We start from the raw sequence: 71874 nt of genomic DNA on the forward strand, positions 1-71874 counted from the left end.
TCAAACCTACACTATACAGTACATTTGTCTCCTAAATATGTTCTAGCCATATCCATTTGCAGAGTCTTCCTGGACAACTTAATTCCCTGAAATTTATAAAAATTAATGTTTTTATAGGTATGTGTCTTTATCACATGTCAAGCTAGTTTGGTTGGGAGGGGAAGAAGGATTATTAAACAAAATCCTAAATATTTTTCTCTGAAATCTAAGTTGTCCTTTCTCCATGTTCAGTAAGAATGTGATGAACCTGCTTTTAATACCCAGCTCTGTCTCAAGGTGGTGCTTGCCAAAAAGTACAATTGTTCTTCAAATGGATTCTTGTAACTTTAATTATTTAACAGTTTACAAGGCACAATTATGTATAGTGACAGAGCTCCAATGAATGTGGCTTTGCTATAATACAAAATGAGAGTATTAAAGTTTCACATAGCAATTTAGTGGGAAACATCACAATTTATACAGTAGAACCATCAAGTACATCTGTAATGCCCAAGGATTAAATACCACAGAATAGCATACGCCTGCTCCATTATATCTTTCATACCAGGCATTTAAAAACATGTATATATTGCATTGGTAATCAGGCCCAAACTAAATCAAATCAATTTATTTAATAATGCTGACCTCGAAGATACATACAATATACAGCTCAATCAGGATGTGGATTGGATTTACATAATGTTGGAAAGCTTTCTGTAATTTATGTAAGAAGCAGAGGTTTAGGTAAATAAGTTAATCAATACAAAGATTGTAGTTTTTCCACAGCTGCTGAATTGCGTTGTTAGAAAGGCAAACTGCAATTATTGTGGAGATTATCAAGCCATCAGTGAAGTTATGTCAAAAAACTTCTTTATGGTCAAGAAGAGCTAGTAAGCTTTTCTAACAGTATTAATTTTGGTTTTAAGTTTAAAGTAAAAGGAGGTAGTGCGGTAAGGTTCAACCCAATTCTACTGATGCCTGATACATGTGCAAGTGGCCGATGGGTCGTCTTGTAATGAGATATTTGAATGGGATCCATTTCCATTAGAATGTGTGTATAAGACAACATCAACTGGTCCCCAGGTTTAACATCTTCCCTTTTGTCATACCTGTAAGGAGTATGCAGTAGATTTATTTGCATTCTTTTCAGAACACACTAAACTTCTGCTAGTTATCTGCATAGACATGTACTATCAAAAACAACATAAAAGGAACAAAAAGATTCTCAGTCTAATTCTCATTATGCTTCATTATGTGAGCCACAGAAATAAGTAATAATGTTTAAAGGAAGTCAAACATTGCATTAGCAACTCTTCCTGCTGCTACTAGGGTAGTCCATAGAGATCTGTGAGCTGCTCATAGTATATTTCCTCTCTGCCCCTCTATTTGAAAGCTGTGGAGAAAAGGTTTACAGTGAGGCCTATGATTTGCAGGGGAGGGGGAGTGGGCTAGCTTTCATTAGGGTCTGACTTATTTCTGGGAGAACTGGGATAGGCTGCAGAAGGGGCACTCTCCCATTGCTGGCAGGCAGTTGCAGTGGGGGCCCCACATCATGATGGTGCTGAATCATCTTTCCCCTGATAAAATGAAGAATTGCCTACTGGTTAGGGCTCTAGTGTAGGACTTGGGAGTCCCTGCGTTCCATTCCCAGCTCTGCCACAGGCTTCCTGTGTGACCATGGGGCCAGAGTTACAAAGGCATTTAGGTGCCTGAAGATGCAGATTGGTACTTGGCATGATTTACAGAAATGCCTACGCATGCATGTGAAGCGCCTAACCTGCTGAGGTACTTATGTAAATTATACTTGGGCCTAGATCTTCAAAGACATTTAGATGCCTAACTCTCAGTGAAATCAACAGGAGTTAGGTACCTAAATACCTTTGAGGATCTAGGCCACATTGCCTATCTACATCTTTAGACACCTAAATATCTTTGGTGATCTGGCCACTTGTTGCGTCATTCCTCAGTTCCCCATCTGTACAATGGAGATGACAGCTCACCACACAGGGCTGTTGGGAAGATAAATACATTAAAGGAGGATAGATAGAAACATAGCATGCCCGTGAAAATATAATAGCCCTAAGGGAATGCTATTTTTTAAAGTAAATGATTCAGGTTAAATCATAGCCTTCACGAGACTGTGTACCATGATGCATTAGGTTCCACATAGTGGGAAGATAAGAAATATTTATATTTTCATATTATATGTGTATCTTTTCCATTGTACATAAATGATTCATAAAGATAAATCTTTTAGCTCATTTCTAAAGTTATGTTTAAGTTATCAATTTGCGTCCCTTGTGTAATTAGAGTTCCCACTTCTACACCTTGCAACAATGCAGCAAGGAAGAAGGAATGAACAAACTTCCTTATGTGTCAACTTATATGTCCGCCAATCCATCTAAGTTGTTTCTTCCCTGGTGGGATCTCTAAAGTTGCCAGTTGTGGATTAGCAAGAGGAAGGGCCTTAATTCCAGAATGAAAGTTTCCAAAACTCTAACACTAAAACTCAGCTCTGATCAATCTGTCTAACTTATTTTTGACATGAAATAATCAGCCTCATCTTTGCTGAGGCTGAATCAAATTAATGAGCATTGAGCTGATGAGAAAAACTGTCAGGAAATACATTTGTCCTCTAGCAACTGCTTGTCTCTCAGTATTCACCTCTGAGATGCAACTCTCAGTGATGGAGAAGTCAAGAGGGGCAAGGATAACAAAAGTTAATAGAAACAGAACCTTCATTCCAGCAAAATCTCATTACGAACGCTAATTTCAAAGATGATGCCACAGCATGAAGCACATTCTGTAGAATCCCAAGAAGCCTGTAAATATACTGTGTAATGGTACATTAATGTAGGCAAACTACATATTTATCATCTCTCCTAAGAAACCACCTTTTAGGGACTAGGCAGTTTAAGGACTATCAGATCCAGCTACCATTTGAGATGGGACATCTGGTGGAGAGAACATGACATCTGGCCAACAGCCTTGCCAATTCCAATCCCATAGTCTCTCTCTGGGCTAGTAAAAGAGCTATCATTATGATGCAAGCTTTCCTGAATATTATTTTAAAATGATACCTTATGCTCATACAGCACCTTTCATCCTGTTTCAAAGAATTCATGCTAATGGAGGAAAGGCAAACAAGATTATAGACCCATCCAGTGTTAGAATCTCCATAAAGTTTCTTTCAGTCTCTCTTTGAAGGCAGATAATGGAATTCCTGTATTTGTCTTGAGGCAAATAGAATATCTGGACATGCCACTTCAAAACACTGCTAGTTATACACTGCAGGTATCCTGATGAATCATCAGTCTGCTTAGCCACTCTATCCATAAATCTGATTATCCCTTTATGTCTACAGTCTGTGAAGACAGTAAATTATTTTCTACCCATCTGAAGGGCTCTTGCTTCCTCATGCCAGTGGGAAGGTCTGGAGCTACCCTGATTCTTTGCATTATTGTGCTATGTGATGAGAACCTGGTGCCAGTGTGTATGGTGGTCAGCTGCTGTTTATCCCTGACCTCTCCTGTGTTGATCCTTATGATGAATCAGCCTTTCCTTGAGGCACCTTTCTGATGAGCAAAGTGAGGGACAAACTGCCCCTCCATATGAGGCTGCAACATCTGTCAGAGTGACAAAATGCTATTACTTTTTTTTCCCCATCACATTATGACCTCACATTCTATGCTGCACCACCAATGGGAAGCAAAAACTGGTTAAAATTCATCAAAATTAGGCATCATATACAGAAAACGTAAAATAGTCCAGTCCAATAGTTCAGTAAAGTAGCTTGCTGAATAAACAAGAATTGGGGTACTCTAGTTACCATATCTGTCTTACCACATGGGGGGAACATTGTACAATTATTTCTGATAACTCATGATTTAGAGCTTCCTCCAGATCCCAACATGTGAAGAGCAGTCCAACATGAGAGTGGAACAGTTGTGAGGAAATGTCCCCTTTAACATAGTCAGTATTGTCATTAGATTGAGAAAAAGTAGCAACAATAAGTGGTGCCAAACTGGCTAACTTCTGCACTCCTGTCAAAAGCGAATTGTTTTTTCCTTCTCATTTTCCCTCCTCCCTGACCAAAAATCATGAGTTCTCAGATCACCCCAAGAACTAAATTACAACTTTTTTTTTTTAATATATATAATGCCTAGCACTATGGGGTCCTTGTACATAACATGGGCTCCTAGGCATTACAGTAACACAAGTAACAATAAGTCTGATCCTGAAAATCATGACCTGGGCCAAGTAGACCCCAGGCACAAGTAATTTGGGTATTATCTTAAATTCAGACCAAATTCTGCTCTTATTCTATCAATGGGAGTTTTTCTATTGCCTTGAATAGTTATAAGATCAAGTCCTTTGCACACCTTTTGCTGATATCTTTTGACTAAGCTTCCATTTTAAAATAAATGACCTAGACCATGATTGTGGAGATCACCTTGAGAATTGAAAGTGCACTGTAGTCTTTTTTAGCCTGCATGCTGAGAAACTGGAACACTGGTATCCAGAGATACTAACTTCCCCTATTCATCTTAATAGTGGGCCCCTTAAATGCCAAAATTGTTAACCACTTCGTTCCTGATGATCTGACCCAAATCACTCAGTAGATGTCCTCATCCATGGGCATCACTGTTGTGTTTGATATTCTATATGATGGAAAGGATATTCCACATAACTAAGGCTGTATTTGAACATGCGAATACCGGAACATTTTGTTACATTTTTTCATTTTAAGATATTTGCCGCTGTCCTTAAAAATCAGGATAAATGGTTATTTACAGTCTATTGTCATCAGCTGAAAAGTGATGGACTACCACAACGTGTTTTGCAAGATCCAGTGAAGTAAAGAAGGATTTTGAGGGTTATCTAGGACACATTTTTATCCAGTCACCCCAAAGGTTTAATAAGCTAAGAGATTTTTTGATTTTCCCTCTTGTGTCTTTAAATTATCTCTGGTACTTAAACAATAAATGGGCCAAGAAAAACAGAAAATAAAAAGCTTCACAGACGCTCCATGTTTGGTGGAGAATTCCTACAGACTTTACCAAAATTCCCTGAAGATTTGGATTGTCCCTGATTATGACTTAACACATACACTGTGTAAGAATCAGTGCCCATCAGGCTTGCCAGCATGCATGCACACAAGAAGGAAAAACAATGTTTACTGTCTTGACAAAAACCCCTTGCTCATGACATACCTCCAATTCGAGTTGACTTCCAAAAATCGAGAAATTCCAGTCTGTGCAGCAGCCACATCAATGTGGACAGAGACATCTACAACAAAAACAATACTATTTCAAAATGCTTGTAACTACAGTACACCTCTAAGTGACTAATTAGCTAAATAACCATAAAGATGCATGTAAATATTCCAAAATAAACAATATCTAATGTATTTATGAGAAATGTACAGCAAAGAGTCCTCAAAACTGAAGTTAGATGAACACTGCTTAATATTCGAACCAACTTTACATACCTGCTGTTGAAGGCACCAACTCATGTAATTTCTGTATTGCAACTCCTCCAGGGTAGTTGAAATGTGAAACATATAATGATGTTCCTGAATAAGCAGCATTAATAAGGAGATGTGTCATAACCAACAGTGATCCTAGTTTATATAGCCAGGATTTTTTGTAGTTATGCAAACTGTGAAGGGGTAAAAAAAAACAGAATGAAAATTAGCTGTTGATCATGTCTTTACATTTTGTAAGTACTGTAGTTATTGGGGCAGAACATTTTAAAAATAAAAAGTTTCACTGTTGGACAAAAGCAAGAGTGAGGATGTCTGCAAGTTCTATTATATTAATGAAAAAATTATAACACTGCATTTCTTTCCCCCAATTCTAAAGGAATTATTTTTAATGACAAATTAATAGTTACAATTACAACAAATAATAAAATATTCAGAATATAACCCTTTAACACTTCTGAGTTTTTAACTTTTAGCTATAGAAATAAACATACAATTCTCCAAAGCACTTTGGAATTTCACTTTAATTTGTTTATCTAAACAACTAAATTCAGTTCTTTAATATAAACACTATAGTTAAATGTTAGCACTAAGTAATCTCCTGAGTAAGGTAATAAACAGTACAGCTATACAGTGCTCCCTTTCTCTTGTGGGTGAAATTAACTGAATTATAACACTATGCTGGGGGTACAACTTGCTGCAGATATCTACTTATAACTTTCATTAATTGGAGTCACACGTTCATCAAGGAGAACAAAAACCTGTATTTATACAGCATATAAAATAAAATTTCTAATAAATCATTTTAATGATGGTCAGACAATAGCTATCCCATTTTATTTATAGTGTTGTAACAGTTCCGGCCTTAACTGATGACTTATTTAATAAATAATATTGTAACTATCTGGTTACAAGGCTAGGACTATGGGCCAAATTCTGGAACTGTAACAAAAGCTTTCCCAAACAGGTTCACATATGTATTGCAAAGAGAGTGCTAAACCAGTGGTTCTCAATCTTTTTTCATTTGCGGACCCCTGCAAATTTTCAAATGGAGGTGCAGACCGTTTGGAAATTTTGAATGGAGGCATGGACATCTTTGGAGATCTACTGCCTGTTGAATTCTATCAGTTTTCAGTCCACGTCTTTTGCAGACCCCTTAAACATAGCCCGACAACAGGTTGAGAACCACTGTGCTAAACTACTTCCATTTTCTGGCTGGCAGCTAGCAATCCAAAGCCCAGCCCTGCCCCCCATCTTACCCTGCTGGGTGCCCAAATAACATGTTCCTGGGGCACTGCTAGGTTAGAAGAAGGATGCTCATAAAAGAGTGGCCCATGCCCCATAGTCCAATCCTAGAGCACCCTACAGTGGCTCTTGCTTGGGAGAACCTTCAGAGCTTTGTGCTGAGCTAGTATAAGGCAGCCAACTTCCAACCTGTGCTGCCACTGCTGGCCACAATAATTCAGGTACAGAATCTGGCCCTATCACATGCCCTCCTTTGGCTAGCACATTACATTTAATCTCCCTTTCTCCTCTAAGTGACAAAAGAACTGACCAGCATCTTGTAAGCTACTACCAAGTTTTGAACTGAGAATAATCTTTTCAAGAAGCATTACTCTGAACTTACATTTGTGTGCAGCCTTTGGCAGCCACTATGTTGAAGATGGGGAAAGTGTATATGATAAACCGCAGCTCTTTATGTGGGAGAAAGGAATACAAAAAAATAAAACCCAGCGTTGGTAGAATTAATACCCGAGTCCTTTTGTCTGCTGCACCTAGAGGCACAAATATAATGCTGCATCCCAAAGCACGAGGCAGAGCTGAATAGAAATACCACAAGAAGGGAGAAGTCTTTAAGATGAAAAGGGAGTTAAGGATGTTATTGTTATCAGCAAATGTCTGGGTTAAAGTAACTTTATCCTTTCAGATATTCTGCCAAACTTTTGCAAGTATGCAATAAATTTATTTAGTTTACAGCTATCACATTGTTCCAAATTATTTCAAAGTAATTTGAAAACATCTTTTTTCTTTTTTTTTTTTTAAATGCTCCTGGACTTTATAGCTTCCCTTCTCCCCCACTCTTTGTACTCAGCTGCCCTTGCAATTGCAGTCAGTGACCCACTGGTCTTTTCCCACTCTCTTCCTATTGCAAACGCTGTGCTGGGAATGTTAAACAGTTAGACAATGAGAAGTGGGTAGCAAGTCAAACTGTTGCCGGAAAGGGAGCTGGATTCAAGGGGATAGAGAGATAAAATGCACTCCCATGAAAAGCCCTCTTCTCTTTTCAAGGTTAGAGACAATGAGGTAAGAGAGGAGGAGTCAAGGAGTGATTTTCAAATCAGGCCCTTAGCAGTAAATACAAAAAGGAAAGGGCAAATTGTAGAGGTTTTGTAAAGGAATAACTGCCTGGGGTGGTGGTGAGTTAATATGACACCAAGGCCTGGTCCACACTAACCCCCCATTTCGAACTAAGGTACGCAAATTCAGCTACGTTAATAATGTAGCTGAATTCGAAGTACCTTAGTTCGAACTTACCGTGGGTCCAGATGCGGCAGGCAGGCTCCCCCGTTGATGCCGCGTACACCTCTCGCCGAGCTGGAGTACCGGCGTCGACGGCGAGCACTTCTGGGATCGATCTGGGATCGATTTATCGCGTCTAGACAAGACGCGATAAATTGATCCCAGAAGATCGATTGCTTACCGCCGGACCCGGAGGTAAGTGTAGACCTACCGGAAGGCCGTGACTACATAGGAAAAGTTGTACCCTTAAAATATATATATCAGGGTTGTTCCACTGGTGCTACCAGCAGCAGGAGCTACACCATAGACAGGATTCAGATGTTTTTGCAACTGGATCACCTAACCCTACTCTTAGTCGCTGCCTGTATTACAGCTGCAACCGCTGTGGCCATCACTGCACTGGCGGGGAATGATGGGTTCTGTTTTTGCCAGTGTAGATGCAGCCCAAGGCCTAGGTGACAGGGAGGACAGTGGAATTCACAACCAAGAGGGAGAGAAGAGGGAAAAATAAGGCAGTGAAGAGATTCAAGGACAATGCAGGACTGCACAAAGAGCTTGATCCTGTGCCCATGGAAGTCAATGGAAAAGCTTTCTTTGACTTTAATGGGGCAGGAGCAGGCACCAAGAGGACAGGAGAGAGGTAGGTCTTGGAATTGGACCCCACAAGGTAAATTTCAACTGAATTCTGTCATTGATGCCAAACATTTCAATCATTCACAGCGGAGTCCCATGAATAAATCAATACAAATATTTAGTTTAGCTGACATAAGGCCATGTCTTTATTTTCTATATATACTTAAAGGATACTCCCCAGTTTGAACTTTTATTTAAAACTATATTATACCAAAGCACTTTCCCCTCTGGCCATAGAAGCTGCCTCCAAAACACAGAGTCCACAGCAACTGTTAGTCCTAGAAGAAGAAAAAAATATCTTAGACTGAGGAGCTCATCCAAGCTGAACATTTGCCTAAGAGATGAACATAGACTGGGACACCCTATAAGCCTGATCTAATGCCAATCAAAACCACTGGGATCCAGGTCAGACTCTGAGTCTTGTGCTGACATAGAAATGTGACAGGTGGTTGCACAGTTTGCATTTCATTGTAGAAATCACAGGCACAATTAGAGAGAGACTCATACTGTGTTCTTCCTCTATGTCCAGTGTGAACAACAGTCTGGACTGTGGGTCAGGAAGGATGTGGAGCAGGGAGTGGCTTCTCTCTGTAGCATCCTCCATCTCACAGTGCCATTAGGTAATGCAGAGTAAGTGAATGCTGATGTGCTCAGAATTATCTTACGCTGCTTCTCCTCTCCATGCTGCAACACCCTCCCCGCTGCCCCTAAAATGGCAGTGTATTGATGCAACCAACATCAGGCAGACTCTGAGAGCATGCTTTTTAAGAGAGCCATGTTGCCATGAGGAGGCTCAATAATCTACATACATATGCTCCAGCCCTCCACAGATGGCTTGAGACCCAGGCGATTTCACAGTCTTTCAGCAGTGACCAACACCTAATCTATTCAAATTAAAAAAATGAAATAATAAAGGATGGGAACATACCATCTACTAGGCAACTCAACTATCCCTAGAACCTGATTTGTGTAAGCCTCCCTCCTTCTGTCTTCCTCAATATCATCTTGTGTCACATCACATTACATCTCATTCCCGGTCTGAACTTGTTACGGGTGGTAGATTTCAGGTCATTTGATGGTAATGATGGCCAACCCCCCTGACCGTTTTGAGTGGGAAACTCCATCTCACCTTACCATAACAGCGCACTCTAGGAAACTTTGCAAGTTGAAACGTGCAGCATTTTCTGGCCACTACATTAGTTCCTTTTGTTTAGGAGACAATATGGTCCTAAGATTTTTGCTACATATCATGCATTTCTCCCAGAGTAAAATTTCACCAGTTTAATGAATACATTAGCTTTCTTGTGGTGAAAATAGAGGGAATTTATTCTTAACTTTCACTTTCTATTAAGTAAGTTTTACTGCATGCATATTTTTAAATAAAAGAAGACCTTAGAAAAAAGAGGAAATATTAGATACTAAATTAAATGAAAAAAAATTAGCACTTACCCAACCAAACAACGCCAGCAGCAACAGCATGGGAAAGCATCTTTAAAATGGAGATTCTTTTACTTAGTAATGTCACCAGAAGCATGAGGCCTAAGAAGATACAGAGCTCTGATCTAAAAACAATAATTGCCAGTGCTGAGAACCAAATAAATGGTCCGTGCTTTTGCTGTATCCAAGATGTAAGTGCTAAGAGAACTGTAAAAAGATATAAAAACACTATATTAACCACTGGACATCTTTAAGGTTTTTTTAATTCAAGTATTTCCTCCCATTTTGGGTCCTATTCAGTATTCCTACTGCGGCAAAGCTTTCACTGAAGCCAGAGAAAGGTATTCAGAATGGGGCCCTTTGTAAAGTACTCTAGTTTGATGCACTAGCTAACTAGGAACCGATGTATCACAAAGGAAGGAGTCTGGAATCCCTCCCCAGAGAGTATATTTAACGAGTGACATGAACAACTCTACTCGTGACAGGGTACTGAAAGCTTTTCTGAATCTAAGTGGTATGGTAATTACTATTATAATTTATTCAGTGACAGCTAGTGTGCTTGTTATTCTCATGACCTATGCATATCTTGCATTAATGCTAATGGCACTCAAATCCAAGCATCAAGAAGAAAATGCACCCTGCGTCTCCTAAGAACAAGGAAATATGAATACATTTGGGTGGCTAGTTGCACATGTATCACATCTCTATACACTATGGGTTCTCTACTTTTTTCATAGTGCAGGCCACATCCTAACACAGATCATATTGTGGACCAGTCATGATCACAGCTCAGTGGTTTGAGCACTGGCTTGCTAAACCCAGGGTTGTGAGTTCAATCCTTGAGGGGGCCACTTGGGGATCTGGGGCAAAACCAGTACTTGGTACTGCTAGTGAATGCAGGGGGCTGGACTCGATGACCTTTCAAGGTCCCTTCCAGTTCTAGGATTTAAATAAATTAATGGAGATATCCTATGTGGAAATTACAGCAATTGCTTATATGAAAGACTAATAGTAGAAAAGTATTTTAGGAGTCTCAGCACCTTGTACAGTGCTTTGAAAAGGTTATTGCTGTACAGTAGTCACCTGATGATTCAATGTGTTTTTATTCTGTTCTATATAGGTTCTTATACTGCCCTCATCTGAGCACCTTCCAGTAGTGCATTAAGTAACACGACTAATATCTGCCACATGTGTCTGGTTGTTTCTCCCATCTTCTCTCCAGGGGGAGAATTGTGTGTGCAGTGGAATCTTCTGGTTTGGGGGATTTTTTATTTTTCAAATGCATTTAGATCAAGTCAAAGAAGAGCATATTGCACTTGGGGAGGGAAGTGGTGACGTTTCTGATGGTCCTTATTTCGGAAGAGAGTTCATTGCATAGTCTTGGACTGGCCCCTTAGGTAGCTGTCTCCTGCACAGACTAGCTTTACCTTTACTACAGATTATTAAACTGCAAGAATGTCCAGAGACTGTGCAATGGCCGCATGTTTTATAAATAAAATAAATGTAGTCAAATCTCTACTTAATCAAAGTCACTTGGTAAACTCCCTATATATTCAACTTAAATACAACTTGGTTTAACAAATTATTTTAACACATATGCTATAAAACATACAACCACAGTTCTCCAGATTCCTTGCCACACAGTCCAGCCATCAAGCATATATACATTAACTTGGTCTGACTGCATTAATTTGTCCATATGCCAGGAGCCACCCTGTGGCTCTTCAGAAGTTAATATGCGGCTCCTTGTATAGGCACCGACTCCGGGACTGGCGCTACAGGCGCCAACTTTCCAGTGTGCCAGGGGGGGCTTTCTGCTCAATCCCTGGCTCTGCTCTGCCCCCTCTCCATCCTTTCCCACCACCTCCTCTGAGCCTGCTGAGCCCTCGCTCCTCCTCCTTCTCCCCCTCCCCCCCAGAGCCTCCTGCACACCATGAAACAGCTGATCGGGAGGTGCGGGGAGGGAGGGGGAGGCGCTGATTGGCGGGGCTGCCGGTGGGCGGGAGGCGCTGGGTGCAGGAGGAGCTGATGGAGGGGCTGCTGATGTATTACTGTGGCTCTTTGGCAATGTACATTGGTAAATTCTGGCTCCTTCTCAGGCTCAGGTTGGCTACCCCTGCCATATGCATTCACTATCAATAATAATAGAAATAATTTCAAAATATAAATGACATCCTCAAAATAAATGCTTACCAACAGGAAGTGCGAACATATTCGGAAGTGTTCGAGTGCAATAAAACATTAGATGAAACTGCGTAACAGTTATTAGACAGAAGATCGTTGATACAGTTGATCCAAACTGCTTTCTAACTTCTTTCTTTAATTTCCATAGTGCATAAATCACACTAAGCCCCAGACTTCCTCGGACTTTTGTGAGGAAAAAAAAAGTATAGATAAGAAAGCAATGTCAGGTTGCTTATTGATGGAGGCAACAACAAAGAGGAATGTTAAGAAATATTAAATTACTATTGCACAAATACAAAGAATATTTTAAGTAGTGCAATATTTAAAAGATAGGGTAAGGAGTGTATAAAGAAACAGGCAAATTATGTTACAATACAATATTTTAGATCAGACTTAAAAGAAAAAAGTATCCAAGGTAGTGTTTCCAATGCAATCCATCCTTGTTTGATGGAGACTCAATATCGAAGGGGTTGAGTTCTGTGAATGATGTTATGTGGGGTGGTGTAGCAGGGTGGTCTGCCCCTTTAAGGGCCTGCGGAGCCAGGGAGCAGCAAGCCCTGGTCAAAGGAGAAGCCCAGAAGACAGGTGCTGGGAGTGACCAAATCCAGCTAAGCAGCAGCCAATGATTGGCCCTGATTCCTAGCAGGAAGATATAAGTGAGGACCCAGCTCATTCAGAGAAGGAGGACCAAGAGAGACAAACACTTCCCTGGTCCCCAGCCCCCAGGGTATGGGTGGGTGTGGCTGACTGTCTAGCAGGTAGACAGACCCACCAGACTACCGGTAGACGCTGGTATGTCTAAATAAAACACAATATATGCAGAAAATCTTGGAAGTGAATTCTGAATTTCCTTCCCCCATTCCCTCAGTTTTCTGTTAGAACTCTGTTACTTTAGTATAACTTTATTTGTGTTGTTTACCTGGTCCAAAAAGGATGGTGGAACCTTTATGTTAGCATTAAGTTAAACAACTCTAGTCTTGCAAGTTCACTTATAAAATAAATATACTACCATATTCTCTAGCATTGATCAAAAACACTGTATCTTACAACAGTGTTACAGACCAGTACTGCAGAATACAGCACTGTACAAGATCTCCTTTCAGACCTGATTTAAGGTTCATACCTATCAGTTGGGAGTAAAACTTGGACATTTGCAACCTTGACAGCACGAATATAGCTGGGCTGGAAAGCGCAGCAATAAAGACTGGTCCAAGAAACGTTCTTGGGACAACTCCAGGAAATTCATGATGGTCGTACTGCAAAGAAAAGAAAGGCTCAGTAAGACAGGCAAGCTAGAAATAACATCTAAGAACAGATGATTGTAGCAGAACTAGATAAATAATGCTCTTATGCTTCATGTTGCATTTGTGCTGGTCAAGAAAGAGAGAGATGGTTATCTTGAACAGACCATAAATTCATATTCACCTTCTCCAAATCCAGTCTGTGGTACACAATGTCATGGATGGCTTGGAGGTTGAAACTCTCCTCCACTTTTGTAAATGGACAGACAGTTAAATGTGCAAAGGCCACAGCAATGATCAGCAACAGCAGGAGTGACTGTCCACCTGTGCTCCTCTTCTCAGCCATGCTGGATGTGAAATCCACATATAGTCTGTTATCAGCGATCAAAGCTGACAAGGGGAAAAAATGAAATCATATTAACATCATGACAATGTGCCTACAAGGAGAAAGGAGAGACTAATGCATTTTATTAAAATATAAAGGAAAAGCCCAATGATACTGTACATGTAGCCTAGTGCATGACTAACAGATCAAATAATCAATCAGGTTTTCATATATACTAACAAAGTGGAGTATCTTGCCAAGAGTATACTCAGCCAGTGTTCCATGATTTGCATTGACTGCCTGAAGTTTAAGGTTTTGACTTTGATCTATAAAGCCTTAATGTCTTATGCTCTACCGTAAGAGACAACTTTTCTCCACATAGCATACTGCCACCACAAGCATAAAAGAGAAGGAGCTGGAGGCACAGTGTTTTCTGTGCGGGTCCCATATCTTTGTAATTTGCCCCTCCCTGTGGTGTGAAATAGCCTGACTTTAATGATTGCATGCAGTGTTCTTGTAGCCATGTCGGTCCTAGGATATTAGAGAGACAAGGTAAGTTAGGTTATATCTTTCATTGGACCAACTTCTGTTGGTGACAGAGACAAGCTTATTTCTGAGGAAGTTTCCGGAAAAACAGTTCAGATGTTTACAAGAACAAAATTAGGGCAAAACAATATATTTTCCCCATGTTTAAAAAATTCTTACAACTGAAGCTCATCCTGGTGCCAGGAATGTGCTTTTTGCTGTTCCCATGAAAATCCACTCAAATTTGCCCAAGTTATACAGCTCTGGAAATCATAATTCACCCATGCTCAGTTGGGGGATGTTAGAGCGTGGTAGTTAAATTCTCTGCAGATTCTGTCTGCAGACATCATGTCCCGCTCCAACCCCCTGGACCCCACCTCCTACGTCAGGGATCAGCAACCTTTGGCAGCAGGCCGGGCCGGTTTGTTTACCTGCCGCGTCCACAGGTTTGGCCAATCGCGGCTCCCACTGGCCGCGGTTTGCCGCTCCAGGCCAATGGGGGCAGCGGGAAGCGGCGCAGGCTGAGGGATGTGCTGGCTGCAGCTTCCCACCACCTCCATTGGTTCTGGAGTGGCGAACTGCGGCCAGTGGGAGCCGTGATCGGCCGAACCTGCGGACGTGGCAGGTAAACAAACCGGCCCAGCCCGCCAAGGTGCTTACCCTGGCGAGCTGCGTGCCAAAGATTGCCGATCCCTGTCCTACGTGCTGACTAGGCGGCACATGTTCCATCCCCACAGAGCAACTGAGGAATAGTGGCGTAGTGGAACTGGAATGCACCAGCATGGCGTTCTGGCTCTGCTACACCACTGTGCACCATCCCTTACAGAGTGGGGGCAGAGTTAGAGCAGCATGAGGCGTAAAGGATCAGGCTGGTGCGGAGACACTGCAGTTTAGGACTACACCATTGCTGATGACACTCGGAATGTGAGTGCTGAGCAGAACTTTCTTTGTAATTGCTCCTCCTGACTGCCATGGGCCACTGTGGTGCCATACAGTGGAACTGTGAGCAAGGAGTCCCTTTCTAATGTGCTCTCAATGCCCCCTGATAGCACCCAGGCAGCATAGAGGAGAGGGAAGTAACTTAACTGGAATGTAGAAGGGAGAAGAGCAGAGAGGGGAGACCAGCCAAAAGGAATACTGGGACAGGGACCAGACAGAACAAGGGGCAGAAATAGAAGGGATCAGAGGTATAATGGTCTGTAACTACTAGAACATGTACACTTGAGAACCTGGAATTGACCCCAGGATTCCTGAGTCTGACCATTCCTCTGCTGTCAACAAATACCTGTGAAACCCACTGGCAAAGTGTGTGTCTCAGCTCCCTCTACTGTTTGGCCCATAGAGAGAATGACAACCTATTACCAATTATTGTGTTACCCCAGAGGTCTGTACTGTAAAACTAAAGGTTCCAACGCTGTTGATGATACATCCAGAAGTCAGTTTGGTTTTACACAAAATATTTTTTTCCTCATTTTTCTTGGTTTGTAACTTTTGCCACTGCCACATATTAGCAACAATGCCATTCCGAAGCCCGGATATAAGAGGAGGGTTCTGCAGTTAGGTTTGCTACCCATTCAGGTAAAACCGTAATGCAACTGAAACAGTTCAGTCAAACCGAAATTTGAGAATGGTAGGTAAAGATGAAGGTCAAAACCCAAGTATGACAGTTATCAGCGAAAGCCAAAAGAAAGCTGAGATCTCAAGATACTGAATCCTGATAACCAAATCTGTAACCAGAATAGGCATGTGGAATGTATATACTTTGTATAGTACAGGAAAGCTGGCACAAGTTACACAAGAAATGAAGACGTACCATCTGAACAATGAGACAAGATGGGCAGGGAGTGGAAAGATGATGGCTGGGACTACAATCTTATACTCAGGAAGACGAATGCATAAAGAGGTGTAAGAATTATGCTGGATAACATCACATTGAAGACACTCTGGCTTGGGAGCCAGTGAATTAACAGATTAACAACAGCTAGACTATAAATAAGACATATCAAATGTACAATAACCCAAGTATGCACCAACAAACACAACAGGTGGCAGTAAAAAGGACACATTCTATGAGCAGGTGTGTGGTGGGGTGTATAGACCCCACACTGATGAGGAAGGCATCAGAGAGACCCTATGTGCAGGGCTAACCCCTCCCCCTGCCAATCCTGAATGGTAAGGAGGAGGCCATTAAAAAGGAGGAAACTGCAAGCAGCTGTGGGGCAAGATCATCTTGAGCAGGAAACAGCTGGAGCAACGCCTGAAGCCACAAGGGGAACTCCCATCCAGGAGATATCTACTCCCTAGTGTAGGAGGAGTACAGTGAACTCCCAGGGTAAGCCTGACAGAGTGACCCTGATTTCAGTAGCCCAGCCAGAACGACTTGTCGAAAACTACTAAGCAGACTATCCTGAAGTAAGACGGTATTGTCTGCCTTTTTCCCTTTGAGTTGGGTCTGTGAAGAAGATATTTCGGATGTAATTCTGAGACATTTAATTTTCCTTTTGATCCCCCATCAGAAGAAATTTAAGAAGGCCCACAAAGGGCGGGGTCCCTCTTTGCAAGGATTAGGAACCTGGAACCTGTGTATAAGCCACCCAGCATAGATAACTGGGCATCGCCAGGGTCTCCCACCATCTGCAAGCTGCACCAAGTATTGGATGATATGCCTATTCATGACATCAAGCTAATGATAAGCAACTTCAATGCACAAATCGGCAACACCTATACTGGATGGGAAGGAGTAATGGGCACAGCAGCAGCAGGCTTCCAAGCTGATAATGGTGAACGACTCTTGAATCTCTGTGGCACAAACACCCTAAGAATCTCTTCCAGAGCAAGAGGATTCAAAAGCTCACTGAGGTCACTAGAGAATGCAACTATCAACCAGACAGACCATGTGTATATATCTAAGAGATGGGCATCTTCCAAGAGAGATGTCAGAGTCAGCAGAGAAGCAGATGTTGTCTCAGATCATTATCTTTGAATGGCCACATTACAACTTAGACACTAAACCCACAAAGATGGAAACAAGAATGTTATAGCAATAAAGAAGTTCAAGAACAACAACAACAACAAAACACAGATCAATTTCCAGATTGCACTTAACTATTCTACTGTTTTACAGGACCAGACTGATGAAAGTCTGGAAGACAGATGCCAAACTGGAAGAAGATGGTAGTTGAGACAGCAGAGGAAGTAGCAGGCCACCGAAGGGGGCTGAAGAAAGATGCATGGATTATATCTGGAACATGGGAAACAACTGATGATCTGAAAGCTCTGAAGACCAAAAAGGAACAGTGCAAGACACAGGCAGAACTCTTAGAGGTGGATGCAAGATACAGAGAAAAGGACAAAAAAAAAAAAAGACAGCTGCGGACAAGATAGAATTGCCTGGGTTCAGCAGAAGACTATAAGGCAGCAGTAGCAGCATAGAGGGGAGATTTAAAGCAGCTCTATAGAATAGTGAAAGACATCTCAAGAAGAACCAGTCACAGCTCTGAAAGATGGGAGATAAGCTAAACCAAGAGTACCCGAGGGAGGAAAGAGAAAGCAAGGAAGGCCAAGGAAGAACTGGCAGACGACAGTGACAGAGGATACTGAATGTGCTGGCATCACTTGAGATCTACCACAGCTAGTGAATGACTGTAATGAATGGAGGAACTGGACAGCCCAGTGTGTCATAGGAACAGGAGGAACTAAGGTAAGGTTTGTTTAAAACTTAGGAAATTAACATACTTTTACCATAGTTGTGTCAAAAGTTGCAAACTTAAGCACTTAAAAGTTAGGAAATGCCAGTATTAAAATTATTGATTACTTGATTATCACTTCAAAAGTTTTTTCTCTTACTTAATTGGCCTCTCAGAGTTGGTAAGACAACTCCCACCTTTTCATGCTCTCTGTATGTGTATATATATCTCCTCAATATATGTTCCATTCTATGCATCCAAAAAAGTGGGCTGTAGCCCACAAAAGCTTATGCTCAAATAAATTTGTTAGTCTCTAAGGTGCCACAAGTACTCCTGTTCTTTTTGCGGATACAGACTAACACGGCTGCTACTCTGAAACCTAGTATTAAAATTGCTTATGGATCCTAAATTTGCCCCCCTGATGCATGTGCATTATGATACAGCCTTTAATTACTGATCATACTCTACTTTTCCACAGAACACCAAGAATAATTAGGAACACACAATTAGTGACTACCTTTGAAAAGTTTGGTTTAAGTGACCTGCCTGGCATCACATAGGAGCTCTCTGGCAGAGACAGGGACAGAATCCAATTATCCAGGGTCCCATTCAACTGCCTTAACCATGAGACCATCCTTTCTCTTCCTGCAGTCCCCTGCCTCATTCATTACTCACCTTCCAACTTTTACAACAAATGAGTCAGTGGTCCTACAGACCTTCATTCACTACATAACCTTGATTTCTACCCAAAACATTGTTCACAATGCACTGGATGGGAACAGAGGTCCCGTAGAAAAAATAGTAAGTGATCATGTAATTAAAGACTACATACCCATCAATGAGCTGAGTTAGGATTGCCTGTACAATCAACTTTAGAGTGCTTGGTTTTGCAACGTTAACATTTTAACAAAGAGGTTTTCTTTTCTTTTTTATTTAACTCTAAGTGCATTCAGAATTAGGATGCTGCAAGGAAGGTACATCCCTTTGGGATTTGCCACAATAAGGATCATTTTCTTTACTTGAGCTGTATCAGGTGTTTTGACAATGTGTTTTGAAGGTGCCCTTAAAAGTATTTTTAAACTCAGAAGGCCTATACCAGGCTTTTTCTTTTTTTTTTTTTTCCCCAGGGAGGGGGTGGGTTCATTACAAAGTGAGGTGATGTAGTGCACATCATACTAGTCTTTCTAGGTTTTAACATCTCTTGAGTTCAGGGAAATCAAAGAAAGAAGGCTGTAATTGTGGACTGCAAATCTGAGAAGAAAACTTTTAAGATTTCTTCAGACAATGGGGATAACCAGGTTATCAAAATATTAGGTCTCCTGATTAATCACAATTAACTGATACAATTAACTCACAAAAATTGTGATTAAAAAAAGTAATCACGATTAATCACACTGTTAAACAATGGAATACCAAATAAAATTTATTAAATATTTTTGGATGGTTTTTCGACATTTTCAAATATATTGATTTCTATTACAACACAGAATACAAAGTTACAGTTCTCACTTCATATTGTTGATTACAAATATCTGCACTGTAAAAATGATCAACGAAATAAATAGTATTTTTCAGTTCACCTCATACAAGTACCATACTGCAATCTCTTTATCGTGAAAGTGTAACTTACAATGTAGGGGTTTTTTAGTTATGTAACTGCACCCAAAAACAAAACAATGTAAAACTTTAGAGCCTACAAGTCCACTCAGTCCAACTTCTTGTTCAGCTAATCACCAAGACAAACAAGCTTGTTTACATTTACGGGAGATACCGTTGCCGGCTTCTTATTTACAATGTCACCAGAAAGTGAGAACAGGCGTTCGCATGGCACTTTTATAGTCAGCACTGCAAGGTCTTTATGTGCCAGCTATGCTAAACATTCATAAGCCCCTTCATGCTTCTGCCACCATTCCAGAGGACATGCTTCCATACTGATGATGCTCATTAAAAAAAATAATGTGTTAATTAAATTTGTGACTGAACTCCTTGGGGAAAAATTGTTTGTCTCCTGTTCTGTTTTACCCACATTCTGCCACATATTTCATGTTATAGCAGTCTCAGATGATGATCCAGCACATGTGCTTTTTAAGAACACTTTCACAGAATATTTGACAAAACGCAAAGAAAGTACCAATGTGAGATTTCTAAAAATAGCTACAGCACTCAACCCACTTTAAGAATCTGAAGTGCCATCCAAAATCTGAGAGAGATGAGGTGTTGTCAAGGCTGCTTCCCCACTTTGAACTTTAGGGTACAAATGGGGGCCTGCATGAAAACTTCTAAGCTTAACTACCAGCTTAGATCTGGTCCGCTGCCACCACTCCCAAAATGCTAATTCCCTTCCCTGGGTAGCCTTGAGAGACTCTTCACCAATTCCCTGGTGAATACAGATCCAAACCCCTTGGATCTTAAAACAAGGAGAAATTAACCACCCCCCCTCCTTGCTCCCACCAACTCCTGGTGGATCAAGATCCAACCCCCTTGGATCTAAAAACAAGGAAAAATCAATCAGGTTCTTAAAAAGAAGGCTTTTAATTAAAGAAAAAGGTAAAAATCATCTCTGTAAAATCAGGATGGAAAATAACTTTACAGGGTAATCAAACTTAAAGAGCCCAGAGGAATCCCCTCTAGCCTTAGGTTCAAAGTTACAGCAAACAGATATAAACACTCTAGCAAAAGGGTACATTTACAAGTTGCGAAAACAAAGATAAAAACTTACAAGTTTGAAATATGAGAGACTTGTTCAGAAAGGTTTGGAGAGCCTGGATTGATGTCTGGTCCCTTTCAGTCCCAAGAGCGAACAACCCCCAAAACAAAGAGCACAAACAAAAGCCTTCCCCCCACCAAGATTTGAAAGTATCTTGTCCGCTTATTGGTCCTTTGGGTCAGATGTCAGCCAGGTTACCTGAGCTTCTTAACCCTTTACAGGTAAAAGGATTTTGGAGTCTCTGGCCAGGAGGGATTTTATAGTATTGTACACAGGAGGGCTGTTACTCTTCCCTTTTTAGATATGACAGGTGTGGCGCATGCTTTCGAAAGTCTAAAAAGAGCAACATTCCGATAAGGAAACTACCGAATCTGAACCACCAAAAAAGAAAACCAACTTTCTGTTGGTGGCATCTGACTAGGATGATAAAAATGAATGTGCGTTGATCCACTCTGCTTTGGATCGTTATCGAGCAGAACCCGTTATCAGCATGGACACATGTCCCCTGGAATGGTGGTTGAAGCATGAAGGGACATATGAATCTTCAGCGCAGCTGACATGTAAACATCTTGCGATGCTACAACCGTGCCATGCAAATACCTGTTCTCACTTTCAGGTGACATTGTAAACAAGAAGCGGGCAACATTATCTCCTGAAAATTGTAACCAAACTTGTTTGTCTGAGCAATTGGCTGAACAAGAAGTAGAACTGAGTGGACTTACAGGCACTAAAGTTTTACATTGTTTTGTTTTTGAATGCAATTATATTTGTACATAATTTTGTACATAATTCTACATTTGTTAGTTCAACTTTCATGATAAAGAGATTGCACTACAGTACTTGTATTAGGTGAATTGAAAAATACTATTTCTTTTGTTTTTTTACAGTGCAAATATTTGTAATAAAAATAAATATAAAGTCATTTTTTTACCCTGGTTTAATTTTAAATGCATGGCCGGGTGCTTAGATTCCCTACACCCAGCTTCCTCAATGACCCAGTTTAGTCTCCCATGCTGGCAGGGGTGAGACATGTCCAGATGGGCCCCTCGCTGCACATTATTTATGATTAAGGCGTGTGCATTCCTCGAGCAGCCAGCGCTGTCGTACGGGACCCTTGGCCTCTTCCACGCATTAGTGAAAACCTCCCCCTGCTTCCACTGGGCAGCCCCAGCTCTGCCCCTGGGCGCCTAGCTAGCCGGGCAGCTCCACTCAATCAACTGCAGCGCGCTGTGGGGAAGCGAGTCGGCGGAGCTCGTACAGTGTCCCACAGCGACGTGCCTGCCACACGGTCACGCGTGGATAGGACACATTAAACGAATCCCCCTCCTCCTTACAGAGTCCCCTCCCGCCTCCCCTGGAAGCACCGGCGCCGCGCGTGACGGGGTCCCCACGAGGGAGAAGGCTGAGTGTGGAAGGGGTTGCAGACTGGCCAGCTGCCCCCCGCCCCTAGCAGCTGTGGCCAACCTGCCTCCGCAGCCGCCTGAACTCACCACCTACAGCCCGTCAGCCACGTGGCCTCCTCCCACAGGGCGCACGTGACAGCGTGGTGTCACCTGACCGTACAAGAGGCTCCAGGCGGCCATGTTGGATTCGGGCAAAGCACAGCAGGCATACAAGCGCCTGTACGCAGCTTCTAACAGAAATGGGCGACTGGTACGAGGTCGCTGCCGGGCTCCAGGCTGCCCGGAATCAAGATGGCCGCTGAGCGTGCAGCCGGGCCCGCCCATCGCTCTTTCTCCTGTGGCTTCCTGCCCATCCCCGCCCTGGGCCTACACGTGGGTTCTCATTGGCCCCGAGCGTGGCGAGCTCTGATTGGACCACGTTCCTTCGGGCTCACTGTCCGCTCCAATGGGCGCCGGGGCCGGAGTACGCGTGAAGCTGACGCGGAAATCCGAATGGGGGCAGCAGCTGGGCCCGGCCGGCGTGGCTCGGCTCGGCTCGGCTCGGTTCGCTGGTTGCTAGGGTAGCCGAGGGGGCTCGTGTGGCGCTGGCGGTAGCCGGCTCCTGAGCGAGAGGCGGCTGCGCCCCGCTTCCCCCTGCCCCGCGCCATGAAACCCTGTCCCCGTCGCGGCAGTGCGCCGGTGGCCGCGGCGTTGGTGCTGTGCGCCGCCCTGCTGCTGCCCCCTGCCCTGGGCGCCGGGCCGCGGCCCCGCCAGGCCTGCGCCACCTGCCGGGGGATCGCGGACCGCTTCAACCAGGTGGGCAGCGCGGGGGGCGGCCGGGGGAGCCGCAGAGGCGGGCGTCAACCGGACGCGGGCGTCAACCGGACACGGGGTCCACGGCCCCGAGAGCGGGGCAGGCTCCCAGCCTTGTGTTACCTCCCAGAGCAGAGCCTCGCTCCAGGGGTCCGGGGCGCCTGGCGAGGCAGGGGCGGTCGGTGCCTCACGCTGTACTGGGGCGAGATGCTCAGGTCGCATCTCTTCTTGGTGCTGCCGAGCTAATGGGGGTTGAGACTTCAGCAAATTGTGCAGTGGTTCATTCAAGGGCTTCTCCGCCCGGCGTGGTGCGCCAGCTGCGGTAACGAGGCTGCTCCGGCTCTTTGTTGTAACCTTGGCTCTTCGTGTGTGTAAGTGTGTACTACATGTGGGAAAATATATCCGAGTATTGAGAGAAAATCCCGGCCCCATTGAACTCCATGGCACAACTTCCATAGACTTCAGTGATGTTGGGATTTCACTCACATTCTCATATGGCAGCCAGGAAATCAATCTTAATAAAAGACTATTTCAAACCTTATTATGCAAATAACAATCGAGGCACCATGTACTATTGTAATTTACCTTTTTTTCTATATGTCTTCTCCCCTTTACCCTGCTGCCTTTCATCCCTTTGTCTCATATAACATTTGATTGTAAGCTTCAAAATCTTGTTTTACATTTTTGTATGGCACCTATCACAACTTTGCATGTTGTGGAAGTTTATGAATATTGCCTGCCTATTACACTTAAAATGTGATTACTTTTTAATAGTAAAGGTCTAGATGGATAATTGTTTCATAAAACTTATTTTTAAAAAGTATTTTGTCTTCTGTAGGGATTAGCGGATACAGCAAAAAAGAATTTTGGTGGTGGGAACACTGCTTGGGAAGAGAAAACCCTATCCAAGTATGAATCCAGGTACAGTATATCTATGAACGTTTATGACTAAGCCATGCTTCTCATCTGCCATAATGTTATAGCAATCTGTACAAAAGCATAAATATTGAACATATTTTGAAGAATAATAAAATAAAGCTATGTGTTCTTAATGATTTCTGATAAAATGCAACCAATTTGATACTTCCAGGGGTATTAGCAGTTTTTGGTGGCGACTACAGTCCAGTGTTTTAACCCTCAATCTGATTTTTACCAACAACACCAAAAACTAAGCTACATTATCTCATGCTGTTGAAAATCTTGTGAGGTTATTTAGCAATTTATTGAGTGGTGGGTTGTTGTTTTTTTTTTTTTTCTCTGTCAGAGCTATCATAGGCTTCATTTTAATCCCAAACTGCTGAATCGCTCCCTAAATGCCTGCACTATTGTAGAATGCAGTGTTGTTTTAGCATTGTTGGTCCCCGGATATTAGAGAGATAAGGAGAGTGAGGTAATTTCTTTTATTGGACCAACTTTGACAGACAGCAATCCAAAGGTCCAGACTTTCTCCCTGTTTCAGTGCTAGAACAGTTTATGCTTTACCTTCCCATTTCTTGCATATGCAGGATAAAAAACCTGCCAGTCTGAATTGCAGTCTTCTCCCAATCTGCAAATTCAATATTGAATTTTGGTCTCTGGGTAATAAGATGCTAGTGTGAAACTTCTAGATTTGAGTTACTACAAAAGCTGTGGATTTATATTGCTTGTCAATATCTGATTTTATCACAATTAAAATATTGTGGTTGAAAATGTTTTCTCTTTTTCCTTTGCAACCCACTATAATCTATAAATATAATTGGTAAAATTAAAATGGGTCTTGTGATTTTGTTCTTCACTGGTGCTGACTTCTTAGTTGATGATGCAACATTAGCTAACTCTTTATGCTTCTGCGGGGGATGTTTTGTTGCTATATTTGGGAACTGGCCCAAATCACACCACAAAGTGATCATGTAATAAAAGTTAAGAGGTTGGAATCTAGATGACCACATACCATTCTTAAATTAATTTTAAACTTGTAACATTTTTTACTTTTAGTGAAATCCGTCTTGTAGAGATCATAGAGAACCTGTGTGACAGCAGTAACTTTGAATGCAACAACATGGTAGAAGAGCATGAAGAACATATAGAGAACTGGTGGTTCAAACTGTAGGTAACAAAATCTCTAGTGAGGTCTTTATTTGTGGATAAAATCTAAGACGACAATCCATCGTTACCAAATCCTGTGTCTGATCAATAAGAATAGCTCAGCCTCACTTCCCTTCCCCCACCCCCCCCACGCTACAATAACTCAGTAAGACGCTACTATTTTTTTTCTCTATGGTTACTGCTCAGTTAGGATTATGGAATCAGGGTAAACTGTGGAGAAAGTTCATAGTGTAGCCATGTTATTATTCTGAGCTTATGTTATATTTATACTGCACCTTTCATTCCTAAGGCTCTAAAAGCACTTTATTACTCTATATGCAAAGTATTATGAAATGCAGCAATCTCAGGACTGGAAGGTAGCACCTAATCGGCATGCAGTACAGCAGTGAGGAAAGGTAGTAATTTAGCTAAGACACCCTGGCAAACCTTTCTTCTTAAAAGTATCTTGAGATCTCTGTTCAAGTACCTTGAGCAAAAAGACCTAGCTCTTCTTAAATTTTGAAATATAATGCACAATAAATGGCATATTGTTCTGTTTACCTTGGATGGATGAGTTGCTATATCTATGAAGTTTCTTGTTGTTTGTCCTAGATGAACATTGCCTTGAAGACAAAGCAGTGTGTTCATACTGCCTCTTTTTTTGTTATTTTCCTGACTTACTAACTCACTGTATAGGAGGTTGATGCTAATGTGAGTCCAGGGATTTGATCACTTGTGAACTTGTAGCACTTTTCTAATAGTCTTTGGTACAATCCGATGGTTTCTGTTACTATTCCCATCCCAATCAATGGTTAAGACTTCTACGTACTACTATAATATAAATAAATAAAAATCCTACTCAGTCAGGATGGCTTTGTAGGATTCCATGTCTCTTCATAATTCCAGATATTTTCTCAATTTACAGGTAAAAAAGTAGCTCCTCTAACTGCCAGTTCTGCCAATTTAACCTGGGATTAGTAGGGCCAATTGTGCTTGTATTACTTCATCATGTACTCCAACATGTCCCTGCAGCCTGCCGCTTCCCGCAGTTCCCATTGGCCACGGTCAACGTCGGCAAAATGTCTTGTGGCTCGCAATCAGCTTATCCTGATGGACCGAATGTGGCCCACAGGCCATAGGTTGCCCACCACTAGTGTAGACTATATTCCATACCTTAAGAAAAAAAATTAGCTTATTGGACTGTTGCCTCACTCTTTACCTTTCCCTTTATTTTTTTTAAATCAGGGGATATGAAATGAGAGCTACAAAAACTAAACTTTTTCTGTTTATTACACACCTTTCATTATTTAAATAAAGTAATTTGGTTTTGGAATACCATCAGATTCCGGAAGGCTTCCAGCAACTGGTCACTGAATTAAGATAGCTCTTTCCATTGTTGACAGAAAACAATTGTGATCCATTTTAAAATTATTTAATCTGTATGTTTTGATTATTTTTATTCTGTCCTCCAAAACTACACTTCACTTTTTTTATAACAGTGTCAGCCAAGGTGAGAATTGTGTTAAACATGTGTATTTCAAACAGAGTTTGGTTGAGTTGTGTGATGAGCTAGAAACAGGAATCTTTACTCCTTTTAAGAAATGAATGTCTTTATTCTACAGAAAGAAGAAGTATCCTGACTTGTTTAAATGGTTTTGTATAGAAACTACTGAAGTTTGCTGCCCTGCTGGAACATATGGACCAGACTGCCTTGGTATTTCTTTAAATTAAGAAATATTACAGTAATTTAAAGCCCATGAGCATATTGGCTCTGTTTTATCCAGTCATCTAATGCTTGTCTGTCCTGAACTGCTTTGTAAAAAATAGAATCTTGCTGGAGACGCCATCTGATTTAATGGGGGTCCAGATCAAAAGAGGTGAGAAGGAAGTGGTATCTTGAAGTGGTGGCTAAGCAGGCAGAACCATAACAGTGAGGCAAAAAGAAGGGTTAGTGCCCAGATACTGTGCTGATATTTACAATAACAGTACAGTAAATAGCAAGAAGTATGTGCACATATGGCAGTAGCTAGTGTAACTGAAGGATGGAGCTGCAGTTGAGAGGCCAGAGACAGCAAAGCATCCTGGAGGCTGCTGGGGAAGACACGGGCAAATCCACAGTTGAGGATCACGTGGAAGGGAGAGTAGAAGAAATGGGAGGGAGGCAGCTGGAGAGGTTGAGGAGCAGCAGCAGAGGAGGTGAATCTGGGAAAAGAGTAGGAGAAGTAGGTGGGAAGAGGAGTGGGTTAAATCAACGTGACAATGCATCTAGGAGAGAACTACAGACCTGGCTGAGTGGCAGGCCAAGGCTGCCCTCCGAAGTGATGTCATGGTAATAGGGTTAGCTCAAAAATTGACCTCTCCTATAAGTAGTGCCATTAATACCTGTCTGCAGTTGCAATCTGATCACTCTTCGCAATCCAACTATCTTTTTCTTAGTTGCTAAATAGATGATTATATGAATTCCAAGTTACATGAAATTTATGTCTTCCTGAAACCCAAATTCACTTAAGTGGAATTAACTTAGTCAAAACTCCAGAAAGCAGGTAGCACGGACATAGCTATTTTATATTGGCGCTGGTTGGAGTTGAAACATTTGGATGTGTATGTGCAAAGGATAGGGCTATTCCTCAGTCTAGATCTCTTTGCTACCTTTTTTCAGCAAATCTATTTTCTTAAATCTATTTTTCAAGAAATGATATAAAAAGAAATTCAGCACAACAGGTAAACTCCAGATAACTCCAAAATTCTTATGAAAACCAATCTTTATCTGAAACACATTATTTTAATGTCAGATGTCCCTGAGACATTGATTATTGGTATTGACCTGTATACTGAAGTACAAAAGTAAAACCCTGTCATGGGACTTTTTTTGTTTGTTTGTTTCAAGAGTAGAACACAACTAATGAGAAGGTTCTGCACATGATGTGATCTTCCAGCGTGAAAAATAAATTCCCCCTCACTTTTTATTGGCTAATTTGGGAATGGGTGGGTGATGGAAGGCTTGGGGTTGGAAGGAGATAGAAAATATTCCTGTTTAGAATTTCAAGGTTTTTTGTTTTGTTTTTTTCCCCCCCATCGTAATGAAAAGTTCTAAGTTAGAATGTTTTAACCCTCTTCGTAGCATGTCGCGGTGGATCAGAAAGGCCTTGCCATGAAAATGGTCACTGTGATGGAGATGGCACTAGAGGTGGAGATGGATCATGCAGTTGTAACAGGGAGTACACAGGAGAGTTTTGTCTAGAGTGTGCTGATGGTTATTACAGCATCCTGAAAAATGATACACATTCTGTTTGTGCAGGTAACTAGCATTTGCTTACCTCTTTGTATAACCCTTTGTTAGTAATTAAGAATTCTAATATATTAAATAAAATATCTTAGAAAATCATGCAAGTAGAGGATATGAGCTGACAAGAAATGAGGAAAAAAATCAGAATGGTGAGATTATTGTGTCTTAGTGAGACATATCAGTCATGCACATATTCCTTTGTGGTGGAGCATCTGATGATCTGGCAAATCATTCTTCTGAACGTTCTTTGTTTTTTTTTGTTAATTTGTTCTGACAGTAATCTTTAAGTAACTTTGTAGCATAATTCAGTTATTAAATGTAACTATTGATTTTAATTGCAGAGATAATACATTAAAATATGTAGCAAATATCCTATTAAATTTTGACCGGAGGTTACCATATAGTGGTCTACATTATAGCCTGTGTAATAGTCTATCCTGGTCACTTAAATGGATTTTGGCTAAAAATATTTTCAAGTCCCATCTAAAACAAAAAAACCTCACAGTTGTATAACTTGATTCTAACACTCTAATTTTGCAATTCAGTTCAGAGCAGACTTATTTAGTAGCTTAAAAAACCTGATTGTAGGATTTAACTAAAAATGTTACTTAACATTAACTGAACTATTAGTAGCACTATTTGGCAGTGTTATAATGCAGTTATGTAGCACTTTTTTTTTTTCCATCTGACTTGATTCATATTATGATCTAAAGAAATTTATCCTGTAGTATCAAATCCTAATACTGGATGCATAGCATGTTTCACCAGGCCTTTTGAGGCCAGTACCATCTCAGGTTATTGGATCCTAAAGCAAAATTGGGTGCTAAAAAAATTAACTTTGCTGATTTAGTAGGTAGCACTGCTCTGGGTTAGTACTAAACTAGTGCCCCAACACTGTGCTAGTGAACAAAGGGTTGCAGGAGTTGCTATATTTCTGATGAGAGGTGAAATTGGTTCTAACCACTTCCAGTGATCAAATAATCTCACGGCTCTCTTCTCAACACAAGGGTGCCAACCTCTCCGTACTTACTAAGTTCTAATGTGAGTAACTACATTCTGTCACACCTCATGTAGTTAGTTTCACTTGACTTTATTCTTCATTAAACTTGTGCAAAATACAAAAACAAAAATTCCAGCTTGTTGTATAGTGTTGCTAGTTAAAGTGCTTGCTCTCTTCCACTCTATAGGTAGTCAGATTTTGGTAGTGGGTGAATGGAAGTGTGTGGGGTTAAAAATAAAATAATAGATATGATGTTTATAAAAACTCAGATTTTATTCTGAAGAATAATATTTATACATTAATGTGATCAGGTAGTTTCTGGTCAATCCTAGTATTTGGTTGCCTGAAGACTTAAACTTTGAAAGAAAATCTAATTTGTTTAAAGCATAAGTTAATGTAGCTCTGACTGCTCAAAATCTCTTTCCAGCTTGCCATGATGCTTGTAAAACTTGCACTGGCTCAACTGACAAAGACTGCAAGGATTGTAAAGAGGGCTGGATCAAAAATGAGGAAGAAACCTGTGTGGGTAAGCAAGGCCTTGTCCACAGTAACACAAAGTTAAATGTATTTTAAAAAATAATCCTGTATTGTACTTTCCTCTTCAATCTTGTATCTTTAACAACACCTAGAACACTTTGCTGGCTTGGTAATATGGGAGCAGCAAAAGTAGAAGTGTTCTAGTGAGGTAGAAGTGACTGTCTGAATATTGCAAGTTACATACAGTAGAACCTTAGTGTTACGAACACCTTGGGAATGGAGGTTGTTCAAAACTCTTAAATGTTTGTAACTCTGAACAAAATATTATGGTTGTTCTTTCAAAAGTTTACAGCTGAACATTGACTTAATACAGCTTTGAAACTTTACTATGCAGAAGGAAAATACTGCTTTTAGCCATCTTAATTTAAATGAAACAAGCACAGAAACAATTTCCTTACCTTGTCAAATCTTTTTTAAATTTTCCCTTTGTTTTTTAGTAATTTACATTTAATACAGTGTTGTACTGTATTAGCTTTTTTTTTGTCTCTGCTGCTGCCTGATTGCGTACTTCTGGTTCCAAATGAGATGTGTGGTTGACCGATCAGTTCATAACTCGGGTTCGTAACTCTGAAGTTCTACTGTAGTGTTTATGTGACTAGTGTTGGAGAATGCATACCTCCAAGTGTTAGACTTGGAAACACATCAGGATGTGAGGTTTTCTCAATCTCAGTTGCTTTTTATTTAACTTGAAATCATTCCAGTCTGATGTGTCTGTCTTACTGCTGCTCTAAGCAGAATGAAGCTTCATTAGTACTTGAGTGTCAAATATACATTTTCAAGTTGGGCAAATTAATACTGGGCACTGAATGCTTTTTGCTTTCAGGACAATTTGGGCCTGATGCAACCCCATTGGATGGGAGGCTATGGGAGTCTTTCTATTGACTTTACAGGACTTGGATCATGACCTGTATAAAGTAGTTCTTCAAGGATGTTGAAGATTAACACTTAAACGTTATGCTAACTGTTAATCACATTCCACAGTTGTAGATAACCTGTGTCATTTCTTATGTTTCAGATGTGGATGAATGTGCTGTAGAGGCGTCTCCTTGCAAAGATGATCAGTACTGTCTAAACACAAATGGATCTTTTATATGCAAAGGTTTCCTTTCAGTTTCCTTAACATTTAAAATAATATTTGATCTATATAGAATGGAACAAATTCTGTTACTTTCTTCTGCTAGACAGGCGTGACTAATACTATTGCTTCAAAAATACCCATATTAATTTAACTATAATATTGTTCTGTCCTAACCACAAGTTAGAATAAGAGAACTTGCTGTTTGTGTCCTGTTCCTTTTTTCATATTTCATTTGAGGGACGTTTGTATAATTGACATCATCTGTAGTGTCTTGAAGTTTGTCGCTGGTGTTCAGAATCTGAATGTATTAGTAATGACACATACTGCAATTTTGTTACAACCTTGTCTACATCACCATTATAAATCAACTTTGTTTATAAGACACTTAAAGCCTCTTATAGTATTTGCAGCAGTAAATGATGATATAGTTACACCTAGAGTACCATTAATTATTTTCAGCTTTTCCTTGCTTATAGCTTTCTGAAACTTTCTTTATTGATCAAACTTTCTGTGCTTGGTTTCAACGTAAAGTGGACTCTTCTGGAATGCTTGAAGAAAACTAAATGTATATAATTTTTTCGGTTTCACAAAGTCGTCACAATGTAAACTAATGTACTGTTGCCATGTTAAACCCTCCCTGCAGAAAACTGTCTGGCTATAAATTGTAACGATACAGAGAAGATTAGCATGGCCCCTGCACGAGGATGACACTCAAATTCATGGAGCGTTCCATATTTAGGGGGGAGAGAGAGCTCAGTGGTTTGAGCATTGGCCTGCTAAACCCAGGGTTGTGAGTTCAATCCTTGAGGGGGCCATCTGGGGCAAAAATCTGTCTGGGGATTGGTCTTGCTTTGAGCAGGGGGTTGGATTAGATGACCTCCTGAGGTCCCTTCCAACACTGAGATTCTATAATTCTAAATAGTAGTATAAACTATTCAGCTTACTAATGGGTAACTGCCACTGCCCACAAGGAATGTTTAAATGTTAATATTAACCAGCACAGGCAGTTTCTTTTCATATTCTTTGTTTTGTTTTTAAATCAAGGAAGCTGAATTACCCTCCTCCCCAAAATCCAAATTGAAGATTACAAAATTAAATGCACAACAGTGAAGAAACTAATTTGGAGCTCATCAGGGGGTGTCCTATTGTTCAGTTAAGCACCCTTATAATAGTGCCCAGTCCTGATTGGGGGGAGATGGGGAGGGGCCTATAGGTGGTTTCATGTTGAACATGTGAACAAGGTAGTATTATTTTGTGAACTATAATTTCTTTCACTCTTCCCCCCCCCCCCCCCCCCACACACACTGATGTAAATTTGTGATATTAAGTTCAAGATGCAGTCTTTTCTGTTTACAGCTCATCTGCATTCCAGTATTCATTAATGGTGTTTTGTTTTAGCATGCGATATTAGCTGTGTAGGCTGCACAGGAGAAGGTCCTGGCAAATGTAAAAACTGCTTGTCTGGATACACAATGGAAGATGAAAAGTGTACAGGTTAGTTGAACTTTTGAGTTACTCTTAATGTACTGTAGTGCACTTACTGGATCAACATATGTTCCAAAAGCTGGAATACAAGATGGGTTATTGCTGAGTGTCTCTTTAATGTTAGTCTGTTAGAGCTTCAGGTTTGCAAATGCTTCAAAATGTTTTATAAAATAAAAAGCTCAGCAGTCCATTGGTTTTAGGTAACAATAGAGATCCCTTCTAATATTCACAAAAAGAACAGGAGTACTTGTGGCACCTTAGAGACTAACAAATTTATTAGAGCATAAGCTTTCGTGGACTACAGCCCACTTCTTCGGATGCATATAGAGTGGAATAAATATTGAGGATATATATATATATACACACACACACAGAGAGAGAGAGAGCATAAACAGGTGGGAGTTGTCTTACCAACTCTGAGAGGCCAATTAAGTAAGAGGGGGAAAAAAAACTTTTGAAGTGATAATCAAGCTAGCCCAGTACAGACAGTTTGATAAGAAGTGTGAGAATACTTACAAGGGGAGATAGAGTCAATGTTTGTAATGGCTCAGTCATTCCCAGTCCTTATTCAAACCGGAGTTGATTGTGTATAGTTTGCATATCAATTCCAGCTCAGCAGTCTCTTGTTGGAGTCTGTTTTTGAATTTTTTCTGTTGTAAGATAGCCACCCGCAGGTCTGTCATAGAATGGCCAGACAGGTTAAAGTGTTCTCCCACTGGTTTTTGAGTATTATGATTCCTGATGTCAGATTTGTGTCCATTAATTCTTTTGCGTAGAGACTGTCCGGTTTGGCCAATGTACATGGCAGAGGGCATTGCTGGCACATGATGGCATATATCACATTGGTAGATGTGCAGGTGAACGAGCCCCTGATGGTATGGCTGATGTGATTAGGTCCTATGATGATGTCACTTGAATAGATATGTGGACAGAGTTGGCACCGGGTTTTGTTACAAGGATAGGTTCCTGGGTCAGTGGTTTTGTTCAGTGATGTGTGGTTGCTGGTGAGTATTTGCTTTAGGTTGGGGGGTTGTCTGTAAGCGAGGACAGGTCTGTCTCCCAAGATCTGTGAGAGTAAAGGATCATCTTTCAGGATAGGTTGTAGGTCTCTGATGATGCACTGGAGAGGTTTTAGTTGGGGGCTGAAGGTGACAGCTAGTGGTGTTCTGTTATTTTCTTTGTTGGGCCTGTCTTGTGGGAGGTGACTTCTGGGTACTCGTCTGGCTCTGTCAATCTGTTTTTTCACTTCAGCAGGTGGTTATTGTAGTTTTAAGAATGCTTGATAGAGATCTTGTAGGTGCTTGTCTCTATCTGAGGGATTGGAGCAAATGCGGTTATATCTTAGAGCTTGGCTGTAGACAGTGGATCGTGTGGTGTGTCCTGGATGGAAGCTGGAGACATGTAGATAAGTGTAGCAGTCAGTAGGTTTCCGGTATAGGGTGGTATTTATGTGACCATCGCTTATTAGCGCAGTAGTGTCCAGGAAGTGGACCGCTTGTGTGGATTGATCTAGGCTGAGGTTGATGGTGGGATGGAAATTATTGAAATCATGGTGGAATTCCTCAAGGGCTTCTTTTCCATGGGTCCAGATGATGAAGATGTCATCAATGTAGCGCAAGTAGAGTAGGGGCGTTAGGGGATGAGAGCTAAGGAAGCGTTGTTCTAAGTCAGCCATAAAAATGTTGGCATATTGTGGGGCCATGCGGGTACCCATAGCAGTGCCGCTGACTTATATAAGGTATATATTGTCCCCAAATGTGAAATAGTTGTCAGACCTGCGGGTGGCTATCTTACAACAGAAAAACTTCAAAAACAGACTCCAACGAGAGACTGCTGAGCTGGAATTGATATGCAAACTAGATACAATCAACTCAGGATTGAATAAGGACTGGGAATGGCTGATCCATTACAAACATTGAATCTATCTCCCCTTGTAAGTATTCTCACACTTCTTATCAAACTGTCTGTACTGGGCTATCTTGATTATCACTTCAAAAGTTTTTTTTCCTCTTACTTAATTGGCCTCTCAGAGTTGGTAAGACAACTCCCACCTGTTTATGCCCTCTGTATGTGTGTATATATATCTCCTCAATATTTATTCCACTCTATATGCATCCGAAGAAGTGGGCTGTAGTCCACGAAAGCTTATGCTCTAATAAATTTGTTAGTCTCTAAGGTGCCACAAGTACTCCTGTTCTTTTTGCGGATACAGACTAACACGGCTGCTACTCTGAAACTTCTAATATTCAGACACTCTGCATATGGCTAAACTGATCTACAGCAAGGCCTAAAAAGACTAGACACTGCTACACAGGGGGAAAAGGTATTGCATTTAACACTTAAGGTTTGTTCCTGGTATATCCATTATAGTGACAAGATAACTCATTCAGGAGAGTCAAACATACAGTCCTCATGATATCTGACCTGAATTACTGTACATGCTCATGTTCTGCAGACTCTAAGCTTTAATTTTTATTAAAGGGAAGCTTGCAAATGTGAACAGTGTAGTTTGTCATGTCTTCCAGAGTTAGCAGGCAGCCTGAAACAATGCTGCAGACATGTAGACTCTGTCTCCTTTTAATCTAATTAGAGTGGCAACTCTGAAGCCCCAGGACGATACTTCAGTGTCAACATTAATTATTTCATTGGTGGTTATTTTAGCATTGGGAAAAGGGATGGAGTGAAGCCCTTGAGGGGTGGAAATGGGAGTTGCTGTGGAGAAGGAAATTTGGAGAGAAGAACAGAGGACATACAAAGAGGGAGCAAAACAGTGGAGGGAAGATAAAAAAACAGGCAGAAGTATCTATGGCCTAAAGAGGAGCATTTTCTTACTGAATGTGACCATATGGTACTGAAAAAATAGTTTACTACACAAAGCCTCTAATCTCCCCTCTATGTCTGTGCAAATCTTCAACTGACATCTGTGAGATTTGCTGTATATTGAGACGAGTACAAAGTCCTGAACTTATCCCACCCCATGAACTACAATCAAACATGGAATCAGCACACTCCTCCCAATGAGTTTGACATCTCTGTCTGAAGTCAGCGGACTCAAGACAGGTTACTCTGACAGAAGTCAAAACTGGGGGCAGCATTTCTGCCGCCTTCAGTACTGAGGAGCAGTAAATAAATATACTAGAAGTGCCTTGACATCCACAGAGGAAGAGAGCAATGTTTGTCTTCCCTTGTTGATATAGCTATAGGGATAGCTCAGTGGTTTGAGCATTGGCCTGTCAAACCCAGGATTGTGAGTTCAATCCTTGAGGGGGCCACTTAGGGGTTTGGGGCAAAAATCAGTACTTGCTCCTGCTAGTGAAGGCAGGGGGCTGGACTCTATGACCTTTCAAGGTCCCTTCCAGCTCTATGAGATAGGTATATCTCCATATATTATTATTAAATATGTCTTGAAAGTTCTTTGCAAACCCCCTATGTAGCTGATTGTTGGATACTTTCATGGAACTGGGTGCTAGCAGTTTTCACTATAAATGAAACAATTGCTTTTTTTAAAGCAGTTAATTTCTTTTTTAGATATTGATGAGTGTAACCTTGCTGAAAAAATGTGTTTAAGAGAAAATGAAGACTGTATTAATACCCCTGGCAGTTACAAATGTGTCTGTTCAGAAAACTTTGAAGAAAAAGATGGTATTTGTGTTCAGTCTGGAAAAACAGGTGAGTGACTTAAAAAAAAGGCCCTTAAACTAAAAGTACTTGTACAGCATGCCTAACATATCAGGCTTACAAGCTGTGAATATTCTACAGCTTTGTCACTATATTTGTTCTGAGAGTATCCAGTCACTTCCACTTTCTCATCTGTGGGTGCATGTATACACATCCATCAACCCTTAATCTGGGCCTCCTATTTTAATGTCTTTAATTTTAAGTTGTTTGTGGGTAGAGGAGTCATTCCCAGACAGGAAGTATCAGTATTTAATTTTATTGTCCTACTGGTCCTCTTTCTTTTGATAGTACGTTTCATTCTACTACTTTTTATTTTTGTTGTCCCCTTTGGAGAGAGCCTCTCTTGTGTAAGGTGTCAAAAAAATCCATACCAGGGTCTTTCATATTGTAAAACTGGAGGGGATTCAGAAAAGAGCTACAAGAATTTGTGGCCTGGAGAAAACACTTTACAATGAGAGACTTAATGAGATCAATCCATGAAGTTCAAAGAGAAGACTCTGGGGGAACTTAATCTGAATCTGGAAATACCTACATAAGGAGAAGATATCTTATACCTGAGAGCTCTTTATTTTGGCAGACAAAGGCATAATTAGATCCAATGGTTAGAAGTTAAAGCTAGAAAATGCAAATTTGAAATAGGGTGCAAATTTTTAGGTCAGGGAAATTAACTACTGGAACAGATCACTAATGTATGTTACATATCTGTCACTTGAAACAGTGGTTCTCAACAAGGGTTACGTGTACCCTTGGGGGTACACAGAGGTTTTCTTGGAGGTACATCAACTCATCCAGATATTTGTCTAGTTTTATAGTAAGTTACATAAAAAGCACTAGTGAAATCAGTACAAATTGGAATTTCATACAATGACTCGTTTATACTGCTCTATATACAATACACTGAAATATAAGTACAATATTTATATTCCAATTGCTTTATTTTATAATTATATGGTAAAAATGAGAAAGTCAGCAATTTTTCAGTAATAGTTTGCTGTGACACTTCTGTATTTTAGTATGATTTTGTAAGCAAGTAGTTTAAGTGAGGTGAAATTTGGGGTACGCATGACAAATCAGACTTCTGAAAGGGGAACAGTAGTCTGGAAAGGTTGAGAGCCACTGAAAAGATGCTTTAATCTGACCACGTTATTGAGCTTGATGCCAGCATTACTGGGTGGAAATATATGACCTGTAATATGGGGGAGCTGACAGTCACACTAAGTGGTGATGGTCCCTGTTGATTTTTAATCTATTAGTCCATGTGAGCCATATTGTGCAGAAGCCCCCCCTTAACTCCTTAACCCTTCCCAAGGTCATGAAGGATTGAGCTATGCTTCCTTTCAGTATAACTTTCACTAAATAGCTAAGTTAGCCACACATGTGTGCAGTCTTAACTGTGTTCTCTGTGTCCGACCCACAACCCACTAAAATCAGTAGAAATATTCCCATTTACTTTAGTGGGCTTTGGATCAGGTATTTTGAGTTTAACAAAGAATACAGATGTATTCCATGTTCACAATGTGAATTAATGGGGTTATAACTCTGAATGTCACCAGACTGTTCAAAAGGCACTTCTCCTTATTTCCATGTTAAGTGTCAGTCTCCTACACATCTGTTTGGGATATAGGTACAAGAGTTTTTTGTTTTAATTGGAAGAGGGTGTCTCTCCTTGTTACCAAAATACCTGAATTGCTTATTCTTAAACTTAAGTCAGAATTATAATACTCTGAAAACAAAGGCTTAAAATGGAAAAAGCTATGCTACTGCTATTGTGATTGCTTTTGCTATAAGTGTATTCTAATTAAGTCATTTGGAACGTATATGATATAGAAACACTGGCTCAAGTAAGCATAGGATCTGTAGCCTGGAACCAATTTACAAAGCTAAGACCAGGAGACTAATGCAAGCAGGCCTCTCCCCAGTATGACTTGACACATGTTGCTGGTTCTTTCTTGATGGATACTCTTGGGTAGTTTCTCTTAACACAGTAAGTTCCCAGGGTCAAAAGGTGACAAATATGGTGGTACTTATTGTAAAAATGTAATTAGAGGCTTTATTCTAAGTGAGACCCTTCTTACAGGAGAAGAAGTAGAGACATTGGCAACTGCACCTCCATCTGCTGGACATGAGGATTTATGATCTGCATTCCAAAGCAAGACATTAATATCTACACTTTAAATTATTGGACTGAAGTGCTGTTTACCTGATGTACTGTGGAAATGGTGTTGAATATTCAGGTTGCCGGTATGATTATTTTAGAAACAGATAGTGATGAATTGCCCTCCCAGCTGCATTTCTTCATTGACTTAAATAAATGCCACTTTTATACAGGTTTAATAAAACCCTCAAACTATGAACCTCACTCTAGATGGATAAAGTATAGAATTTGTTTGAATTGGTGTAATTGATTTAAAAACAGTTTATTCTTAAGCAAACTGCCTATTTCTCTTTCTAGCATCTATTAGGAATGATCATCCTTTTAGAAAGGCTTAAGTTTATGCTGAACTTCATAATTCAAACAAAATGGACTGACCATCTGGGGACTTCTGCCATGAATATTTTTTCTATACTAGAATTTGGCTTTTAGAAACTGTAAAAGGGAGTCTTTTTGGAAAACTCTTGTCTTAAATGAAAGCTGAATGCCTAATATTGCATTCAATAAAGATTTATTTTGACTGGTGTGTGTCTCAAGTTGCAGAATATCTTCACGCTCTGCTTTACATGTAAGTTACAGGGGAAAGTAGATGAAAGGAGAAAGATTACTTTGCAGTTTCAGTAATGGGAGAAAAGTGCTCTCACTATCTGAGCAAACTTAGTGGCATGTTTCTTCAGAAAGTTGTCTACAAAACCAGATGAGTTCAAATTTCTCCTAAATAAAGCGGTTACGTTAAATGTTGTACTAGATGTTGTACCTACCCAAGGCATGGTCCCTGCACTAAAGAGGTCATAGTTGTAAGCAGCTGCCTCTTTGGGGGTTGCTTGAAATCTATGTTTTCACTAGATACTACAAAGGCAAAACAGTAACTACTCTGCTGGTGTGTATACAGTGCACAATATATTAGTATCTTGCCAATGACAAAACAATGGGTTATATTGAAACTAATATTACTATTTGTATTAATTCTTCCTTTGGCAGTCTTGTCTTTAGTGAATTGTACCAGGTACAGTTTAAGTATGTAAGTATCTGAACTTTTCCATGTGCCAACTGATGTAAAAAATCATCTTTAACAATGAGCTTGACAGTGCTAGCGTCTTCAAAAATAGTGGCATGAGTTTATATACTGAAACTCAGCATATGGTAGCACAAACATTGAAAATGAAGCTTGTGGTGTTGTTTTTTTTTTTTTTTTTTTTTTTTTTTTTGGTTACACATAAGTGAAGTTTTTTAAATGAGGTAGTGCTACCATTGACTGCTCTTGGGGGAAAAACCAGTTCAACCACTGGATTTCTAGAGCATCAGAACTGCTTTTACCCTGAGTCCCAGAAAAGAATCAATGACTGTGTCTTCCTATTGACAAAATGAAATAAGTTGCATTCTTAGGAAGGAATAGTGGGGGGAAATGATTGGAAAAAGTGAAGGTAGAACTAGACATAAACTAAACTTTTAGATTTTGGGTTTACCTTATGTTCCCACTGTGCTCCAAAAGCTGCCACTTTACAAAACTTAATACATTGGACAAAAGCAAGAATGATTAGAGCAATGACCAAGGAAGATAATCTTAGGAGCTACATCCTCAAGCAAGCTGAGAAGCAAGGTCATGTTCCCAGTAAGCAAACTGGGAGATAATTAGAGCCTCAGCAGGAGCACTAGCTGTAGCAACAGAAGAAAAATTATCTCGGGTCTTGTCTACATTGCAGGGTGTTAGTGCCAAAAGCAGTTAAAGGTGTACACTCTGCAGTGCCACTTTTGGCAACAAAACAAAACTAACTTGATGAGAGGCATAAAGCTTTTTGCAGCAAACTTAGTGACAAAGCACCAGTGTAAACACTGCTGTTCATTATATTACCATAACTGGCCTCCCCCAGTATCCTACAATGACCACTCTGCTCACTGTTTTGAACTCGGCTGCACTGCACTCATGCGTCCTTCTCCTTTCAAAGCTCCATGAAGTTCTGAGAGCTGAGCAGGCTGCTCAGGTACCAAAGAGCAAATCATTAATGTGGAATTCTCAGAAGACAGGATACTGGGCTGGATGGACATAAGAATGACCATACTGGGTTAGACCAAAGGTCCATCCAGCCCAGTCTGCTGACAGTGGCCAATGCCAGGTGCCCCAGAGGGAGTGAACCTAACAAGTAGTGATCAAGTTATCTCTCTTCTGCCATCCATCTCCACCCTCTGACAGAGACTAGGGACACCATTCTTTACCCATCCTGGCTAATAGCCATTAACGGACTTAACCTCCATGAATTTATCTAGTTCTCTTTTAAACTCTGTTATAGTCCTAGCCTTCACAATCTTCTCAGGCCAGGAGTTCTACAGGTTGACTGTGTGCTGTGTGAAGAAGAACTTCCTTTTATTTGTTTTAAACCTGCTGCCCATTAATTTCATTTGGTGGCCCCTAATTCTTATATCATGGGAACAAGTAAATAACTTTTCCTTATTCACTTTCTCCACACCACTCATGATTTTATATACCTCTATCATATCCCCCTCTTAGTCTCCTCTTTTCCAAGCTGAAAAGTCCTAGCCTCTTTAGTCTCTCCTCATATGGGACCTGTTCCAAACCCCTAATCATTTTAGTTGCCCTTTTCTAATGCCAGTATATCTTTTTTGAGATGAGGAGACCACATCTGTATGCAATATTCAAGATGTGGGCGTACCATGGATTTATATAAGGGCAATAAGATATTCTCCGTCTTATTCTCTATCCCTTTTTTAATGATTCCTAACATCCTGTTTGCTTTTTTGACTGCTGCTGCACCCCATGTGGACATCTTCAGGGAACTATCCACAATGACTCCAAGATCTCTGTCCTGATTAGTTGTTGTTAAATTAGCCCCCGTCATATTGTATGTATAGTTGGTTATTTTTTCGAGTGTGCATTACTTTACATTTATCCACATTAAATTTCATTTGCCATTTTGTTGCCAATCACTTAGTTTTGTGAGATCTTTTTGAAGTTTTGCACAGTCTGCTTTGATTTTAACTATCTTGAGCAGTTTAGTACTGTCTGCAAACTTTGCCACCTCACTGTTTACCGTTGGTCTAACCCAGTATGGCTGTGCTTATGTTCTTATAAAAATGGGCGACGGGCTGGATGACAGCATGCTGACATACTCGCTCTCCCCCAACACACATACACAATCCCTGTCACACCCTCTCTCCCCCTTCAACTGAAAAGCGACAATCTCGTAGGATGCCCATGGAATGATGGGATTGAGAAACGTGCATCATGTGTCTTTACTTGCCCCATGAGGCATTGCAAACACTTCCCAAAGCAGCCAGCGCCCAATTGCACAGTGGGATAGCTAGTGCGGATGCGCTCTACTGACACAAGAAGCATAGTGGGACATGCAACAGTGGTTTTATTAAAGTGGCATAACTTTTGGCGACAAAACTGCAGTGTAGACATAACCACAAAAACATGAAGGAAAACGTAGCAGTAGTGTACATTGCCTGCCTTTGGGGGAAGTGGGGTGGGAGAGACATAAAGATGACCCAACCTTTGGGCTTTATTTCAGGCAGGCTGGAGGATTGTCAACAGTGATAAAGAAGGTTAGAGGGTTTGGGAGGGAAAATGCCACTGCCAAATTCTATGTTAAGTTCAAGGTTATGACAGATAGACTGCGGTGGGATTGAATGGAGGGAGACCAGTCAGTGTTGGACTAATTTTTGCGGGGACAGAAGCTGAAGCCAGGGCACCCAGAAACAGTATAAAGGAAGGAGAGGAGGTGAAGACAAGAGCCTTGTGGGACCTCCTTGGATAAAGGGGGTAAAACCTACTAAAAAATGGTGGAAGGGAAAGCTGAAAGGAGGGGTTTGAGTGTGGCAGAGAGAGGTCATGGGGACAGCCTGAAAGATTGGTGGAGGCAAAAATGATGAGAGTAGCACTGAAAAAGATGAGGTGATGGAATGAATAAACTACTTTGAGTGATTAGCATCCTGTAAAACAGTGGTTCTCAAACTTTTGTACTGGTAACCCCTTTCACATAGCAAGCCCTTGCGTGTGAACCCCCCTTATAAATTAAAAACATTTTTTTTTTATATTTAACATTATTATAAATGCTGGAGGTGAAGCGGGGTTCGGGGGTGGAGGCTGACAGCTTGTGACCCCCCCATGTAATAACCTTGCAACCCCTTGAGGGGTCCAAACCCCCAGTTTGAGAACCCCTGCTCTAAAACATCTAACCATGGTACTGCAGCTGTCATATACACTGTTTCAAAAACCTGTCTTTGTTCAAACTTAATAGTGAACGTGCTCTCTCAATTTGTGAAGTGATTGCCCTCTTGTGGTGAGCTACTCCTCACCGCACAGCTCTAGCAATAAGTGGCTGGTTATCAGTTACTTATACTGTGTGTGCTCTTGGTGTGTTTTTGTTCTTTGTAAAGAAACTAGCAACTGACTTATTGGACTGAATATTTTTTCTTTATGCTGCAGTAGTATAGACAAAGCAGTACTCATTTCTTAAATCAAGGTAGTTTCCATTAACTAGTATTTTAGAAGCTAGTGTTTGCTTCATAGTGTGAGACTGAAACCCTTTGTTTAGCCACAGCACAGGCAGCAGTAGTTAATTCTTTTACATTCTTCCTATCATAAGTATTAAGTTAGTTTTGAAGGGCCCATCTGGAAGGGGATGGAGTTGTCTGCCATTCAGTCAGTGTCTATATGGCGACTCGGTAAGGTTACGCGAAGGTGGTTTTTGGACACCTTAGTTAGCATCTCCTTAGAATGCCATCTTGCTTTAAAGAGACAAGATGGGTGAGGTGCTGAGGGTGCAGGGAATGGTGCCAGAGCAGAGAACCTGTCACCAACATCAGCAGGGTTTGTTTCCCTCTGGTTGGTATTGGAGGACCTGGTGCTGTCTAGGAGTTCGGGGCAACATGCTCCCTTCTGCTTGACATCCTCATGCCCCTCCAGAGTCAGTGGTACCAGGAATGCCATGAGGTCCCTGGCCCTGGTGAACGCCTCCGGGGTGGACAGCACCATGATCCCACTGGTGCCACAATGTCCCCCCGGGTGTATGTGGTTGGTTCTGCACTGGACTCAATGACACCTGCAAGCATGGAATCGACAGTGCCACTTGTGGGGCGAGGGCAGAGGAGTGGCCTGACTCTCCATGCTTGTCCTTCCTCGGATCCAGGGAACACCCCCTCTTGGATCATTGCTTTTTTATGCTTCTTCCTCTGCACTGGTGAAGAGGAATGGTGCCAAGAGACACGTGCCACCAGAGGAGCACTCGGCACCGACGTCGGTCTGAGTGCAGCTTCCATCAGGATGGACCTTAGTCTAGTCTCCCTGCATGCCTACCATCATGGGCGGTAAGAAGAAACTGAGAGGGTGTGGGGCTGGCCGGCCCCCTTTGTAACAGTGCCTGAGCACATGGCCCCAGAAGGTGCTAGAGCTAGCCTGATCGATACCACTGGGGGAAAAATCTCCGGTGACTGTGCACATGGCGCATGCTCACCTGACGTGGAATGGCCATGAGCAACACATCTTGAAGAACAGTTACGGAAGAACAGTTTTTTTGAGAACCAATGGAGAGAACAGAAAAAGGAGAAACAGGAAAGGAGGAAAGAACATGCTGCAACCAAACTTAACAATCCAGATCTGCCCCATCCATTGGGAAATATCTGCCCTAACTGTGACAAGGTCTGTGGATTTCAGGTAGATCTCATTAGTCACCTGTGGATCCACCAGTGATAACCAGCTATCTTTTTATTGGGAGACAATCATCCTCGAACTCCGAGGGATTGCCGATGATGACTACTGGATGCTGTGAGACTAATTTCATTTGTGTTTGTCATACCCTTTGAGATCCTTGGATGGAAGGCTCCAGTGCAAACTGTCTCAAGCGGAATTTTGTACTAGTCTAGTTCTGAGATGAAAGATTAAATTGGTTTCAGAGTAGCTATGTAGTAGTTATGCATCCGAAGAAGTGGGCTGTAGTCCACGAAAGCTTATGCTCTAATAAATTTGTTAGTCTCTAAGGTGCCACAAGTACTCCTGTTCTTCTTTTTGAAGATTAAATTGGGTTTGCTAGCTGTCATTGGATTAAGGGTGCAAGTCAGACCAGTGAGGGGTTGAGTCACTACTTGCCCTACTGGTGCCCTACAATGCTTTGCTGCTGTAGCTCCCAGTCTGGAATGCTCACAGCCAGCCTACAAGTATTCAGGTCACACTCTGAGTGTCTGTGTGGCAGACAGTGCTGGTTCAGCAGCTCTGACCTCAGCAGTCTGACTACAGCTCCATGCTGGCTTCTACGAGCCTTGGGTGCAATCAGCAAAGTGTCCCCAACACACACTCCCTGTTCCAGATTTCCCCAAAACTGTGTGCTCTGCAATGTTCAGCCCTGTCCTGGACCTCACAGAGAAATAATAAGGTTTGTTTGTTCCTTTAAAGAGACAAAAGCATCTCACAGCATACTAACTTAACTGGGGTAAATATACCCCTTCCTGAAACACCTCACTGCGTTGGTTTATAGAAAAAAATAAAACAAAACATATTTGTTAAGAATATATTATATGAAGTGAGGCCAAGTAAAAGGAATAAAAATAGAAATGGTTACCAGCAAATAAAAGTGAAAATGCATCTAAAAATCTAAAACTTAATCTAGCAGGGTACAGGCTTTGTTCAAGATGGTTTCTCTCACCAATCATTCTTCTTTCCAGCAATGGCTGACTTTCTCAGTCAGGACCTTCCACAGAAGTACAAGATGTTGACTTCCCTTGTCTTCCTAGGTGAAAGATCTTCTCCTAAATAGGTTTTTCACCTATATTCAGTTTCTAGAAACTTCAGCTCCTGGATTGAGGGATCCGCCATTCTCAGCTTGCAAGAGCTCTGTTCCCCTGTCACTGTCTAGTGATGGATGCCAAAGATGGCTTTTATCTTTGCTTATATCTTCCAAAGTTCCGTGACCTTGTTGCAAGAGGCAGGATGACCTCATGCTGTTTCTCCCTTCCTGTTGGCTTCCCAGCCCCCTGCTGATTTGAGTGTAACTGGGGCTTCCAATGTTTTGGGTCACACCTTGCTTAATTTATTTTTGGAGACAGGTAGAGAGCTGTGACCCTCCCTTTGGACAGGGAGAGACCTGTTTCTTCCATTGTTTGGACACAGACTGTAAAGCTTAATATTAATAAAAACAACAATGAGTCTTTGTGACACCTTAGAGACTAACGAATTTATTTGGCCAAATTTGTTAGTCTCTAAGGTGCCACAAGGACTCCTCATTGTTTTTGCTGCTACAGACTAACACAGCTACCACTCTGAAACCTTAATATTAATGAGTATCAATAATTCCTTATATGTGTTAATACATACATTTGACAGTACTATTAACCACCAATGTGTCATAGGCTTTCTTAAAACACTTCACTCACTAAATTTGTAGAATACAGTAATATTATATACAATCAGTTGATTCAATTGCTTATCAGGTTCAGCTCCCCTGTCTTTAAAGAACAGTAAAACTTTGCAATGCATTTTTTGAAAAGAAAAACCCAGACCAAGATTCTCTGTCCTGCTGGGTGTAGACTGTGATGGTGGTAGACAAAGTGCCAGCTCTTGCCAAGTCTGCAGGCATCAGCTGAGCACTGATAAATTCTTAGCAGGAAGCCAGACAAGCTCACCTATGTATTAGTATTGTTTGAGATAGGTGTTAGATTTGTAAGAAAGTGTTTAGTCTCTATAAAATGCTTGTAAGCTGCTGCATGCATTAATCTTATTTGTAATGTCTGTATCCCATGCTATAAGGTTATATGAAACTTTTGCTTTTTAATTGTAAAAATGCCTGCTCTGAACTTGTGAACTCAGACAGGAGGAGTGGTTCCCCCCACCCATCAAGAAGAACTATCAAAACTAAATGGACCATTGTAGGACAAAAACTTTGTTGATTACCCCATCCACCTATGAAGAAGTTAGGGGCAGGAGCGCTGCCTCATCCCATCAGTTTGAACTCTGGGGGAAAGGCATATAAAGACGCTCAGAAGAAGAAATAGTTATCTCTTGGATGTTTGAACTCTCCCGGGGCTACAGCTAAGGGTATGTCTACACTATGGGATTAATCCGAATTTTGGAAACAGATTGTATAAAGTCGAATATATGCGGCCACACTAAGCACATTAATTTGGCGGTGTGCGTCCATGTACTGGGGCTAGCGTCGATTTCCAGAGCGTTATCCCATAGTTATCCCATAGTTCCCGCAGTCCCCCCTGCCCATTGGAATTCTGGGTTGAAATCCCAGTGCTGATGGGGCAAAAAACATTGTCGCAGGTGGTTCTGGGTACAGCCTCACCCCTCCCTCCATGAAAGCAAAGGCAGACAACCGTTTTGTGCCTTTTTTCCTGGGTGAACACAGCAGACGCCATACCACGGCAAGCATGGAGCCCGCTCAGCTCAAGACAGCAGTCATGAACATTGTAAACACCTCACACATTATCGTGCAGTTTATGCTGAACCAGGACCAGAAAAACGAGACAAGGAGGCGGCGGCAACGGCAGCGTGGCGACGAGAGTGATGAGGAAATGGACATGGAAATGGACACAGAATTCTCTCAAACCACGGGTCCCGGCGATTTGGAGATCATGTTGATGGGGCAGGTTCTATCTGTGGAACGCCGATTCTGGGCCCGGGAAACAAGCACAGACTGGTGGGACCGCATAGTGTTGCAGGTGTGGTACGATTACCAGTGGCTGCGAAACTTTCGCATGTGTAAGGGCACTTTCATGGAACTTTGTGACTTGCTTTCCCCTGCCCTGAAGTGCCAGAATACCAGGATGAGAGCAACCCTCACAGTTGAGAAGCGAGTGGCGATAGCCCTGTGGAAGCTTGCAATGCCAGACAGCTACCGGTCAGTCGGGAATCAATTTGGAGTCGGCAAATCTACTGTGGGGGCTGCTATCATGCAAGTAGCCAAAGCAATCATTGAGCTGCTGCTACAAAAGGTAGTGAATCTGGGAAATGTGCAGGTCATAGTGGATGGCTTTGCCGCAATGGGATTCCCTAACTGTGGTGGGGCAATAGATGGAACCCATATTCCTATCTTGGCACCGGAGCACCAGGGTACCCAGTACATAAAGGGTTACTTTTCAATGGTGCTGCAAGCACTGGTGAATCACAGGGGATTTTTCACCAACATCAACGTGGGCTGGCTGGAAAGGGTTCATGACGCTTGCGTCTTCAGGAACACTACTCTGTTTAAACGGCTGCAGCAAGAGACTTACTTCCTGGACCAGAAAATAACCGTTGGGGATGTTGAAATGCCTATAGTTATCCTTGGGGACCCAGCGTACCCCTTAATGCCATGGCTCATGAAGCCATACACAGGCAGTCTGGACAGGAGTCAAGAACTGTTCAACTACAGGCTGAGCAAGTGCAGAATGGTGGTGGAATGTGCATTTGGCCGTTTAAAAGGTCGCTGGTGCTCGTTACTGACTCGCTCGGACCTCAGCCAAACCAATATCCCCATTGTTATTGCTGCTTGCTGTGTGCTCCACAATCTCTGTGAGAGTAAGTGGGAGACGTTTATGGCGGGGTGGGAGGCTGAGGCAAATCGCCTGGCTGCTGATTACGCGCAGCCAGACACCAGGGCGATTAGAAGAGCACACCAGGAAGCGCGGCGCATCAGAGAAGCTTTGAAAACCAGTTTCATGACTGGCCAGGCTACCGTGTGAAAGTTCTGTTTGTTTCTTGATGAAAACCCGCCCCCTTTATTGACTCATTCTTTTTAGGCAACCTACCCTCCCCCTTCAATCACAGCTTGCTTTCAAAGGAAATAAAGTCACTATCGTTTAAAAAGTATGTATTCTTTATTAATTGATTATAAAAAGAGGGAGAGAACTGACAAGGTAGCCCGGGTGGGGTTTGGGAGGAGGATCGGAGGGAAGGAAAAGGCCACTGAAAAAAGGTTAAAATAATGACAGCCTTTTGCATGGGCTGTCCACTAGGGTGGAGTGGAAGCGTGCACGGAGCCTCCCCCCCCCCCCCCCACGTTCTTGCACCTCTGGGTGAGGAGGCTATGGAACATGGGGAGGGGGGTTATACAGGGGCTGTAGCCCCAGTCTGTGATCCTGCTGCCGTTCCTGAAGCTCCACCAGACGCCGGAGCATGTCTGTTTGCTCACGCAGCAGCCCCAGCATTGCATCCTGCCTCCTCTGATCTTCCTGCCTCCACCTCTCATCTCGAGCATCTCTCCTCTCCTCACGTTGGTCCCTCCTGTCCTCACGTTCACTGGCATCTTTCCTATACTTTGAAACCGTGTCCTTGCTCTCATTCAGACGAGCTTTTTCATTGCGGGTGGATTCCATGATTTCCGCGAACATCTCGTCTCGCATCCTCTTTTTCCGATGCCTTATCTGAGATAGCCTTAGGCACGGAGGAGGGAGGCTTGAAAAATTTGCAGCTGCTGGAGGGAGGGAAAAAAGGAGAGAATTTTTTAAAAAGATACATTTTACAGAACAATGCTTATACTCTTCATGGTGAACAACACTATTCACATTACATAGCACATGTGATTTCTGTGCAAGGTCGCATTTTGCCTCTTAATATTGAGTGCCTGTGGCTTTGCTGCTAGAGATCACAGACGCAGGTCCGGGCAACAGAATTCGGCTTGCATGCGGCCATGGTAAGCCATTGTCTTTCGGCTTCTGCATCCTCCTTTCCCACATACCAAGCAAAGCCCATTGAGTGCTGCGGTTTTCCTGTTAACCTTCAGCAGCAGAAAACAAACTAACCCCGCCCGCATCCAATTCTCTGGGATGATCGCTTTATCCCTCCCCCCACCGCATGGCTGGTATCAGGGAAGATCCCTGCTAGCCACATGTGAAAAGCTTAACCCCCCCTTCCCCCCTCCCACGCTTGGCTTACTACAGGGAAGGATTTCTTTTCAGCAACAGGCAAACAGCCCAGTAGGAAGGGCCACCTCTGTCCCCTTAATTAAATTCCATATTTCAACCAGGTTACCATGAGCGATATCACTCTCCTGAGGATTACACAGCGAGATAAAGAACGGATGTTGCTTGAATGCCAACAAACACCGGGACCATACTCTGCCAGGCTTTGTCATACAATATTACCAGATTACTTGCTACTAGCATGGCGTGGTCAAGCGTCCTACCATGGAGGACGGAATAAGGCTGCACTGCCCAGAAACCTTCTGCAAAGGCTTTTGGAGTACCTCCAGGAGAGCTTCATGGAGATGTCCCTGGAGGATTTCCACTCCATCCCCAGACACGTTAACAGACTTTTCCAGTAGCTGTACTGGCCGCGAATGCATCCCAAGTCCTCAGGGCAAAGTAATCATTAAAAAACGCTTGCTTTTAAACCATGTTTTATATTTTAAAAGGTAAACTCACCTGAGGTCCCTTCCATGGGGTCATGGTCTTGGGTACTGGCTTGGGAGGGTACTTCAGTCAGGCTGAGAAAAAGATCCTGGCTGTTGGGGAGAACGGAGTGCTGTGTGCTCTCCGCAAGCTCCTCCTCCTCTGCCTCCTCTTCCTCGTCCGCAGAATCCTCAGTTGTCGCTGATGAGATTACCCCCGCCTCGGAATCCACGGTCAGAGGTGGATTAGTGGTGGCGGCCCCCCCCTAGAATTGCATGCAGCTCAGCGTAGAAGCAGCACGTCTGCAGCTCTGACCTGGAGTGACCGTTTGCCTCCTTTGTTTTCTGATAGGCTTGTCTGAGCTCCTTGACTTTCACCCGGCACTGCTCTGAGTCCCTATTGTGGCCTCTCTCCATCATGCCCTTGGAGATTTTTTTCAAAAGTTTTGGCATTTCGTCTTTTCAAATGAAGTTCTGCTAGCACTGAATCCTCTCCCCATATAGCGATCAGATCCAGTACCTACCGTACAGTCCATGCTGGTGCTCTTTTTTGATTATTGGCCTGCATGGTTACCTGTGCTGATGAGCTCTCTCTGGTCACCTGTGCTCTCCTGTGCTGGGCAAACAGGAAATGAAATTCAAATGTTCGCGGGGCTTTTCCTGTCTACCTGGCCAGTGCATCCGAATTCAGATTGCTGTCCAGAGTGGTCACAGTGGTGCGCTGTGGGATAGCTCCCGGAGGCCAATACCATCGAATTGCGGCCACACTAACCCTAATTCGAAATGACAATATCGATTTTGGTGCTACTCCGCTCGTCGGGGAGGAGTACAGAAATCGATTTTAAGAGCCCTTTATTTCGAAATAAATGGCTTCGTTGTGTGGACGGGTGCAGGGTTAATTCGATTTAACACTGCTAAATTCGAATTAATCTCATAGTGTAGACCAGGCCTAATAAACAAAAGCAGAGATCCCCAGGCTCAACTTGGGTTGGCCCTAAAGGACATTCAGTGCTGACAGATTATTACAGCTCTGTCACTTTTTGGAACCATAGACCTGTAACTCATTTGTGTGTATGTTGCCTGCTTTAACTAGTAAATAACTCTCTCATTTCTTTTTCCTAGTTAATAAATCTTTAGTTAAATTACTAGCGGATTGGCGACAGGTGGTGTATTTGGTGTGAGTTCTAAGGTAAAAATTGATCTGGGATAAGTGACTGGTCTCTTGGGAGGACCCTGACAACTTTGTGATTTTTGGTGTAAGTGACCATTTATCACTAAGTCCAGCTTCCCCTGGTGGCAAGATTGACTGGAGTGCCCAAGGGGCCAGTTTGTGACTCTCTAGTAAGACTGTTAATAGTACTTCAGGAGTTCACATTTGTTAGTGGATTAGTGAAATCTAATTATAGTACATACCGCCAGTTTGGGGTGCCTGCCCTGCTTTTTGACCATCTGTCCTGAGGTGGAACTCACAGTCATGAGCTACTCCAGACAGCATGCTGGCTCCTCCCCCACTTGTTTGCATGAGTACTATCTTTACCTAACACATAAATGGACCTTCGTTGTGTCTGCCTGATGACCTGGCTAGTCAAAGAAGCAAACACATTTCTTTGTCTATGGCAGACCGGTTTACCAATTCCCCCTGACATGCCTGGCTTAAACACATTTTAGTTATCATTCCGTATATATCCATAACTGTTAATGCACACTGTGTACAGACATCACACAAGAACATTAATGATCACTGAATTATTAATTTTCCAATGATGAATTGCACAACACCTTTTCACTACAGATTATAAAACATAGTGAGCTGGGGGAAAACTGAAGTGATCAGGCCAGCTGAAACTCATTACCTAATACTAATGAGCTCCTTGCCCTCTGGCACTGGGATGCTCTTACGGTCACATTAGCCATCTCCTAAAATACCTACCTTTAATTATATCAGGGCTACATCATCAGGATTCCTCTACATGTTCAATAAATCAATAAAAACATGTAGCTTGTCATTAAGTGTAATGTTATACAAACCTTCCTGGTGTGATATACAGGAGCTCTTGTCTGCTATTACTATATGGTTTGTGCAATATAAGTTTACCCTTTGGTACCCTCTGTTATCTATGTTCAGAGACAGGATGCCCCAACCAAGCACATTTATCTTGCGTCAATAGCAAAAATGGTATCTTTTGTTTATTTTATTACATTATTTGTGTCACAGTAGTGCCTAGGAACTCAATCAAAAATCAAGCCTCATTGTACTTAACTGTGGTATGGATAAGTGAAGAAGACATTTCCTGCTCCAGAGAGATTACATTCTATATGACAATTGTTTCTTCTAGCAACATTTTAGATGCATAAGAATAAGAAATCTCTTATGCTGAGAGTTTCTGGTTAATAATAAATTGCAAAAATAAAAAAAACAAACAACCCACCCACCACCACACAACACAAATAAGACTCTGAACAGCTTAAAAGTATTTTTGGAGGGTAGGGAAGTAGGCCTTTAATAAAAAAAAGTAAGGCAGGAGTATAATCCTCTAAATTAAAAATGGAAGGGACCTTTTAGGTAATCTTGGGCTAGGTCCATAAAGGGATTTAGGCATTATAACACTTAACCTAACTTAACCTAGTGGAATTCACAGCCCTGAGTTAGGCACCTCAGCCCTTTATACAATGCATTGGGAGAGATGTTAATGTTATGTTAAATGTTAATATCAGGGTTGGAAAGGACCTCAGGAGATCATCTAGTCCAATCCCCAGACAGTTTTTTGCCACAGATCCCTAAATGGCCCCCTCAAGGATTGAGCTCACAACCCTGGGTTTAGCAGGCCAATGCTCAAACCACTGAGCTATCCCCAGCCCCCCTTTGAGCCTTATATATAGGGATATAAGAATAAGATCTACAAACGATAGCAAGGGGGAGCGGGCTGGTTAGCCAATAGGAAATGCTTAGGAGAGGGGTATGTCCTAAGCCCCACCCCTCAAAAGGATTTAGGCACATATGTCCAGCCAGAAGCGGGGGTGTCTATCTTCATTTGGAATTCTCAGCCATGAGCCCTCTCCTAGACACAGGTATATAAGCAGGTTCTTGTGAGGTGTAGTGACGGTAGCTTCATTTATAACCTTTAACCCCATGACTAGCATACTCACCAGGATATGAGAGACCTAGATTCAATTCCCCCCTCTACGTGCTGTGGAGAAGGGATTTGAACAGAAAGCTGAAATTCTCCCCTATTACATGACTGCAGCAGTTGAGGCTTTAAGGAAAACACCCCTTACTGCAGCACTGAAATTCTAAGCTGAGGTTTTAGCGATAACCTCACATTGTTCACTCATTCATTTACTTTTAAAAAGTTCTGCTGCTGAGCTGAAGTTTTCTGAGTTTGATCTTCCACAGAGGATTTTTTTAAGGGTTTGAAGAAAACTGTCTATTTTAAATTTAGTGTTGCTGTGAGGGGCCTTAGCAAGGCCTGTGTGCTTTGGCATTTGTACACATACAGTTCCCCAGGAGAAGGAGCCCAGGTAGCAAATGAGCATTCACAGTAGCTGTCAAAGGTAGGAAAGCCTGGAAGCCATTATCCAAACATAATCTATCCAAGCCCTGCATGTTCCATAGGACTTTAGCTCAGGCAATTGCAATACCAGATAGCCAGTCAGGTGCATCCAGTTTAGGGAATATAAAGGATAGTAGCCAACTTGGTGCATCCACTGTAAGGAATATAAAGCATAGCAACCATCTTGGAAGTCTCAGCTCCATCCTTATTGTCAGTCTAGAGCAGTGGTAGGCAACCTGCAGCCTCTGGGCCACATGTGGCCCATCAGCGTTAGCTGATTGCGGGCCGTGAGACATTTTGTGGACATTGATGATTGTGAACCATGGCCACTGGGAGCTGCAGGGGGCCATGACTGCAGACAGTCAACGTCCGCAAAATGTCTCGCGGCCCACAATCAGCTTACCCTGATGGGCTGCATGCGTCCCGCAGGCCACAGGTTGCCCACCACTGGTCTAGAGGGAGTTCTTAAGAACAACACCCAGGCGTATTTGCAGGCTTAGGGCGTAGTATAGTAAAAAATGGTGGTTCTCCACAGCTATATATACTGTCATTGTATGATTTGCCTCATGTTGAAACAATCTCCTGTACTTTCTCCAGCATGCCCACATGTTACCATGAAGCTGAAACTAAAGATTTGGTTTTGGTATGTGCTATAGAGAGGGGAGAAAGGTGATCAATCAACTCATAAAGTGCAGAGATACACTAAAAAGAGGCAAAGCAGAAAATGTTCCAGCTTTCAGCACAAAAACAACAATTTACTGCATACTGTTCAAACCCAAGGTGACTACAGACAGCATGTCCTCTAAAACAAATACTATTGTGTCAGAGCTGCTCACCCAGGTGGCATTTGAAAAAGCAGTTGACAGGACAAATGTTATAATGGAATGATAACTATGAAATTCTTTTTGTGGAAGGAAATAGAACTCTAGCAGAAACAGAAACAGTCTGATGTTGCTGTAAGCATTCCCTTGGTCTTTGTAGATGTTAACTGTGACTACATAGCAATTTCCCCCTACCTAGACATGTACAGCTATGCTCCAACTGTAGGGGAATAAAGCATATCATGGCATTTGTTGTTGCAGGAGACTCTACTGTAACAGACTTTCTCTGCTTTCATTTTAAACCAGTAGAGGGTACTCTTAAACTGCTACAACCACAATTAGGGGTTGTATTCCTGATGGCGAGTCAGTGTTTGAAATGCAAACAATATTACTGGGAAGGGTGAGAAGGATTATTTTGAACTTCTAATGCCAGTCTATGGGAGAGATCTCTCACAGTAAGGTTAAAACTAACATTTAGTATATAAAAAAATTCCTAAGCATAGAATACTAATGGTCTACCTTAGTCATCAAATAAGATACCATGGTGGCAGATTCTGGGACAGCAAACACTTATGCTTCACTTTACATATGTGAGTAGTCTCATTAAAGTCAATATAGCACTATTTATATGCATAAAGTGAAGCATGGATGTAAGTGTGTGCAGGATTGGTGCTATAGATTACTATAAATTTAAATTCCTGCCAATTAATATAGTTCTTAGCACAAACCAATTTAAGTCTATGGGATTCAGTAAATGATAAAACCACATGACCTCATAGAAACGTGAGGCTAGAAGGGACCTAGAGAAATCATATAGTCCATCTCCACTATGCTGAGACAGCACTAGGTATACCTAGACCATCCCTGATAGATATACTGTAATCCTCATCAGAAGAATAACTGATACCACATGATATTAGAAAGATGTGTCATAATCATTATTTACATACCTCTTACTCTCCATTTTCATACAAGCTAAAGTCAGTCCCAAAAACATATAATTCATTTATCTTGGTAATATTTTGTCAACACAAGTGTAAATAATACATTGGTTCTTAAAATATCACATGCTTTCTCCATGCAACTAGTACTTTTATACTGTTTCTTGTCCGTATAACTACATATTATTGTATTAAACATATGAACTATTTGCCCTCCATGCTCCTCTACCTTTCCAAATCCCAGCCTCCGTCAGCCAATTGTACCCAGCGTCGAGTCCATTCTTATTGCTCACAGATGTTTCGTCTCTACAAATTGGCAGAGAAGCAAAGGGTGAGGTAACCAGCAACACCTGGGACCAATTCATGATTCTTATTGGCACATCTGGAGCTCCCAGAATGATTAAAGTGCTAAGACTAATGGAACCACTTTTATGGTCAATTTGCAGTCCAACACTACCTGTGCCAGATATAGTATAATGAACGCTGGTGGCTCATTAAGAACAGAATAACATTGTTTTCTACTGAAGCTCTTGCCTTGACATTGTAGCCCATTAGTTCTCCATTTTTTCCCTTCAAAACTTTCTATAGACAGGAATGTGGAGGGACAAAAAGTATGATTGTTACATTGTGAGCAGCATATTTTGTTTTAGTGCCCTGTTTTAAGTATCTGATAGTTACAAAAGATCAGGGAATTAGGGGCTGGAATACAGACAAGGCAATCAGCATTCTTGTTGTACGGGGAAGGTGAAATAATTCTCTTGTTAATTAGCAGCTATTTTATTTTCCAAACATGTTCATTTTAAACATATCTGTATAATATGATTTCTTAATCTTGTCTGTGCCATTTCTGTGGATTCCCTGAACCATACTATAGAAATGCAAAGAATCATCATTATTATTTATTATGACAAACTCCATTCAAATACAGTTCAGGGTAGGGAAGAAATATTGTTTAAAATCTGAGGTCTCTATGCTTTCTTTTTATATTGACTTCACCTGTCCTGTGTATTGTCTGTCAGAAGGTAAAAACATGCTTACATCCATCCCTGTTCAGCAAAGCACTTAAGTTCATGATTAACTTTAGGCACGTGCTTCAATCTAATTCCCCAGAAGTCAATGTGATTTAAGCATGGGCTTAAGTGCTTTGCTGAATCAGCTAGCAGAGCTGCAGTAGCCAACAGCTTGTGTATTCATATGGACCAAGCTATGGCCTTCAGCAAACAGTAACACACATGCTTAACTTTAAGATTCTGAATAGTCTCAGTGGCTTCAGTGGAACTATTCATATGGTTAAAGTTAAGCACATGTATGAATGTTTGTAATATGATTACCTAAATTACCAGTAAAAAGCAACAGAGGGCTCCTGTGGCACCTTTAAGACTAACAGAAGTATTGGAGCATAAGCTTCTGTGGGTGAATACCCACTTCATCAGACGCAAGTAATGGAAATTTCCAGAGGCAGGTATAAATCAGTATGGAGATAACGAGGTTAGTTCAATCAGGGAGGGTGAGGTGCTCTGCTAGCAGTTGTGGTGTGAACACCAAGGGAGGAGAAACTGCTTCTGTAGTTGGATAGCCATTCACAGTCTTTGTTTAATCCTGATCTGATGGTGTCAAATTTGCAAATGAACTGGAGCTCAGCAGTTTCTCTTTGGAGTCTGGTCCTGAAGTTTTTTTTGCTGTAAGATGGCTACCTTTACATCTGCTATTGTGTGGCCAGGGAGGTTGAAGTGTTCTCCTACAGGTTTTTGTATATTGCCATTCCTGATATCTGACTTGTGTCCATTTATCCTCTTGCGTAGTTACTGTCCAGTTTGGCCAATGTACATAGCAGAGGGGCATTGCTATCACATGATGACATATATAAGATTGGTGGACGTGCAGGTGAATGAGCCGGTGATGTTGTAGCTGATTTGGTTAGGTCCTGTGATGGTGTTGCTGGTGTAGATATGTGGGCAGAGTTGGCATCGAGGTTTGTTGCATGGGTTGGTTCCTGAGTTAGAGTTGTTATGGTGCGGTGCATGGTTGCTGGTGAGAATATGCTTAAGGTAGGCGGGTTGTCTGTGGGCGAGGACTGGCCTGCCTCCCAAGGTCTGTGAAAGTGAGGGATCATTGTCCAGGATAGGTTGTAGATCACTGATGATGTGTTGGAGAGATTTAAGCTGAGGACTGTAGGTGATGGCCAGTGGAGTTCTGTTGGTTTCTTTTTTGGGCCTGTTTTGTAGCAGGAGGCTTCTGGGTACACATCTGGCTCTGTTGATTTGTTTCTTTATTTCCTTGTGTGGGTATCGTAGTTTTGAGAATGCTTGGTGAAGATCTTGTATGTGTTGGTCTGTGTCTGAGGAGTTGGAGCAGATTCGGTTGTACCTCAGCGCTTGGCTGTAGACGATGGATCGTGTGGTGTGTCCGGGGTGGAAGCTGGAGGCATGAAGGTAGGCGTAGTGGTCGGTGGATTTTCGGTATAGGGTGGTGTTAACGTTGCCATCGCTTATTTGTACTGTGGTGTCTAGGAAGTGGACCTCCCATGTAGATTGGTCCAGGCTGAGGTTGATGGTGGGGTGGAAGCTGTTGAAATTATGGTGGAATTCTTCCAGGGTCTCCTTCCCATAGGTCCAGATGATGAAGATGTCATCAATGTAGTGTAGGTAGAGAAGGGGCGTGAGTGGACAAGAGCTGAGGAAGCGTTGTTCCAGGTCAGCCATAAAAATGTTGGCATATTGTGGGGCCATGCGGGTGCCCATGGCGGTGCCACTGGACTGGAGGTATAGATTGTCACCAAATTTGAAATAATTGTGTGTGAGGATAAAGTCACAGAGCTCAGCAACAAGTTGTGCTCTGTCATCATCAGGGATACTGTTCCTGACAACTTGTATTCCATCTGTGTGTGGGATGTTTGTGTAGAGAGCCTCTACATCCATGGTGGCTAGGATGGTGTTTTCTGGGAGGTCACCAATGCATTGTAGTTTTCTCAGGAAATCAGTGGTGTCACGGAGATAGCTGGGAGTGCTGGTGTCATAGGGTCTGAGTAGGGAGTCCACATATCCAGACAGTCCTTTAGTGAGAGTGCCAATGCCCGAGATGATGGGGCGTCCAGGATTTCCAGGTTTGTGGATCTTGGGTAGTAGATAGAATAACCCCGGTCGGGGCTCTAAGGGTATGTTGATTTGTTCCTGTGTTAGTGTAGGGAGTGTCCTGAGTAGATGGTGCAGTTTCTTAATGTATTCCTCAGTGGGATCTGAGGAAAGTGGCCTGTAGAATTTGGTATTGGAGAGTTGTCTGGCAGCCTCCTTCTGGTAGTCAGACCTGTTCATGATGACAACAGCACCTCCTTTATTAGCTTCTTTGATGATAATGTCAGGGTGGTTTCTGAGGCTGTGGATGGCATTGTGTTCTGCACGACTTAGGTTATGAGGCAAGCGATGTTGTTTTTCCACAATTTCTGCCTGTGCACGTCGGCGGAAGCATTCTGTGTATAGGTCCAGAGTGTCATTTCGACCCTCAGGAGGAGTCCATGTGGAGTTCTTCTTCCTGTGTTGTTGGTGGGAGGGTATCTGTATCAGTGCGCTGTTCAGTGTTATCTTGAAAGTATTCTTTGAGTCGGAGACAGCAAAAGTAGGCTTCCAGATCACCGCAGAACTGTATCATGTTCGTGGTGGTGCTGGGGCAAAAAGAGAGTCCCCGAGATAGGACAGACTCTTCTGCTGGGTTGAGTGTGTAGCTGGATAAATTGATGATATTGCTGGGTGAGTTAGTGGTAGCCCTGTTATGGCCCATGTGGCAGGTAGGATTTTAGACAGCTTACGGTCCTTTTTCCTTTGTAGAGAGGTGAAGTGTGTAATGTAGATCTCCTGTCTTATTTTAGTAAAGTCCATTTGTGTGTAGGGTTGGTTATTTATGAAAGTCTCCAGGTTGGAGAGCTCTTTCTTGATGTTTTTCTGTTTGCTGTATAGGATGCTGATCAGGTGGTTCCTCAGTTGCTTTGATCCATCGTCTACAGCCAAGCGCTGGGGTACAACCGCATCTGCTCCAACCCCTCAGACAGAGACCAACACCTACAAGATCTTCACCAAGCATTCTCAAAACTACGATACCCACACAAGGAAATAAAGAAACAAATCAACAGAGCCAGACGTGTACCCAGAAGCCTCCTGCTACAAGACAGGCCCAAAAAAGAAACCAACAGAACTCCACTGGCCATCACCTACAGTCCTCAGCTTAAACCTCTCCAACGCATCATCAGTGATCTACAACCCATCCTGGACAATGATCCCTCACTTCCACAGACCTTGGGAGGCAGGCCAGTCCTCGCCCACAGACAACCCACCAACCTTAAGCATATTCTCACCAGCAACCACGCACCGCACCATAACAACTCTAACTCAGGAACCAACCCATGCAACAAACCTCGATGCCAACTCGGCCCACATATCTACACCAGCAACACCATCACAGGACCTAACCAAATCAGCTACAACATTACCGGCTCATTCACCTGCACGTCCACCAATGTTATATATGCCATCATGTGCCAGCAATGCCCCTCTGCTATGTACATTGGCCAAACTGGACAGTCACTACGCAAGAGGATAAATGGACACAAGTCAGATATCAGGAATGGCAATATACAAAAACCTGTAGGAGAACACTTCAACCTCCCTGGCCACACAATAGCAGATGTAAAGGTAGCCATCTTACAGCAAAAAAAACTTCAGGACCAGACTCCAAAGAGAAACTGCTGAGCTCCAGTTCATTTGCAAATTTGACACCATCAGATCAGGATTAAACAAAGACTGTGAATGGCTATCCAACTACAGAAGCAGTTTCTCCTCCCTTGGTGTTCACACCACAACTGCTAGCAGAGCACCTCACCCTCCCTGATTGAACTAACCTCGTTATCTCCATGCTGATTTGTACCTGCCTCTGGAAATTTCCATTACTTGCGTCTGATGAAGTGGGTATTCACCCACTAAAGCTTATGCTTCAATACTTCTGTTAGTCTTAAAGGTGCCACAGGACTCTCTGTTGCTTTTTACAGATTCAGACTAACACGGCTACCCCTCTGATAAATTACCAGTGTGATGGCTTCCCCCCAGGGTGACACCTGGAATTGGGGTACCACTGAGCCCCCTGACCCACCAGCCTGCGCTCCCACTAACACTGTACTGCTGTGACAAACTAAAGCCTTCCAGCCTGTACTTTCACCAGCACACATACAGGTAGGGACACTCCCAGCTGCAGTTACAAGCAGGCTCTCTGACCAGCCCGTTTGGGAAAGCTGCCCCCAGCTCCTCAGGCACGTGCCCCTTCTGGAGTATAAACCCAAAATTATACCGTCTTGCGCTGCACAGGGAACTGTACAGCGTAAGCTCATAAAATTCGCCCCCTCCCTCAGTGTGGAGAGGAATATGCAACAGCCTTTTGCCACTGGCTTAGGATTCCCACACATTGGTTTGGATAAAGAAAAAACAAGTTTATTAACTACAAGTGATAGATTTTAAGTGATTGTAAGTGATAGCAAACAGATCAAAGCAGGTTACCTAGAAAATAAACAAAAAACACAAACTAAACTTAATATAGTAAATAGATTGAATATGAATAGCAGATTCTCACCCTAAGAGATGATGCAAGCAGGCTGCAGATTCTTAAGGGGCAAGTTACACTTGCTTACAGCTTGGAATCCCCAGGTGTTCCATTCACAGAGTTGGAAATCCCTTTAACTTGGGTCCAGCACTTCCCCCAATTCAGTCTTTGTTCCTCAGGTGTTTCCAGGAGTCTTCTTGTGTGGGGAGCGAAGAACACCAGATGATGTCACTCCCCGCCTTATATAGCTTTTGCACATGATGGGAACCCTTTGTTTCAAAGCTTGGTTCCCAGACCGACCTGTGGAAAAACACTGACATCCCAAGATGGAGTCTAGAGACATGTGGTCACATCACATATCTTTGTAGAGTCATAGCAGCCATTACTTGGAGGCTGTCTGTAGCGTTCTCAGGAAGGCTCCCCAGGTGTGAGATAAGCTTCTCCTAAGGCCTATTGTTTTTCCTAATGGCTCATTGCCCTGAATAGGCCCTTCCCCACTAGACTGAGAGCATTTTGTCTAGTGGGCATTACCCAGATGTACCTACATTTGAAATACAGATACATAATAAATAGTCATAACTTCAGATAAAAAAATGATACATGCATACAAATAGGATAATCATATTCAGCAAATCAGAACCTTTTCAATGACATCTCACATGACCTGTCTTGCATGAAATGCATCATAATTATGCTATAATCATATCATAATATCACTGTGACGAATATGGGCTGCAGTGTCACAAGCAGTAGTGCTGGGTTTCTTGCAGTGATGTTAAAGAGACACTCCATTGCATGTTGGTAGTAGTGGTTCAATCTAGGACAACACATATCCATGGGAACATATCCTTGTTATTGAATTCAACTATCTCAGAACACATGCTCCAAATCCAGAACAAAGTGTGAACTTATGTGATTGTTAACAGCAATGAAAAAGGTTGCCAGTTTCATAGTAGTCAGTCTATAAACAAAAAAATGGACTACTTTTGAAGAGTTATCTTCTCTTACTCTGAAAATAGCATGATATTTACCAGGAAAGTCATCATCAATCATATGGCAATCTGGCTATTGGCTTCAGCTCTATAGTGATAATATTTGGACTTTACATAATGTAAAATAAGAACACAGTGTTTAGATGAGTAAGGAGTACAGTATTGGAAAGATTCAGTTACATGAGTTAATGTTCCTTGAATAGCACTTGAATAAACTTCCATGGGAAATTTGTTTATTTCTGAACTTAGTTAAATGGTTCCAGGAAATACTCACGCTATGAAAAACTCTGCCTATTCCCTGGGGAAGGAGAAGTATTTATCAGAGGATCGGGATATTCTGTCTTGGCCAGTGGTGAAATGGAAATGCCATACTTTATTCTTAGTCTCTGTGTTTACAAGTAGAAAGAAAGAGAGAACGCACAATGTTGGAAACTCAATTAGGCTGCTGTTTCCAAGGTCCTGGGAAAGCCTCAAAAGTCTTCCAGTTCTTAGTAGCAGATTGAGTGATGCAGAGAAGCAGCATTAATACAATAGTAAGAAGGGGCCAGCATTGAGTCTGTGTAATCACAAAGACCCAACTCCACAAAGGGATTGAGGCACCACTGTGACCCACAAAACACCTGCTAGGCGTCTCAGCTCGCTTGGCACGTACATTTCTATTGTAAAAACTCCATTGGCACCTACATTTCTGGATCTAGGCATGTGCATTGCTGCTTCACTTTAGGTGGCTGGAGGCCTATCTCCTGCCTAAGCCCCAGCATAATCCATGGAAAGATAAGTGTTCACCCACCTATTTTACCTACAGGGCCCAATTTGGTACACGTGCTCATAGGATGCTTATCAGATCAGACCTTATCCAAGATCTGGTAGTAGCAATGGAGGGAGTGGTGGCTCTGCCACTATTATAACATTTAGCCCAGTGATTAGAGCACTCACCTGGGATGTGGGAGACCTGGGTTTAAATTCCCCTTTCTGCCTGAGGGGGAGAAAGAATTTAAGCAGGGGTCTCTAACACCCCAGTGAGTGCCCTAACGTCTGGGCAATGAGATATTCTAATAAGAGAGTCCCTAAATCTGTCCAGTTGAAGCTGTTATACTTTGGATAAATACTTGGTAGTCATTGCACCACAGAGAGAGAATAATTTTATAGCCTGGGAGTTGTGGTGCCCACCTGAGAGGTGGCAGACCCAGGGTCCAGTCCCCCTATTCCGGTGACTTCTTAATTATTTATCCAAACTGGAACAACTTCAGCAGGAAAGACTGAGGTAGACCTACATCAGACTGTCCTATAGCTCAATGGTTAGGTCACTCTCCTAAGAGGTTGGAGATTTCTGTTCAAATGGTTTCTTCCCATCAACATCAAACACACATGGTCTACTGAGGACTGTTGCACCAGCCAGCCAGAGTGACTGTAGTTGACAGTGGTGCAGCAGGTGTTGTGTAATGAACTTCCCTCATCTGGCTGAATCCATGAGTCTTGGGGGCAGCCCTGTGGGCAGAAGCATTATCACTGGCAGAGGCAGAGCATGTGCCCTTTTGTGCATCCATGGAGAACTTGAGAGCACGGCGTGTTGAAGTATTTTTGGCCACATGCAACGCCACTTTTGAATATAACGAGCGACTGAAGGGAGGCCATATCTCTGTGAGATTGTGACATTTTGCACAAGGTCAAACCACTTTATGCTCAGGGCTTTGGTGATGAAATCACATACGGAATGCCTCCAGCCACTCCAAGTCTTGCTAAAACAACAAGGAGTCTGGTGGCACCTTAAAGACTAACAGATATATTTGGGCATAAGCTTTCGTGAGTAAAAACCTCACTTCTTCCTATGCATCCGAAGAAGTGAGGTTTTTACTCACGAAAGCTTATGCCCAAATATATCTGTTAGTCTTTAAGGTGCCACCAGACTCCTTGATGTTTTTGTAGATACAGACTAACACGGCTACCCCCTGATACTTGACTCCAAGTCTTGCTGTAAGAGGGTCCAGGTTTCTGACTCATATCACAATGCAAGTAGTACACAGGTTTGATAGATCCTGAACTTCGTCCCAGTGCAAAAACATTTTCCTGCTCATAAGTGAGACATGGACTTCATGTTGGAGGTGGTGAGACCTATTCATTAAAGAACATTCAGTTTGCTGTGACCTTTGAACTCTGCATGCAGCCTAGGTAGGTGAACCCATCAATGTTCTCTATGATTCTCAACCCCACCTGCACCAAGGGTTTTGGTGGCCCAGATCCAAGGTTCTGGACATAGGTTTTCTGCCATGAGACATTCAACCCCATAGTGCAGACGGCATCTTGGTGATCGTGGAGGGTGGTGCTGATATTCTCTGACTTCTCCACAGGCAAGGCCATGGTGTGAACATAGTGTTGGTGTATGACAGGGATGCATTCTCACTCCAGCTTTATTCTGTCAAGCTATCGACTGGCTATTAGGACTTACCACTCCACATGTCAGAATCAAGGCTGATTAAGATGTGTTTACTGACCCATCAGACAGAGAAAGGAGAATTGAACCGTTGTCTCCCGCATCCCAGCTTAGTGTGCTAACCACTGGCCTAAAAGTTATAAGATGGGTGCCGCCTCCCACTGCCATCACCATCATTTTGTGTGCAGTGAGGCAGGCATCTAACTCCCATCTCATATGACGCACTTTAGGTGCCTAAGCCTCCTGACTCTGGGAGAGGGGTTCACAGTTCTGGATCACAAGCGGAGTAGGCGCATAATTCCATGAGTGGAGAGGGGCTTAGGAGACACCTGTCTTCTCAGCATCTCCCACTGGCTGGCATTTCTTCTTCAAGGGGAGTCGCTCTCTGAACAGGCAAGAATTATGAGAATTTACTCAATACACTGACGCAGCCTCCATGCTGATTTACATCCCTCGTAGACCCTTGAAGTCAGTGGGACTGTGTGGGGAAGAGGGTCATTTGCAGCAGAGCCACAAGGGTGGGAGTCAGACATCTGGATTCTATTAGCTCTGCCAAAAACTCTTGTGTGACTTTGAGTTAGTCACTTCACCTCTCTGTGCTTCAGATTCCCTGGTCCAAACTCTCCAATTAGGAAAGGACCTAATTGGTGTAGCTGGCCATGACAGGATCAGCTCAGAATAGAAGGGATGTTCCAGTGATAGCTAGTGAAATGGTTCCTATACTCTCACTCAGCGTGAGGGCATGGTCTGGGAAAGGGTAGCCTTGTGCTCGGACAATCCTCAGCTGCCATAATGACCAGTGGGACAACTGACAACTGTAACTTAGAGCAGTCCTCATGTATCTCTTAACTGCACTGGGAACCCACCAGCAATATTGTAGCCCCAGGACTGGAGGAACACAAAGGTGCCTTAAAGCCACCTTGACACCCCCCTCCTGGGTTGGAGTGTGCACTCCAGTGCCAGAACCACGGATCCCTTGTGTGAAAACATGGACAATAGTTTTTTTCTACCTCATAGTGAAGTTTAATTCATGAATATTTGTGAGGAATGCTCAAATGCTACAGTGACAATGCCATAGACATACCTACGATTAGTGAAATAAGCCCTGAATTTGGCAGCCTGTATGCATATAATGAGGGTCTATATCTGATACGAGTTCAAACCGAACTGAGGATTAATGTGGATTTTGTAAGAATATGTGGTTGGGGTTTTTGGCAAGAACTTGAGAGCAAATGCAGGGATGGAGAAAAAGTTCCTTTTGATTATACAAGGACTGATCATATGTTCATAGCTGGAGCGTTCACAGGGAATCTGCAATTTGCTGCATTCCCACAACAGTAATAAAATAGTTGCACAGCAGAGATGATAAACTACAACATGAGAAACATGCACAATCCACTCCCCTCTCCTCTCCCCTCCCCAATGGAAACTTCTTCATGTTTCCTTTTTCCTAAAAACGAAGCATGTTAGAAAAAGGCATTAGCAGCTGAACAAAATGTCCTTTCTTCTTAGCAAAAGTCTATTTTTTATCTTGAGAAGATGTGTAAAGAAATACCAACCTTCACAAAGTGTATTTAATATCATGCTTTGATGACAAGCATTAGAACCTGCAGGGGCTGGAACCAGAAGGTTGGGGGCTACTGATGCCACTAAATCACTACAGGAGGCTTTAGGCTGGGCTCCCATGGGAGGATCCTGTGAGGCTGGGGATGGCAGGCAGTACCTCCCAGCAGGACCAGAGTGGCAGCTCTTCACAGCCCCCAATTGGCCAATACCAGTATATAAACCAAGAAACCATAAAGGGGAGCCTTCTGAACAAATATACAGACTGCCTGCTTACGGGTGTGAAAGTAAGTCCAGTGACTTACCGGTACGCTGGGGCCAGCTCTGGCCCCCGGAAGGGGCAGGGCCTAGGGCGGAACAGGTGGGGCTGAGGGAGTCAAAGCCAGCCCCAGCCCACCCTGTAAGGTAGGTGCCCCCCCCACCAGGGTAGCAGCAGCAGCCAGGGGCTCGGGGGTTATTTAAAGGGCCTGCGGCTCCCCTGCTTCTACCGACCTGGCCCTGTAAATAGCCGCTGAAGCCCTGGGGAAGTGGCTGGGCTCCTGCAGCTATTTAAAGGACCAGGGCGGCAGAGGCAGCTGGAGCCCAAGCCCTTTAAATAGCCCCTGGAGCCCCCCGCTACCCCTGGGCTTCGGGGGCTATTTAAAGAGACCAGGGCTCCCCTGCTTCTACCACCCCAGCCCTTTAAATAGCCGCTGGAGCCCTGGAGTAGTGGTGGTGGGGCTTCAGCGGCTATTTAAAGGGCCGGGGCGGTAGAAGCAGCGGGAGCCCTGGACATTTTAAATAGCCCCCAGAGCCCCACAGCCCTACCCCAGGGCTCCAGCAGTGGGGCTCTGGTGGCAATTTAAAGGGCCTGGGGCTCCAGCCCCTGCTGGGAGCCCCAGGCCCTTTAAATTGCCCCCTGGCTCTTGCCGGTATGCCATACCAGGGTGTACTGGCTTACTTTCACCTCTGCCTGCTTGTCTCTGCTACAGACTCTACTGGTAATAGACCCTAGATTCTGGCTTCAGACCCTGGTTTGTCTTGGACTTTGCTGTTTGGTTGCTATCTGTAACCTGGTGCCTGACCCTGATCTCCTGGTAACCTGACCCTGCCTGAATCCTGATGCCTGTCTCAGTTCACCCTCTGGCCTGTCTTGGGCTCTGACTTCCTGGTACCTGACTTAGCCCGACTCCTACTCTGAGCACTAGGTCTGGCTGCCCTTGTCCTCCCCCTAGAGATTCAATTCTCTTTCTCCTTTTGTTTTTTTTTCTTTTTTTGTTTTGGGTAGTATGAGTGTGAGAGAATACGATAAGAATGGAATGTGAAAGAGAGGCATGGGCGGCCGGTAGCATAGTCAGGGGAAGGCTGTGCCTCCCCAAACAGCCTTGCATGGCCCCTTCCACACTCTGAGAGGCTGGGACAGGCAGGGTGGGGCCAGTGTGCACAAAGCCCGGGGCGGGGGCCACGCCGCATCGCCTGTCCATCTGCCCAGCGCTGGGGGCGCTCTGCCCACCCACCTGGCGGTCTGGGGCTGATCCGCCCACCTGCCCAGTGCGTTGGGGCTCGGGCCGCTCCGGCTGCCCCACCTGCCATCCTGGTGTTCTGTGCGGGGGGGCGGGGGAGGGTGTGCTCTGGGCTCCGGTGGGTGAGGGGGGCAAAAGGGGAGGGGCAGGGCCTCGGGCAGAGGGTGAGGGGTCAGGAGCTAGCCTCCCCCAACAGCATGTTCACCCATGAAGATAGGAATTTTTCTTTCTTTCTTCTTTTTGTCAATTGCAGCATCCTGCCCATTTTTCTATCCTTCCTAGAAAGCTGGGACATCTGTACACAGAAATTGCACCAGTTTAATTAATTTTTTTTTTTATCTAAAATGGAGCAAACCCCTATATGGACACTCTTGAAGAATAGTTTATTTCAGTTTATCTGAAACTTGTTCCTAGGTGATTTAAGCTACATCAGTATAAACTTGGTTTAGGGCTGTTAAAGAACCTTGTGCATGTATTTAATTAAATGCATTTTAAATCACACCTTTGAGTTAAACTGATGCAACTTGGTGTTTAGAAAAGGACAAACAGACAAATATAAAAGCTACTGTTGCTGGGCTACCAATGACTGGAAATGCCAGGTTAGCAAATGGGAACATGAGGCCCAGGAAATGGTGAGAAATCAAAAAATTTCTGGAGAGGCTAGCCAAGGAAACTCTGGTACAGACATAGCCTCACGCCTTATGTTGATAATTAGAGCTACTTTTAAAAGAAGAGTAAAAATGTAGTGTAATGCTTTTTTGAAAATTCCAAAATTTTCAAAGCTCGAAAAATCGCCACCAGCTCTGTTGGTGATGCTGTCATTTATAAACCTCTGATGCCAGATGCTGGGACTGGATGACAGGGGATGGATCACTTGATAATTGCCCTATTCTGTTCATTACCTTTGAAGCATCTCACATTGGTCACTGTCTGAAGACAGGATACGGGGCTAAATGGACTATTGGGCTGACCCAGTGTGGCCGTTCTTATCTTTATATTAATCCTTGTAGTTGGGATTCAGTCTTTCTCACCAAGAAGGGGAAGACTAGAAAATTCCATTTTTTACCCTACTTGGACTGAAGCACCTGACTTTCTTTATGAAGCTGGCCCAGGCTCTTGGTGTTGCTGAGTTATGAAAATCCAAACAGAACACACAACTATATCGAGGGGGGAAAAAAGTCACCCGTAAACCTCTTTAACGGGAATCGTGGTACTTATGTCACTGGGAACATAGACTTCTGGGTGATATTCCTGGCTCTTCCACTCAGGACTAGCTATAGAGTTTGAAAGGCCCTGTGTGAGGAAACTCTGTGCTGGAATCTCAGACACACTGAATATGTCTACAGTGTGATTAGACACCTGCCACTGGCCCATGCCATTAAACAGCCTCTTAGACTGAACCCTGTGAGACCAGATCAGCTGGCATGGGCCAGCCATGTGTCTTTAGTTGCAGTGTAGGCATGCTCACTGCTGCTGGAACTCACATAGTACATGTGGGGGGGAGGATTTGGTGACTGGATATGCAGGACTGGGGCAGTATTTGGCAGTGGTTCAGGAGGGTTTCATCAGCTGGGAAGAGAATTGGGCTGGTTATCACTGAGGATTTGGGCTCCCAAATTTGTTCAAGTTAGGAGAGTCATATGGAATCTGAGGGTGAGGGAAGTTATAAAGAAATGCTAGGAGGTGAGGGACTGAAGAGGACACTCATAGAGTAGGGTCTCCAAACACACAGGACATTGTGCAGTCATACCCTCGGCACATGCCCATCATTGGGTTCTCCCTTTGGGCAGGTCATTGCACTTTTCTGGAATGGAGCTGGCTGAATTGGGAATAAATTATCTCACCACTGTAAGCCTTGGTTGTTCTGTTTGTGAATTATTTGCAGACAAAACCCTGATTTCTGGAAATGTAGTAACTAAGGTCAGAAGGGTCCAGTAAATGGTTTGAATGAACAAATGTCATGCTGTGGGATGTCCATGAGCTGTCCAGGGCTACTATCCACTACTTCCGGTTGATGCTATGTCATTGGCCCCTCTGTGCCACACGGTATTTTTTTTCTGCTTCCTGATAGGATGACTGAAACTTCTTAAATAGGAGAATGACAATTAAAATAAATAGCAACTAATGGGCAACAATTGCTCTTGCTTGGCTGCAAGGCTGTTTCTCTCCTGTAGGCCAGGGGGTTGTGTGACAGTCATTCCCCGAACATCTGTCATTGAATGACACAGTCATTCCCTGAATACATAGGTGCTGAGTTTTACTTTTCCCCGGGGGTGCTCTGCCCTGAGGCCCAGCCTGCACTCCACTGCCTGTCCTGAGGCCCTGCCCTCACTCCGCCTCTTCCCACCGCTGCTCCACACCCTCCCCGAAGCCCTGCCCTCACTCCGCCCCCTCCCCCGAAGCCCTGCCTTCGCTCTGCCTCTCCCCCAGGGCCCTGCTCTCACTCCGCCTCTTCCCAGCCCCACTCTACTCCTTCCCCTGAGGCCCCACTCTTGCCCTGCCTTTTAATGCCCCTGCTCCACCCCCTTCCTGAGGCCCCCACCCACCTGCTGCTCACTGCTCTCTACCCTCACCCCAAACCCCTCTCCGAGCCCACCAAACAGCGGTGGCGCCTCCAATCAGATTTTTGGTGGCACCCCCATTAGCTGATCAGGGCAATGCCAAACAGCTCTGACTGGTGGGTGCTGAGCACCCACTATTTTTTTTTGGTGGGTGCTCCAGCCGCAGAGCACCCATGGAGTTGGCACCTATGCCTGAATACCTGTCATTCCCCAGCCACTCATCAACATTCCCAACTAGCAAATAACCAGGGGTACAAATGGAGCTGGTCAGGATTTTTTGATAAAATATTTTTCCGTTGGAAAACGAGATTAATCAAAAAGGTTTCGCCAACATCCCAGGTGATCGCCCTAATCACTGAGCTATAGAGTCCATTTCTCCAGCTCTCTTGTTGCAGCTTCTTCATTTTGTATAAGGGCTTGTCTACACTACAAAAATAGGTCAACTTAATTTAGATCAACCTAAAGCCACTGCAGTAATTCAATCGGCTGTTGTTGTTCACACTACCCTCCTTCTGCCGGTGGTGTGTGTGTCCTCACCAGGAGCGCTTGCATTGACTGAAGTGGGGCATTGTGGAGCACTGACAGCCTTGCAGGGCTCACAGCTGGAGCCCGCCATCCTCCCAGGGGTGACAGCCGGAGCTGTGACCCTGCAGAACTCTATTTCACAGCAGGAGCTTACCAGCAGTGAAATTGACATTCTTGTCAATTTCAGGGCTCCAGTTGTGAGCCTTCATAGCTGTAGGCAGCTGTGAAATTGACAAGAATGACAGCCAACAGCCGAAGTAAGTAATGGGGTGTCTACATGGACATTGTGTCACCCTAACTACACCGACATAGGCGCTACGCCTCTAGTGGAGGTGAAGTTATTATGTTGGTGTAGCAGGCCACTTAGTATGGTGGAAGCAGCATTCTAGTGTAGACACTGACATAATTAGGTGGACGTAATCTGCCTTATGTTGATTTAACTCTGTAGTGTAGACCAAGCCTAAATAACTAAATCTGAATCAGACAAAGCAGTGTTTTGCACTTGGGTCTCCCACATAGCAGGTCAGTGTCCTCAGGGTATGTCTACACTGCAGCTGCAGCATTCATACTGCTATTTTTAATGTGCAGGCTTGAGCCCCACTAACTCAAGTCTGTCTACCCAGGCAGGGAGGTTGCCAACTGCAGTGTAGACAGACCCTTAAGGGCTTGGTTTCATTCTGTTGTAGAATAAAAACAAAATTCAAACCTCAACATCTGTGGTGATCAGAATAGTTTTCCGGCCTTTCCTAGGTACCAACATGGTCAAATGGAACAGCATTTTGGAATTCAAATGAATGTTCTGGACATAGTTTTTACATCATTCTACCAGGTTTCTGGGCTTGATCCTGCATGGTGTTGAACATGCCTGCACAGTACTGAGCTCCCTGCATGCAATGGAGGTTGAGAGCACTCAGCTGCATGTGGACAATACTGCCTACTTCACAAGGGTATTGTGAGGCTTAATTCATTAGTGTATGTTAAGCACATTGAGATCCTGGGATGAAGGAAGTGCTAGGTAATATTGAACTGAATGGACAAAAGGCTTCAACATTTTAGCCAAGAAGTGGTACTTTCTGCTGAGCTATATAAAAAGTAATGGTGAGAACAATATCTATTAAACTGTCTGCCATATAAAGCACAGCTAATATTCTTGAATGGGAAGGCTACAGTCTGTTGGTGGATAAAATACTGATTTTGCTATCCTTAATTTAATGATGATTTGTTTAAGCTTTATATAACCGTGGCTTAAAGGAGCCCAAATATTCTAAACTGATGAGGCTGAGAAAGCATGCTAAATAGACCCTAGCAGGTAAAATGATAGTTGCTCCAAACTTAATAATTTAAAGCCTCTGTCTCATACATATTAAAGCTTGATTTGGCCTCCACTCTTAACAGAAATAATGCCACAATGGATGTGCAATGGCATAAATCGGGTTTGCCAGTTGCGTGCTGCACCACTTTTGAATAGAGGCCATCAAAGGGGAAAGGTACAAAAGGGCTAGATACAGAGCAGCTGAAATCTCAGTATGAGCATACATTTTCCAAGCAGATCTATGTTGCCATTTCACCTAGTGAAAGAAGAGCAAATCAGGTCTCTCATCTTCCTCTTGTATGGCAGTGGATAACACCCTTGTTTTATGTGCCTGTTCATATGTCCATGTGAATTGGAGGAAAAGGTTTTAATTATTGACTTATTTTCTTCTTTTTAAATACACCAAACCGTCTTTTGTAACCCACTTAGAAACCAAAGAAGCTGAGTATGAAAAAGAGATACTGCTACAAAAAAGAATGATAAGGATCAGCGACTTAGTCTGAATTTTTTACTGTATGTTTATCCTCTCTTAGCCTGAAGATCTTTTGTGTGTCTCAATAAATGTCTATTCTGT

The 71874-nt window shown here is 42.8% G+C and overlaps 2 protein-coding genes and 1 pseudogene across 9 annotated transcripts; 2 read left to right on the plus strand and 1 right to left on the minus strand.

Annotated features, from left to right (window-relative positions):
• Positions 1 to 311: 311 nt before the first annotated feature.
• On the minus strand, positions 312 to 23279 carry ALG12 (ALG12 alpha-1,6-mannosyltransferase). 8 transcript variants are annotated; one of them, XM_024109382.3, is made up of 10 exons: positions 23041 to 23279; positions 13664 to 13869; positions 13362 to 13494; positions 12248 to 12421; positions 10067 to 10261; positions 8792 to 8895; positions 7092 to 7315; positions 5471 to 5640; positions 5193 to 5268; positions 312 to 1088 (listed from the first exon to the last, which is right to left on the minus strand). In XM_024109382.3, the coding sequence occupies exons 2-10, from the start codon at positions 13823 to 13825 to the stop codon at positions 857 to 859; spliced, it is 1470 nt and encodes a 489-aa protein (XP_023965150.2). In that variant the 5' UTR covers positions 13826 to 13869; positions 23041 to 23279; the 3' UTR covers positions 312 to 856. The 8 variants fall into 8 exon arrangements, with proteins under 8 accessions (XP_023965150.2, XP_008171235.2, XP_005286150.2 ...); XM_008173013.4 differs by lacking the exon at positions 23041 to 23279 and adding an exon at positions 22213 to 22732 and having other exon boundaries at positions 312 to 1372; XM_005286093.5 differs by lacking the exon at positions 23041 to 23279 and adding an exon at positions 22213 to 22634.
• Positions 22771 to 38722, plus strand: CRELD2 (cysteine rich with EGF like domains 2). The gene is made up of 10 exons (XM_008173005.4): positions 22771 to 22920; positions 23756 to 23838; positions 24892 to 25002; positions 26604 to 26695; positions 28103 to 28279; positions 29695 to 29793; positions 30820 to 30903; positions 32281 to 32376; positions 35896 to 36036; positions 38123 to 38722. The coding sequence occupies exons 1-10, from the start codon at positions 22771 to 22773 to the stop codon at positions 38179 to 38181; spliced, it is 1092 nt and encodes a 363-aa protein (XP_008171227.1). The 3' UTR covers positions 38182 to 38722.
• On the plus strand, positions 31522 to 31621 carry LOC112060321 (U6 spliceosomal RNA; annotated as a pseudogene).
• Positions 38723 to 71874: the final 33152 nt, after the last annotated feature.

This window comes from Chrysemys picta, chromosome 1 (genome assembly GCF_011386835.1).
Source record: "Chrysemys picta bellii isolate R12L10 chromosome 1, ASM1138683v2, whole genome shotgun sequence".
Classification (NCBI taxonomy): Eukaryota; Metazoa; Chordata; order Testudines; family Emydidae; genus Chrysemys; species Chrysemys picta.

What these genes read in the sequence shown, in the direction of transcription:
- ALG12 (XM_024109382.3), bottom strand. Translation starts at nt 13,825, where the DNA reads ATGGCTGAGAAGAGGAGCACAGGTGGACAGTCACTCCTGCTGTTGCTG. An exon ending in TATGTTCGCACTTCCTGTTG is followed by an intron (nt 10,262 to 12,247) that starts GTAAGCATTTAT and finishes ATCTTTTTACAG; the next exon opens with TTCTCTTAGCACTTACATCT. An exon ending in TGCTGGCGTTGTTTGGTTGG is followed by an intron (nt 8,896 to 10,066) that starts GTAAGTGCTAAT and finishes TTCTTCTTCTAG; the next exon opens with GACTAACAGTTGCTGTGGAC.
- CRELD2 (XM_008173005.4), top strand. Translation starts at nt 22,771, where the DNA reads ATGAAACCCTGTCCCCGTCGCGGCAGTGCGCCGGTGGCCGCGGCGTTG. An exon ending in TGAGGAAGAAACCTGTGTGG is followed by an intron (nt 29,794 to 30,819) that starts GTAAGCAAGGCC and finishes CTTATGTTTCAG; the next exon opens with ATGTGGATGAATGTGCTGTA. An exon ending in TGGATCTTTTATATGCAAAG is followed by an intron (nt 30,904 to 32,280) that starts GTTTCCTTTCAG and finishes GTTTTGTTTTAG; the next exon opens with CATGCGATATTAGCTGTGTA.